This window comes from Lathamus discolor, chromosome 5, assembly GCF_037157495.1.
Source record: "Lathamus discolor isolate bLatDis1 chromosome 5, bLatDis1.hap1, whole genome shotgun sequence".
Lineage (NCBI taxonomy): Eukaryota > Metazoa > Chordata > Aves > Psittaciformes > Psittacidae > Lathamus > Lathamus discolor.
This window is the reverse complement of record NC_088888.1, coordinates 51,901,215-51,973,303: the sequence shown is the minus strand read 5'-3', so window position 1 is coordinate 51,973,303 and position 72,089 is coordinate 51,901,215. Positions and strand designations below refer to the sequence as shown.

Genomic DNA, 72,089 nt, shown 5'->3' with positions numbered 1-72,089 from the left:
CCTGAGCTTGCTCCAGTCTGTCTATGTCTCCCATGCAAAAGTCCCAGTTGAAGGCATCACCTATGCATGGTCTGACATGAGCTGAGCTGGGAGATCATGTAATCTGGTGTCTGTGCTCCTATTAATATCATGAAATACCAAGCCTGAAAAGACCTCATCAAGTTTCTTCCATGCTAACATGAGTGATAGGATGTCTCCGTCCTTCCAAAATGTAGATGAAGACAGCTGACAGCAGGGCCTTACTCATGACCAGAGGGTAGGGGAGAGGTGCCTCCTCAGCTCTGCCTCAGGGAGAAGTACTTGCATGGCAGCAGTGGTCCTTTACAGGACATTTCCTTTCAAGGTGTGAAGAGAGGCTCAGCTAGAACAGAAACTTTCACTCTGAGCATGTAACTTTTACTGAAAACGTGGAAAATATGAACATAGCTCAGCTGAGAACACAGATCACACAAGTCAAGGTCAGGTCTTGCTGTGGTTTCACTGTTTCCCAGTAGCAGCTGCGAGAATTTCCATGCTTTTCTGATCTGAATTTCATTTGGAAAGTATGTAAATGGCTATTTTCATTGCTTGTACCGACTTAGTCAGAAACTCATGCTGAGGAAGACGGGCATTTGCCAGAATTTTCATAAAGTATTCAAGCCATCATAGTTCACTCAAGAGATGCGAAAAGAGAGAAGAGGTTTGACAGTGTAGCTGAGCGGCAGAGCTACTGGTTGTGATGATTCAGCATGTGGCACTGGGAGGCCTTCATGAGGTAGCAAAAGCCGTGCTATTGGACTCCAAATCATCCTTATTACCAGTGGTAAATTTTGCTCTCCCTACTGATACCCTATTCTCCTCATGCCTTGCTGCAATTTCGTCAGTAATATGGTAACCTAGTAAATATTAAACCACCAAGAATAGCACAATTCAAATGTTGAAATACTTGCTAAAAAAAAACAAAAAAGAAAATTCAATGTTTAAATGTATAAAGATTTAAAAAATGGATTCAGGCTGTGCTCACATAAATTTTGCAGCTTATTTCAGGGATTTAAATGGTGTGTTTGGTACATGTGTATACATGCATAATATAAGACATGGAATAAAAATTGAGGTATAACTCCTTCACAAAATCTAATTTGATAAAATAACTTTTCAGAATCACCTCTGAGAATTACTTGTTCATAGACAATGTCAATGATACTGAAGCGTCACTTCAGTTGTCTCTAGTGAAGAGCCATCATCTATGAGATACCTGAACATCATCAAATCTCAAGATTTAAATTTGCAGAAACAAAGAGAGAAAAAAAAAAACACTGCAAGCAGATGCCTATGGTGGAATATAAATGAGGATTTCCTCCTCCCCCAGCCCTCAGCAGGCAGCAAGCAGCACACTCAGGGCTTCATTAATACAACTGAAGGATCAGGTCATTTTGCAGGAGACTTCTGCACATCTTAAACACATGGGGAATCAAACTTTGAAACTTTGTTTGTTTGTTTGTTTGTTCTTTTTGGCAAGAGAAGGCTAAAAACTTCATTCACTGTACCTGTACTTAATTCCCTTAGTAACTGCAATTTGTGGAGGTTAGAATCCTGGTGGAAGCCCTCAGCAAACGAGCCATGCCTGGTATGAGGTCCTTGAGGCTTTCCTCAATACCCAACACAAGAGCTACTAAACTGTAATATGAAGGCATGGGAGGTGGATCCTCTTCCTTTGCCCCCTAAGATGTTTATTTCCTCGTGACAAAGGAGCAGATATGTCTTCTGATTGCTCCATACTAGGATCTTCTATGGGGTGATCCAAGACGATGCCTCTGGGAACACAACACTAAAGTGTCAATAACAGGCAAGACAGAGGCCTGTATCTACTTCTTGCAGGTACATTGCTCAGGGCTGAATACTAAGTATGTAGCATACTTACTATTTTAGATGCTGGTTCTCTTACTATCTCCTTTTAATATCTTTATTCCATTGCTATTACTGGCTGCCCTGTTTCCTTCTGCCTCTTTCTATGACAAGTCAAAGTCCTAGAAAGAGAAAAAAGACAAATCTAAAGGATGCCTTATTTAAAGTTGCTGTGGTATGAAGATCTATCTCCTAATGTTTCACTGTAGAGTGTTATTGCTCAAAAGACTCCACATATCAAAATTACATTATTTTTCAGATACAGATACATACACTGAATTCAGGAACAAGCCAGTATAGTAAAATGAAAAAATAAATAAATAAATAAATAAAATTGAAAGGATGAAATATTAATTTAGCATCAAACCCTTGTGTAATGTTAACCCTTTAATAAAAGATTATTTTTACCATTACTTTTTACCATTAAAAATGGTAAATTTTAAAGAAATAATATGGTGAATGTCCAGTATTACGTTAATAATCTAGGAAATGTGTGAGAAAGTGTTTATCCTAGGTAAAAACTTTCGGGTGGTTTGGGTTTCATACACTGCAGAAAAGAAGTATAGCTGTCCAAAGGCCAAGCAGGAATATGACATTTTCAAGTGAAAAGGTACATACGACATTCAAGCTGGGAACAATACTTCCTAATGCTATGGTTTTCTCCTTTGTACCTTGTGGCTTGAATTGCTTCTCAATAACTTCCCCTAGCAAATTTTCACACTCAGCAACCTAGATTTCATAAAAGTAAAAAATATGGTTATGGTTAAACAAGAACACAATGGATTCTTGCCAAGAACACTTAGTCTCTAACTTTAAAGTGCTACTAGTGGACACATGTTGATAATTTGATATCAGGTAATCTGTGGACATGTACTCCTTTGATAACTTTCAATGCCAAACAGTAGGGATTACATTTCTAACCAAGCAACACCATGATGCATTTTCTCAATTATGTAAAACTTGCTAAATGGGCATATGGTCAGTCAATGTGTTACATTCTTATCTGTACTACAGTGTCTTTTTTCTCAATCACTTCAGTTCCTAAATATTGCTTGAATTTTGTTGGCTGTGGCCTGAGATGCTGTCTGAGTACATTTCAGCACAATAGGATTCCAGCATTTAAAAGAAATACATTCAATGTACAATTTAAAGTTTATGTAATGCATGATACCTTAACAGAAATACTTTATAAAGTGTTTTTCCAAAGAAGCAGAGAAAATGGGAAAAATGTCTAAAGAAAATGGCATGCTAAGCAAGCAGTGAAAAGTTTGTCCAATTCCTGCCATGGGCGGCTCTGAAACACGTTATAGCACATAGTGTTCTCTATGGCAGGATCCCACAGACATACTAGAGAGCAAATATTTATTTCATAAATTTGGACCCTGTGGTGGAACATAAACATTTTGTGTGTTGCCTGTAGCTCATTATCTCAGATCCAGTGTTATATTTCTCAGAAATCAATCACCTAAGGTGCACTTTGCACTGACATTGAGGGTAGGCAAGCTAAAATAGGGCTTTTCATTTTGACGATGATCCAGATGTAAGTATAGGTGTATCCACCAGCAGCAAGCTAGAGAGCTGCGAGTACCTTGACCACAAGCCAATCCCATCAGTATTGTACTGTTTATGGGCCATTCCTCACATTCACAGCCAGCCCTGGAGTCGGCTGTGTCTGGACCGTCCAGGAGATCTGGGTGTTCTTGGACAAGGAGAAGGTGTTTTTCCACAGCTGGGACAGGAAGGACTTGAGTGGGTACTCGTGAATGGGAGGAGAGCTGGACAAGCTTCTGCTACGGGGAGGAGGTACCTCTTGGTTACTGGTAAGCTGTCAGCAGAGGAAGAGTTATGTGCACAAGTCTTTCAGGAAAGACAGAAATCTTGGCAGGGACCACACTCGTTTCTCTACTGAAACGTCTGATATTTGAGGTGCCACCTGGAAGTCTCAATTGACAGGCATAAAGGATTTGTAATGTTATATGTCTGCAGAGATATTTCCACACTGCAATCAAGTGCAATCTCTAAAAAATATGTGAGATGCACAGGAGTGAACCACATCTAATGCCATGCTAACCCTAATTAATTTACTCTTCTTTTTTTTTTTTTTTTCCTGGTAATTAGAGGCAATTCTCCGCCCACAGCACAATACTTTGAACCATCCTTTTGCGGTATTAGGTAACCAGAAAATATTCGCTCTGTGACCACAGGAAGCATCTATTTTATAAGCTGAAACAAAAGACCCCTCAGCCTTAGAAAAAAGTTATTTAACCCACTTTAAACCCAAGCGTGGTTTAGAATCTTAAAAAATGCATGGTATGAGCTACATAAACTGACTGCAATAAAAATGACAATGTTTGTTCTTAAATTATTGCACAGGAATAGCTACAAATCACTCCTTGTGTGGTGACACAGCATAACAGAAGAACTGTTTATTATTTTGTTTTCAATAGATCGAGTTCCTCTCATCTCTTCTGAACCAGATGTGTACAAATGCTGCAGTTTTTCATGGTCTGCCATAGCTCATCAGGTGACTAGCTCAGTCCTATTTGTTAGCCATTTTCATTCTTGGCTGTAGTGGCAGTACCCATAGATCACAAATTAGGGCAAATTTATGAGCTGCTTTAACTTGCAGTCTCCCAGCCATGATTCTAAACTTTTCTATTACCTAGAATAGGCATTCTGTTTCAACAGTACTGTGCTTTCCACTTCATGCCCGATGGGTTTCATCCTCTTACAGATCCTTCACTGAGGACAGGGAATTCATATGTCTAAGGCAGGAGAAACACCATCCTGAATCATGTGCTCTCCCATAAAAAAATGGATTTTCTGTGCTCAGTGGCTTAAAAATTCATCTAGAGCCTTGGTTTTCAGGGCCAGCAGCTCAATTCTGTACAGGTTCCCATTAAACCTAGACTGCATCAAACACCTGATGAACTGGAAAACATCATCTTTCTAGTAATCCCTCTGCCTCCTTTTTTGCACCTCTTTTTTTCCTCCAGGAGACAGTTCACAGGATGCTACTGTAGAAGTCCTTGCCTTCGACATGGGTATATAACTTCCTTCCTTTGCTTTAGAAATAATACAAAAAAGACCTCAGCTGTGGAGTTGTTCCTACAGGCCTACCCAGGCACTTTTCAAGGTTTATCAGGGAGATTTTGTTTGCAAAGTTGTTGTTTATTAAAAATCTAACTATTGAAGGATACAGCTGAATATAACATTCTAGTTAAACATATAAAAAGTGATTTTCTGATGATTGCTCAAAATTTTTTCACTCTGCAGCCTGTGTTCTAACTTTCAGAGATGTTACTACTCCCTTCATTACAAGGTCGGGACAAATAATATTAACCAAAAGGAAATTCAACTATGGACTTACTGAATTATGATGATGATGATTCCTACAGTATATCATGTATCATTTTTAAAGAGCCTCACAACCAGAAGAGTGGAAAGAAGGTTTTAAAATAGGTTTCACTGAATCTTTAAAATCAGAAGTTTTTGAAGTTTCCATCAGCAAGTGTTTCCAACAGGCCAAAGTATCTGGTTGCTATGAACTGTAAAGAACTACAGTTGAGAACTCATGTGTTAATGTGATACAGTGCCAGGCGATTACATGCTTCAAAATACATAGACTTCTCTGAAGAACTGAGCATCACCAAGCTGTTATAGGTGATTAGAGATACACAGGGGCTTTCAAATGAGAAGTGAGTGAATACACAGGCTGGATAGTTGGAGTAAGAGAATGACAGAGATTTACAAAGTCATGAATGGGGCAATAGATGTGAATAAGAAATTATATTTAGAACCTGTAGGCCGGTTTTAAAGGTTGTATGTGTCAGTAGTCCTCATGAGACTGAATCAGAATTGTTATTTCTGAATATGTACGAAGGCATAAGAAAGTTTTCAAAAATTATTACCAGTTCTTGACAGTGCTTTTGAGCACTCAGTCTGGGACAAGTAACACAATGCCTGTTAGAAGTCCAGGGCATCAAAATTTCCTTCAAGGAAATGGAGTGGGTAAGTGGCCAGTTACACATTTCATTAGACAATCAGTGAAGATCATCTGAAATTGTCATGTGAAATTTCAGGAAGCCAAATTCTTGAGATGTTTTTGTTGCTGTTTTTAGTTATTGGTTTTGTTGGTTTTAATTGTGGATGCCTCAGATTATCGATCTTGAAGAAGATCAAAATTTACCTTATAAATGTGCTCCTGAGACATAGTATAAGATAGTATAGACGTTTCTTGTATAAGATTGTCCTTTGCAAAACTTATATGTCTTACTACAGATGTGGTCATAACTTGATATTAGTGAGGTTAAATGAAGTGCATTTTCATGTGCTTTAAAATATATTGCTCTGCAACACCTGTGAATGAAAGAGAATCTCATATAGACAAAGAGAAGAGGGTGGCTAAAGCTCTCATTTAAAATTGGTTTAAACAAATTAGAAGATCACAGACCATCTGAGTAAGCCCAGACACAAACAGAACATCTTTACTTGGTTTCCATCCAGGTGCACAAGAAAAGTTTAAGATTCTTCAAGGTAGCAATGAGTGATTCAAGCTGACTTCTAGTCAGAAACTGACAGATATCCTGTTCTCTCTTTTCTCTGTTTCTCAGCAAAACTCTAGCTTCTAGCCCAGGGCCTTAGCTGGCAACATTACCTCTCTGATGCTGTCCTGCTTACAATAAGCCAGTCATTTGGTACTGCATTGTGATATGTGGTGAGAGAAACAGCATCCTGCAGATAACGAAGATTATAAGTTCCTCAACAATGTGTGTGTATACATTGAGAAAAATAGAGTGCTGGTGTTATAAAGAGAGGGGGAAAGAAAGAGAAACAGAGAGGAAAGATATCATTTGTTATTGGTTAATATTTACTATCAGGACAGCCCCATGCAACGAAAATATTTCCCCCCTCAAACTGATTTTGCAGGTTTTTTTCCAAACTACAACATGAAGAAAACAGGAAGAAAAAAATTCCTCTGTTTTTCCAGATATCATACCAGGATGCCAGCCTTTTGCTAGGTCATCATATCAACCTTGCTGATTGTTCAGTCCACTGTGATCTGCGTAAGTTGTTTTAGCAGTTGTGTACCAACAGCAAACATTCGCCTTTTGCCTTCCTGTGTCACTGAGCTTCTCTCTTTGCTCAAGAGCACTTGGCCAGCCGCCACAGACAGAAGATTCACCATCTTGACTCGGTCGTATTTGTTAACTCAGTCTAGATAAACACAGCTGATCAGCAGCAACCAGCGTACCTTACTCAGCTATTTTCCCTGACAAACTCTATAGTCATGGCGCACAACCATGGTATTGACTTGGACACACTCTTGTGCACACTCTCTGTGCACAGAGCTCTGGAGAAGGACGCGGTGTCCATGAGAACTGCAAAAACACAAGGCTTCAAAATAAGTCCTGTGAGCCTCCCCAGCTCCTAGGAAACAACCTTTTCCAGGCTGACTGAAGAAAGTAGGAATTAACACACACAAATTTAATTAATTCACTGGTTCCAATGGAAAGTGAAATTTCTTGGCCCACCCAAAGAAAGGAAAGAATGTGAGTTTAAAAAGAGGAAAATATTACAGCCAAAAGGGCATAATTATCTTCAGGGAAGCTGATTAATTGCCTGAGAATTACATGGTCTGAAAGCTGATGGATAAATGTGTAGTAAGTACCCATGACCAGTTCATAAAAAATTCCCTTGGACCTAACTGTTGCCGCACTTGGTGCAAAATTGCTTTCAGCTTCAAGATGTAGGGATGCTCTGCATTGAGGCTGTAGTTATGGAAAGGATGAGTGCCAGTGACTGATTCAGGTATCTGGGAGAGATGCTGCAAGGAAGATTGCATCCTGGCAGCCGTTTACCACCATAATGATGTTTCTCATCTGCAGCCACTCTGGCATAGGCAGAGGTACATTAAGCTCACATGTACTAAAAGAAAATCTTGAGAATCAGAGAGTAAAAATGGTGAGCAATATGATTACATGCTGTTGTTCGGTCTGTCTGCCGTTTAACCACCTGTCACTGCACTGAATTACTATGTCTTTCATTTTCTGGTTGGCATTTCTCTTTTAAACAATACAACTGGCTAGATGCTTTCTGAAATCTTCTGTGTGGGACTATTGATGCTCTGCTAAACAAGCCCTGGAAGAGGAGAGTTAGTTTGATGGGTGCAGTTACTACCAGAGGTCTGTCGTGGGAGGAAGGAGAATGGGGTCTTTTCACTACTGACAGCTGTAGCATAAATCTTTATTAGTTTTATTGTATTTCATTAAAATAGTTCTCAGTTGGGCTCTGTGTGAAAGTCAAGGCTAAACATTGCCTTGGTTTTTCACCCTGAATAGGGATTTTGTTCCTATGATCCTCTGATGTCATGAGCTCAATTTACCCTTCATGCAATGCCCACTCGCACGTCTTCCCTGACTGCCAGCAGCGCAGTAACAGGCACAGGGGGATGAGGGAGCCTATGTGTCCAGTAACCTACCCACTGGGGCATGGCACTGAGAACATAAAAGGAAGATGAATAGAAAGCAGTCCACGTTCCAGTCCAAACAAGCTGAATAAAGTTACAGAACTGGTTAAAATAGTCCCTCTTACCTTCGGACCTGCTGTCTCAGCTCTGGAGGCAGTAACAGGCTAGCTTTGTTTTTGTGATCCAGCCTCTGGTTTGTGGAAGAAGGCCAATTGCCAGCTGCCCTCACCCTGTGTTGGCAGGGGACCTGGGGATGCTCTCTCCAGGACAGGCAGTGGGGAGAGGCACACCTCTAAAAGTCTTCATTTTCCATTACTTTGATGTTATTTGGGCAAGCATGAACCATTCCAAGGGAAGGGGTTATACAGTAGAAACAATATGTAATATTTTCCAAGTAACTTTTCCCTCACCTACTATCTTAAAAAAGAAGTTGATATTCTACTATTGACATTTACCCTTTTCTACAGTAAAATTACATCAGAATAGAGTAGAAAAGAAAGGAAGGCAAACTCTACTTGCTAGTAATATGTCATTTTCCAGGCAATTTATATTTCAGAGTCTGCTTTTTCATAACACAAAAACAGCACAGGACTTACTGACCATAAAACTCACAACTGAATTAAGAATTAACATGTGTGGAACAGTCTGTGTAAGCCCATGAGAAACCCAAGAAAAATACTGAATGTCAAGTTTTTCGTAATTCTCACTGCTAATAATCATAATTCAAAAAATCTTGCAAATTTTCCCACATGTGATAAAAATGCTGAAGAAAAGGATGATCACAGTGAGGGGTAACACTTTATATTAGCTTCTGAAGGGAGATGTAAAAGTGCACTAGTGTCTCTGGTACTGCTATATATCTCCATAGGAGATGAGTTAGAAGGGAGGCAAAAATCAGCATTTAAGAAAAAATGTGAGAAAGAATAAAAAAGGCATTCAAAAGACCATTAAATTATTTAGCTTTCCAGTAGGATAATTGTAAAACTGCTTAACAGACTCAGTTACTGCTAAGGTTTTCCCATCATTTCCCATTTGCAGGTCCTGTTCTCAGTTGTGTATAATGTTTCTGAATGCTTCATTTGGACAGAATTTTCCATGTCTAGTGTCTGCTTTAGGCTGCGATATTTGTGGAAAAATTCAGCCAAAATGATTCACTGGTTTCCAAGTAACAGGTTAGTTAAAAATACATTGTTTTTCACACAGTAAAAATGTTCTGGTTGCTTTTTCCTGAAGGCACTGAAGCACTCCTCTCATCTGAAACATAGAGTACAAATTGGTCTTGGCACAAAGACTCACAGGAGAGGGGCGCTCAGGCAGTAAGAATGGGCTTAGAGCCCACTCTGATGTACAGGTTGTAAACCAGCGTGTCCAGTAATCTCTCTCCACTGGGCTGCTGTCAGCAGATGTCCATCAAATCTGTTGTTGGGTCAAGCATCTTTTCCCCCCTCTCCCTATCTGCCACCCTTGTGCAAATCCTCTGCAGCAGTCTACATGCATCAGGGATCTTCAGGTTGTCTGCCTGGACTGCTCCTTGGCTGGTACAAATTGTTGTGGTCAAAAAATTTCAGATACTTCTCTCTCCTTGCCCAGGAGGAACCGAACTGTAGTCATTTGGTTGCTGCATTGTTGACATCTGGAAAGAGCAGTCAGCTTTTCCATGGGTAGCACTAGTGGCATCTCTGATTTTCTTGCTGTTTTTGAAGATGAAATTGCAGAAGAAAACTGCTTTTGAAAACCTTCTCCCAGGTTGCAAAGGCAGGCAGTGACAGATTGGCTCTTCTTCATGTGTGCCTTTTCATCGTTTGCTGTTGCTTTGCACAAGATCTCTGCCTTATCTATTGCAGAGAATAAATGGTGGGAAATAGTGCATAGTGTTAAGAACTGGCTAGCAGGTTTTAAGTAATGCAGCAGCTACTTACAGAGCCTAGGAAAAGGGACATGTGGTTCATCTCCTTACGCAGGGGAAGCACAGAGATATGGCACCACTGGGGAAACCCCAACAATCCATCAGAGAAATGGGGCCTTGGCAAAACACTGTCAGTGTATCGCTAGAGGAGAGATCAGGCCCATTAGGAATGACTGGGTTTGACACTCACCACAAGAGTTAAGGGGACAAGCTCTCCAGAGCATGCTACAGACTGAGGGCTCTATGTCTAGGGGTATGTGACTCCTTACGGGGTGCAGAGGAAGAGCATTTTGGGGCTTATTATAGGATGCTTAGGGAAGAACCAAAGGCAGGGAGATGGAGAGATCAGTGTGGTCTGGGAAAAAAAACAAGGGTGGAAAAATAAAGAGCTAAGGGGATAAAAGGGGCCGGTCGCATATAAGCAAGCTGTTGGTCAGTACACTTGTCTGGCCATGCCCCGCACTGCACCAGCACAGCCCATTCTGGCTTCTCATTCAGCTCCATTTCTAATTATTCTCCACTGCATTTGTGTGTGTGGGGGGGGGGGGGGGGGGGGGGGCCTCAGTGTCAATAGCTGGAGTAGGACCATGGGTCACAGGGCCATAGGAGTGTCAGCACCTGGACCTGGTGAGAGTGTGTGTGCGACAGTGTACCAGAGAAGGGAACAGGATTAGGCTGTTTGTGCTGTCTGTGCATGTGTGTCACTGTTGGTGTTGCTTTGTGGGGCCAGCAATGTGCATGTGTATATTTGTGTATATGTGTACATTATGTTTGCGCATGTGTGGCTGTAGCGGATACACACTCAGCCTTGCTCCAGGCTGGAGCTGGCAGTAGCCACATCTCTGTTGGGATGCCAGATGCAGCAAAGTCCAATAGATTGAGTATTTCTAAATATAGATTAATCACCCTTTGTGCTAATGGGAAGATGAAATGGACAAAAAAAAAAAATAGGCAGATAAAACTGATAAAAGCCTGTTAATAGTTCCCATAAGGTGAGCACTGAAACACTACAGTATTTAAAACCCTGCCTCTCCTATGGCCTGTCATTATTTTAAACACCAGTGGTGTTGGTATGTTCAGACACAGCAGTCCGGACTGATGGGATCTTGCTGCAGCAGGAGCAGCATCCCAGGGAAACATGCATCTCTGCTTGGCTGCTCCAGTCAAGAGAGATGAGAGATGGGCACCCCGTGTCCCAACAATGCTCTCCTCAAGAGTCAGAGCTGAAAAATCACCCTGCAGTTTCGGGTGCTGGAGCCACTGGTGACTGCTGCACGCGGGAGTTATTCTGCATTGGTACCACAAGATGGCAGGGCCTCAATTTTAAATCTCTGTTTCATATTTCTGTTTTATTCTGTTTGGGTTTTGTTTGGTTGGTTGGTTTTGTTTGGTTGGGTTTAATTTCCTTTCATTTGCTGTCTGGCACTCTCAGTTACTGCTATTCATTTTATTGAGATTGAAAAAAGTTTAAATAATGGGTTTTAGTGATGAGGTTTTATCGGCATAGAAGTTTTGCTTTAGCTCTGGAGTGGGTTAAACTCTTCAAAAACTAACACCACTTGACACGTATAACTTGACGCATGCACCTTTTTGGTTCCTTTTGGTACCATTTATTTTCTTTCCCTTCTGGGAGTGGGCCAGCCACTGCAAATATTTCTATACTGGCATAAATGACAGCTGTAATAGCTTACACATAAAATGCCTCAGCTTTTGTCCCTGGACAAGATTTTAGCAAAATGACTTTTATTTGAAAAAGGCAGATGTTTGTGTGTGGTGTTTGTTGTATATTTTCTGAAGTGCACATACAGAGCCTGTTACTGATGTCAGCTCCACCGCTCTAACCTCTTTGCCTGTACAGGATGCTACACCAGAAGGAGGTAAGCCAGGCAGGGACAGAGGATGGGGTTTAATGCAGGTGTGTACACTGAATGCTCCTGCCTTCCTTTCCTTCATTACTACCGAGCTCTCCCCTTTGCCTGGAAGAGCAAACGACAGGCTTTAGGACTGGCATCAAAGACTGTTCAATACCATCCCCTCTAGCTCTTTGTCAGAAGAAAGCATTTTCCAGTCCTGTGAAGTGTCTTTTTTAGCCTGGAGAAGCTTAGAGCCGATAACCACATGTAAATCTCTCAGGAGGCAGCAGAGAGTGCTGTTCAATAAGCAGTTACTCTTTTCAGTCTGCTTCTCTCTCTTCCCCCCAGAGCTTTAATGCAAAAAAGAAAACATGAAAGGGTGACAAAAAGAAGTACTTGACTCCTTCTGATCATAGGAAAGAGCCCTCCATTCTCTGCAAATTAAGTGGTGTACTAAGTACAAGCTGGTATGGGACCAAATAAAAGACATTAACAGCTTGTCTTGTACAATCTTACAACTCTCTGTGTGCTTGGCAAATCCTTTTCACCTGCCTGCGCATCTCAGCAGCACATTGCTTAAAGGTTAGCAGTTGGGCAAAGGGGGCCAGATTCACAGCACATCGTGAGGCAGGTGGCAATTACCTGCTACCAAGTCCAGAATTCATTGCCCTTCTGCTGTTACCACACTGCAGACAGGAGCAGCACCCTCGTTCTGGCAGTCATCAAGGCTGAACAAGCAACATAACTATTTTTTTAGTGCCAGTCAGAGTATGGGGCTTTTCTTCTCAGGAGACAAAAGAAAAATTACAACCTTGGTAGTAAAAGCAAGACCAGCGGGGATCTTGCATTAGGTGTGATGAGGTAGTGGAGGAATAAGAAAACTCTAGCGAGGGCTGTGAAGCAAGAATAAAGGGAGGGAAGCTAGAGAAAGGAAACTATGGCAGCAAACCAACTGGGAACTAAATCCAGATAAATGAAGATAACCCCTAGTCCAGCAAGTACTGATTGAAAAGGAGCAGCCTTACTTTTCCCATTGCTACAGAATCTGAAAACTGAGAGTTTTCAGTGAAAATTAAACTTTGACGAGGATACCGTATAGATGCATCTATTTTAGTGTCTGTGCTGGGGTTGAGGCTAACAAATATATACAAATATTCTTCTGATACAAAATCTTTTCCTCAACTTGCAACTACCAATATTTATAACCTGTTCCAATGTCATACATTTTTTAAAAACCAGATATATAGAGACACACTCTACAAAGTGATGTTTAGACAAACTAATAAACTAAAGAAACAAAACAAACTTAACAAACTAAATAAACTAAATAAACTAAAGAAAAGAACAATTTCTGAGTATCAATTTAGACAAACAGATATGAGTCCTTTAACAGAATTTTGGTTGTGATCATGATGCATGCAAAAATATACTTACAGAGAAAAAGAAGTGTTTGGAAAAGGCATGTTTTATCTTTAGATTTACAAAAGAAAGTTCTTATCTTGTTATCAGACCGTCTTTGGCCAATACAGGAATGTTCTGTAAAACAGTTTTTGACAAATCTAAGATTACCTTTCCTGATAGTAAAACCCCAGAATCTCAAATGGGAGATGAACAAGTGATTGGACAGATTTCATAATCCAGAATTCTTGGCTAGCTGTCTTTTCCAGCCTTCCATAATTTCAGTTTGCCTAATTGTCCCAAAATTCCTTTTAATAATTCCTTCTCCTCTTCTGTAGCAATATACTTGCTGTGCATTTCTGGCAGCCCGCCATCTCTATCTCTGTGGTATCCAGCTCCCACATGCACATTTTCAGAGATTTATCCTCACTGGCCTGCTTGAAATGGTTTGGAGTATGTTTTAGTTGAACTGCAGATATACTTCTGGTGATGGCATGGGAATGCTACTGAACTTAAGACTTCTAAGTCTGGTTCAATGCATTAGATATGAAGCTAGTTGTTCTTTCCATCATGCCTTTCAAAAATACCTACTGATTTCATATAAAAGGAGCGTCTCTCTTTAGCTCAGTTCTTCCCTATGTTAGCTAAAAAGCACTAACCTTTGGAGATACGCTCGCCTGGACACATTTACCTTTAACTTTTTTCCCTGCTGTCTGGTTCCTATGATAACTTTCTGACCTGCTTTTCTATATCTTGCTAGTCTTCAAAGACTAACTCCTTTGCTGCTGAAGCATGATGTAGACTCATATTGCTCTATAATGGATTTGTGTCACCTTCCATCAACAGTGAATCCAAACTTGTTAAGTCTGAAAATGGGTCCAGGTTCAGTATTTCAATTACAGTCTCCCCAGAGAGGCACAATCTAGTAATAGCTTCTCCTGGATTTATTACATGATGCCACAAATAATGGCCAACACTTGAGCAGCTTTTATGGCTTTCACAGCACACTGCAGACTTGTAACTTGATGTCTAGAAGACATAGATATTTATAGAAGTTTACTGTATTCCCCAGAAATGCCTTGCAAGGTTTTGCACAGGTTTTGAAGTTTTCAAACCCTTTCCTCTTAAATATCTTTGAACATCCTCTGATGACAAGCTAGTCATGCCTAAGACTATGAATGAAAAAGAAAATTATACTGCACAGCATCCTTTTTTAGACCTGAGAGCAGAAATTCTCTATAAAACCAACAGAAGACCCACAGAAATTGTATTTTTCTCATTGAAATAGGTGTTTTTAATGTATTTTCTCTTGTACTGATAATCTGTGCTTAAATAAACCTGAAAGGCATTTGAGATTGTCACTATTTTTATTCCTTCATAAAGCAAGATTCTTCACAGTATTGTGTCAAGCTGTAAGAACTTTGTATTCTCTAGTCCCCACGGTAGAGCAAGGGAAAGAGTCAGCAGCTTGGATTTCGACAGGTTTCCTTTCAAGAGATTAGAAATTGCTAGTAAAAAAATTTACATTTCTTAAAAATCCCTGCAAACAGGGAACTCGAAGCACAATTAAATAACAGCGGGCTGAGGAAATAGTTGCTCAGGCCTATAACACTGAAAGAGTAATTTTCTTTTTTGTTGTTTTTGTTTTGCCACTATTTTGTAGGGGAATTGTAAACCACCTGTAATGAGACTTCCTGGTGGCTAATTAGTGAAAGAAACGCATTCAACTCCCAGCTGGTTTCTTGCTTACTAGGATGGAAGAAGGTGGAAGCATTTACAAGGTGGAATGTACGTAACCCATGGGAGGCAAACATAGGAAAAGAGAGAACAGCCTTACAAAAGGCAATTTACTTTGCCAGTGACTCTTTGAGTCTCCAGGAGTACTTGTATAATGTTTGTGTTTTACAATAAGAGTTTTCTCTCTCTCTCAGAGCTCACGTTAACACCACAGTGTTAGTTGCCATTGGTAGTGAAATTGCAATATGTTGTCCTAGATCAGATGCGATGCCCCAGATCCACTGTTACATGAGTCTGTGGCATACGGAATAGCAAGTGTAACAAGATATTCCCTTAAAGTAAATATTTTGTCATTATGATCTTCTGTAAATCATTCCTTCACATGAATGGGAATTTTTCCCAGGGAGTTTTCCAGGGAGGAGTTTTTCACCAAGGAGGAGCTATGTTCTGCACTGTCCTCCTCCTGAAAAGCAACTAGAGGCCTCAGCTGGCTTGAAGCTGGGTGGACAGAATAATGCTTGGTGTCATTTAAGAAGCTCTGGCATACCTATCCCAGATAAAAATCAACAGGGATGGATGGCAACTGCGGAAAAAAGACTGCCTTTTGGACAAATACAAACAAACGAAGAAACAAAAAACAACCAACCAAACAAACAAAAAAACCCAACAAACCACATGCTTTTAGCAACTGAGGCTTACAATACAAAGAAAAGGTATAAGTTAAATGAAAAATATGTCCCACTGTGTATTCTGTATCTTTTAAATTATTAAAAGGTTGTGATAGTTCAAGATAAACGGTCAACCCTCTCAAAAAACATGCTCTGCTAGCTAAGAACTGCTCTGCTGCAATATACATCTGTTAGTTATCTATCTATATGCTGACTGTGACATAACAGAAGTTGATTCCTGCAATATGATCTGGACATGACCTTAATTAAAAACATAACAGAACTCAAAATTAAATAAATATAGTTTAATAGTTTAATTCTAACAAGTCTAGGACATAAAAGATTTTGCCTGACCTAGCTAACAGAAGCTGTGCTCTGTCCTGGACTCTTCCAGTCAAGGGAGCAAGCAAAGAATCACACAATGATTTTAGTCTGAGTAAGAAGTGATAAGGCAATTGCTACCATCTAAGCCTGTAACATTATCACTTACACATTCTCAGCATACCACCTTTTCTCTTTCTGAAGTCATTCATTTGCACTTTAGGATTTGTTCACATTTAACTAAAAAGGTGGATATTGAATTTGAAAGACCTTCTTAAGAATCCTAACAATACTTCTGTAATGTTAAAAAAACACTCCAGCAAGTGTTTAATGAGCCACCTCTACACCATTCATCAACCGTTAGGAATAACAGTGCATGATGGTTATATGTTGTAATGAAGATTTTGCTTCTAAGGCAGGTATTCACAGGGTACTGAACATGTTGTCTGTCTATCGAAGCAAACATCCTCCTTTGCACTGTTAAAATGTCCCACTTTCTTTACACCTTTACATTCAACAGCTGTGCATATTTAAAATCTATATAGTATATACAATCCATCTATGAGCTTTCTTCAGTTAGAGTTCCCATCACATATTAAAACACAGTTTTACTCAATTGTTTAGTGTATTTTAAAACCAGCTAAATGTATTTCACCTACTCCTTCTTAGCTTCATTGAGATCCAAGGCAATTTGCAGGGCAGCCATGAAAACGCTGGTGGCCACAGTGAGTTCCAGCCCTCCTAACCACAGCCAAGGGGCAAAGAGCAGCAGAGCCTTTGAACTTCCTCATGCACAGCCAGGGCAGAAGTCACTGCTGAAGTCCTAAACGGCAGGTCACCATCAGTGCTACAAAGGCTGGGAAGGCAGGACATGGAGCAAAGAAGTGTTGGTGGGGTCAATGCCTTACTCACACAGTTGTCGAGGAAAAGCTTCCAGTTCACTGCATATTTTTACAGCTCTGGTACATGTAGTCTTGACAGTTTCTACAGGTTGTCTTGAAGGTAGATTTAGAGCAGGTACTGGAAGCTGGATTCGCTATTATCCTGCCTTCTGCAGCTACATGAACCAGGGCAAAGTAGATTTTAGAACAATTATGTTAATGACAGCATTTAAAAATCATTTTGTACCATTTAATGTTGGCACTTACACACTGTGCAGAACAAAATAGTGCTCCAGGAGCATTGCCTCATATAGGTAATACTCATCTCACATTGAAAAAGAGCAGGATGAGTAAAAGAAACAATCGCAAATTTAGCAGACAAGCACATTTGTACCTGAAAAAAATTTGCAGTGTAACTGTACCTGTTGAAAATGCTTTTTAGCACTGAAGTGGATGCAAAGCAAACCAAGAGGGTAATAGGAAAATCCATATCTGATTATGTGGGATTGTTCAAGTGGTGATAGGTGTGATTCTTGTTCAGCAGTTTGAAAGAGCTTGCACTGAATTTTTGCATGTCTTCTTCCGAGTGGGAAGCAATAACTCATGCTAAAATGGCCAGCTCTCAGAAGCAGATTGTAAGTCACGTTTTTAGACATCTTAAACCATCTTATGTTCCCCTGGTGTCTTACAGTTTTCCTGAAAACTAATGTTGCCATAAAACTAAAAATTCAGTCTGGAAAAATATTCTACTTTTCTAGTCTTGATGTACAAAAATTATCTTCATACCTTTATACTGGGTGAGCGCTTAAACACCAGGCTTTAAGTTTTGGTAGGTGGAGGTGGGCACCTGCCTCGCAAGTACTTTGAAGGGGCTTAAGAAGGGAAACTTCATGGCTGCTGGCTGCTCCCACCCCTTTCTTCATCTTGTGCCAGGCTTAATGTGCCCACAGGACACTGGTGTCATGAGGGAAAGATGCTCTTAGGGGTACCTATGGCTTAGGGAAACCTCTGTGGGGATGGAGGAGGCGGCCCAGAAGAGCTCTGTTGCGCCTGTTATTTTCTTGTCCCAGCTTTCCCCTCTTCTAAAAGGTTTGGGATAACTTTGCTCTCTCCCTCTCATGCAAGGCAGTGATGTAGCGAAAATTAGAAATAAGTGTCAGAGAGCAGAAGGAGTGGAAATTCTTAAACATTCCATAAGTAATAATTGGTCTAAAAATAGTCACTTTCTGCATGAAGGGAGAAAAGAGGAGAATGATGCCAGTGTTTCTGCTGGGTTTTATTTATTAAATTAATGCCTCTTCAGCATCTGGGATAATACAGCCATACAGTCCCTCTTTTTAACCAGACAGTCTGGTTACCAAGCCAGAAATCCCCAGGGAAAGGTCTTAAGCCCACCACAGTCACACTCCCACTGGCTGGGGCTGCTCATCACCCTTGCATCGGTCCACACTTACACCCAGTCTGGATGTCACTATGAAGGAGGCATGAATGGGCTGGCACGGTGTAATACAATGGGCCTCATGGATGTGAAATGTGAACAGAGAATGACACCCTCCTCTACAGGGCCAAGTGAAAGAACTACATAAAATCCAGTGCTCCCTTCTCAGTCTTCCTGCATTCTGGTTTTATGACACACAGGCAAAATTCCAAACCGTTGTTGATTCAGATAAAATGAATATTTAAGGAGAGAAATATGCTCATTAAGTGGAAATTTCATAATGAATAAAAAACAAAACCAAAAGGGATCAAATAGCATTAATAGTATATCTATAGACAGTCTACAGGTGACAGACAGCTGAACCATTGTGTGGGGCATCTGATTTAAGCAGAATGGAATTTTCAATTGCTATTCCAGAAAAGAGCTCCTTATCCCACTAAAATAATTATATATTTAGCTTCTCGCTAGAAACTCTTAACATATTTCCTCACACATAAAAGCTTTGAATGGCAAAATTGTTAAAAGAAGGTATTACCTTTAGTCTTTCTGTGCTCATCATTCCTAACTCATTGATTTTCCAGTGTATACTTAATATCTTCTCCTCTATCATGGTTTGCTTGAAAACAGTATTTACTGTGTATACTTTTACCTATGAATATTAGGAAAGATTTGTAAAGCAACACAGTGCAAGAGTATATGCTTTAGCATAGCACAATATTAAAAGAAAGCTACAGAAACCTGTGTTTGAGAGCTTTTTCAAGTGCAGTCTGACTAGGTATCTGTCCCACCTGTTTTTTCTTCAGCAGCAGAGTTAGCTTGTGGCATTTCTCACCTTCATCCTCGCTTCGAGATTTTGACAATTTCAGACTTTAATCTTTTATTTCTTATTTAGAGTTTCTTTAATAATGTAATGTACTCACATTTGGTTTGAATCCTTTTAGCTGGAAGCATCCCAGAACTCCATCACCAGTCTTTTTATTTACCTGTGAAGCAAAATTTTCCTTTCCATTATTGCAGAAGTCATAAACAAGTTGCAGGTTAAACAAAAATGAGCTTTTAGTGTATACAGCAGGTCTTGCTGATATATTGCCAGTTATCTCTCACAGACATCCTTTCTGAACTGGCTTTGCTTTATATCATCTCGTGGCACACTGGATGGCAACAACAAACACCCATCTGTTCACATACTCTTAGAATGAGTACCCATGGAAAGGAAATCCCCTTAGATAAGAAACTGCATCAAATCAAAGAACAGCCAAGTGAATGTAAAAATACCCTAGATCTGCTTTATCTTTGTGGCAGACCAAGCCAACATAGGACTGATGCCAGTAGCCCATGCCTGTTGGCAAATGAGGTAGTATTGCATGTGGAAGGGCTCCCCTGTCCAACACAAATGCTCTTTTCTCATTTCATTCCAAATTATTTTTTCCCCTTGCTCCCTGACAAAAAGCTGTCAGAACATGCCCACTTTAAGGATAGGTTTAAAAGAAAAGCTAAGGCTCCTGCGGACTGCTTTTACAATAAGATATACCCTGGACTCTGTGATATCTTAGCTTGTGGATGCCCTAGCTTTTTATGCTCAGAACAGATCTGTACAAATAACGACTCAGAAGATTTTTCTGTCTATAATTCACCGTTACTGTTATTTGATTTCCATTTTTCAACGACTTCTATTCAGGAACATGAAATAGAAAAGCATAGCTCTTCTGTTGGCAGGAAGGAGACACATAAATGGTTACATTTCTTTATGTAAAATTCAGCGGGTTGACCCAAAACAATCCATATGCTATTTGACATACACCTTTTACTTACCTTATCTAGCACCAGTATGAAGGACAGCAGAACACGCTCTGTCCAGGTATATTCAGAGCAAGCAAATGGCCAACAACAGCAAATAAATTTCCCAGGATTTGGTGGGAGTTGATCTTGCCATAAGTGCACACTACAGCATCAGGAGGGTTTAGTAGGCCCTGTGATCCTCTGTCTTCACAGCATAAAATTTGTAATGAGATCGTCATAGCTCCTAGAAAATTAATCTATACTTGATTATCTCATCTCTACTTGAAGCATTAGCTGCCTCAGTGCCTCTCTTCTGTGTTGATTATCACACACATTGTCATGTTGGCTGGCTGCCCACAAAGGTGTCTTACCAGCTTTGTGATGCTTTCCTTCTCACTTTTCAAATGCAGAGTAGACAGTTCCTAAATCATTTCCTCATTTGCTTTCTTATGTCGTATGTCTTTGCATCAGAAGAGCTTGCCCTCATTAAGAGGTGTAACTGCACAGGCAGGTGTCACTGTCAATGAATAAAAGTGTTTAGAAAACCTGTTTATCTCAGCTCAGTCAGGTTTTTGACCTGCTCTGGACCCAGCACACTGCACAAGCATGTGCTCTGTGACATAAAATGTACATAACAAAGTCTGTATGTAACCAAGTCTACAGAGGTTAGTTGTAGTGCAGGTGTTGCAGGGGTCAGGGAAGCATTCCCTACATCCAAAACAACCTATTTTTATAGCCACACACCAGTAAAGTTCACATAGCACTGTGAAAAAATTGTAAATTACTGTAGCTGCAGCATGGCTATGAAAAGAAGGGGTTTTTCTGATGTTCAAAGTCCTTTTCTACTGCATTCATAATTTTGTGGGGGAGCAATAAATTAGGTATCTTTGGGAATCCTACCTGCACAGCACCATCTGAGTAAAAATATTGCAGCTCTCTAAAGAAAGAAAGAAAAAAGTGTACACATGAGTGTCGTGGTTTAAACACAGCCACACAGTCTCTCTCTCAACACCCCCTCTTCTTGCCCTCCCCCTGCTCCCAGAGGGACGGAGAGGAGAATCGAAAAGAATGCAACTCCCATGGGTTGAGATAAGAACAGCCCAGTAACTAAGGTATAACACAAATCACTGCTGCTACCACCAATAATAATAATGATAAGGGAAATAACAAGGGAAGAAAATACAACACTTCACCACCCACTGACCGATAACTCACCCCACTCCGCAGTCCCCTAGCCCTTCCAGGTAACTCTCAGTTACATCCTGGCCATGACATGCTGTGGTATGGAATACCTCTTTGGCTAGTCTGGGTCAGGTGTCCTGTCTCTGCTTCCTCCCGGCTTCCCCTCCTCCCTGGCAGAGCATGAGACCCACAAAGTCCTTGGTCAGACTAAACATTTAAGCAGCAACTAAAACCATTGGTGTTATCAGCGCTGTTCCCAGGCCAAAAGTCAAAACCACAGCACTGCACCAGCTACTGAGAAGGAGAAAAAATGACTGCTACTGCTGAACCCAGGACAATGAGACACAAAGATAATCTCTTAATCAACAGTGTGACCTATCTTGATGCTTGGCATGTGCTAACAATAGCTCCTGGCAGGCTCTGTTTTCCCATGCATGCCAGAGTCTGGCTGCAAGATAGATTTTTACTGCTACTGCTATCCAGATCAAATCTAGCAAAGGTGTGCCTATCTCTGGCCAAAACTTTACTCATTCTACAAATACCTTAAGATGAAAGAAACACACTGAATTGTCAGGGATTGGGGAAAAGAAAACTGCCAAACTGAAGGACTTACACAGGAATCACTATGGGGAGATTTGGGGTTCTGACAGCATTTTCACCCCTTTCACACCCACAGCGCCTGCTTCTTTCAGGAATTGAGATGGTTCACAGTGTCTTGCTTCCAGAAATGTTCTCCCTGAATGAAATCTTCCTGTAGCTTTATGGCACATGTCAGTCAGATATGCCCAAATATCTGTTCACAAGACCTGCCCATACAACAACAATTTCATATGATGCAGACGTTAAGAACAAAGACAAAATAATACAGCACACACCAAACTGAATGTGGTTAACTAAGCTGCTTTTAGTTTATTAATTTTACCCATATACATAGTTCATTTTGAAAACACCACGTGAAAGAGCCAGGACAAAGTGTAACAAAATGATACAGGAAAACATTTCAATATGCAATGTGCCAGTGTACCTACTGTGTTTTACACATACTTTACATTGAAAACCAACACCTCCCCCCCCTGTTTTCAGAGGAATACACATTTTATTTTGTACTGGCAAATTTAGTTTATTAATATGTAAAAAAATAAATCTACTATAGCAACAGTGCAAACACATCAGAACTTGCATGGCATACAGAACACGAATAAAAATATTATACAAAGGGCCCAATTTTTCCTATGGCACTGGCTGTGACATGTACAACAAACAGAGTTAGGAATAAACTGCAGTGTAAACAGGAAGATGAGCTGCATATTACTGGTTCTGTCTTGTATGGTCTTTCTATTTCAGGTGGTAAAGCTGTCATGCCTTGGATCTGCAATTAAAATAATAAAAGATGTCACAGATTTGTCTCATAAAATTAGAAATCTGTACTTTGCTCTCTAACAAGTTGGCCACTTGCATGAGAACTTATTGGTAGTTTTGTACTCAGGCTGTGACTTTTGCTGTGGAGATATTAAATTCAGTAAAAATATTAATATATTGCATGCTGAATCAGCCAGTGTGCGCATCCACTGTTCTCAGCTCAGGAACACCTGCACACACTGGTGTCCCCTCCTGCAGAGCAAGGTTAGGCTTGTGTTGTTTGATTGATATGACCTTATTTTGCTTAGTGGGATTGTTCAGTTCACTTGGGTTTTGCTTTCATCTTTCTCACAGGTAAAAAAACTGGAAGTTTACAGTGTTACAGTACTATAGAGGTGTTAGATGATATTTGAACATGTTCATTTGTATATAGAAAGCTTACACTTGCATGTGCAAGGTAGCTAATTGTTACACATGATTTCACAGAATCACAGAATGGTTGAGGTTGGAAGGAATCTCTGGAGGTCATCTGGTCCAGTGTAAAGCAAGGTGACCTATAGCAGTGTCATGTGTCGTATTTCAATATCTTGAGAATTTTTTACTATTCCCTTAGAACTCAGTGCAATTTTTACGCAGCTGGACATAACTGCCTGCTTGTCATGTTTTTTGACAGGAAATTAGAGAGATTTGGATATGCCTTTCCTAAATGTATTTGCCTATGCTTTTCCTAAATGTACTCCTTACATACTAGAGAAAAGAAGCTCTGCAAAAAGTGAACTCCTGGGACAAACATTTTTGGAAGTCTGAATGCCCACTTGCACAACATGTGCTTGCTTTGTTTTTGGTTTATTTTGATATGTTGCAACTGTCCTGCATTGCAGAAAAAACTTCTAAATATTGTCCTCATCTTAGCAAACATAACACAAAGCTAAAACTGATTGAGGGGCCATCCCTAAATAAGGGTTAAGGTATTTTCAACTCACTTCCTCTGCTTTAGGTTTTCCCTCCTGATAACAACTCACTGGATGACGCTATGAATCTGTTCTTGATTTTGATGAGGATGGCCAATTTTATGTAATGTCACTAATAAGGGAAGGGAAAGGAAAAAGTCCTAATCTTAGCTTTGATGAATATGCCTTAGTCATTTGAAATAGGAAATTATGATCAAAAGGGAGAACTAAGCACTCCCAGTTCCAGTGAGCTCATTCTTTGATTACATTTTTTAAGTTGTAAGTATTGTTCCTTCATCCTGCAAGATAAAGGGAACAACATTTTCCAGAAAGTGTGCCATCAAAAAACCCCAAAGCCTATTCCCTCTTGATAAAATTTCTGTGTGCTTTTCATCATCTTAACTTGTCCTCTGAAAATAATTTGTGAAAGAGTGGCTAAGCAGCTGTACTGGCCAGTAGTTGCAAAGGTTAAGAAGTTTAACCAAAACTGGTGAATAGTCACACAGGCTGTCAGTAACCACTTTTACTTACTGATACATGGTGAAGCACAGTAAATCACATTATTTCATTGTATTGTTGCCTCCTTTTTAACAGTTAGACTTACCGACCATTCCGCGTTATCCGTTTTTGAACATCTCACATTCACTGGTAGTTTAAGCACAAGCTCATTATAGGAGACACCCTCTGATCTGGACCATTTGAATTTGTTCATTGCATCCATAAAAGACAAGTTTTTATATTGCTTAGGACTCTTGATAATGAAAGGCCAAGTCCTAACGAAAAATAAATAAATAGATTATTTTTTTTAAACAGATAAATACCATCAAGTTGTAACTGATGAAGGAAAGAATCTACTCAGAAAAACAAATGTACTATTAATATGTATATTATGCCTCACTCATTCTCAGCCAAGTTCTCTGCTACTGATAACTGATGCAGTTTCGCATATTTTAACAGACCTACAAAAGGTTGTCAGCAGTTTAGGACTTGCTACCAGGTGCTTTTAGAAATTAAGGACTTTAAGTTAAGAAAAATAATTACATTGCTCTTCTCTGATCTACAGACTGAACACACAGGCAACACGAAACAGATCTTCTGTTGTAATTTCTCAAAAAGACCAAACCAAAACAAAAAAGCCACACCTTCTAACAGGCTTGGCAAGCAGTGTTGCAAAGAAACATTTGCCATTAGAAAGCTGCTTCCACCTGGCTCTGCCAAGCTCTGGTCATAACTCAGATAATAGGTCAAAACTCAGCCCAGCACAGGAGTTGCTCTAACACGCACCAGCTGACAGTAGTGCCAAAAGATCAAACAAATTGCTGGTGTTATGGACAGAGACCTGCTGCTCTGCTGTGAGAGATCTGACTATCTGCCCACATGTGGGAATCCTCCCCAAGAACAAGGGGGGCCAATCCCATTGCCCACCAGCCAAAGATGTTGGAAAGGGAAGGAATGAGATTTCTTGTCTTTCATTTAGTAAAGAAAGCTCAAAAATAAAATACAAAGGAAAATAAAAATAAAATAAATAAATAAAACAGCTAAAGAAAACCTTGTCCATTGTTCTACCTTTCTCCTTATTTGACTCTGCTGGGATGAATAGAAACAACATGGTAGACAGGTCAACTTTTTAAAAACAGAAAATCCAGCACAGCTAGTGGAAGGATGAAAGCAGCTAAAACTTTATCTAAACAACCTAATTAATAGTTTGGTTGGAGCATGAGTTATCTTTTCAAAGCACTTTAGACAGATCTGTATTATCATGCAGTAGGCTGTCTCCCACTTGCTTCAGGTAAAGCACTGCCTATGCCAACATTCTGCTCTACTCAACATCTAGGCACAAAGGACATAATTTTAATCAAGCACCTATTTTACACTACTGTGGCCCAATCGCTTTCATCTCAGCCTCTTACAATTTATACCACTATCTGTGCCACCAGGCTGAGAAAAAGAAAATACTTTTAAAGTAACCCACTGTGCCTTGATCCTGCTTTCAGTTTGCCTTCATGTGTAAGTCAAGAGAGACATTAGAGGAGTCAGTGAAGCAATTCCAGTGTAAGACTGACACAAGAGAGATGAGTATCAGGTCACATATCCTTAGGCTGACAGAGCTTAATGAAACAAGAATTGTGGATTAGGTCATAAATACTAGAGGCATTAATAATCTCTTCTTCTAATTACTATTCCATTTGCGGCAGACAGTCTGCATACTTACTCTATTCAAAACATCTTTATTTCCCCAGGCCAAATGTGCATTTTTTTCTTAAGTACAGTTATCATGAATGAACACTCAAGAGAGCATACATTTGTTAGAATATTTTCTTCCTAAGCTCAGAAAGACTCTTTTAGCTAGGACTAATTTAGAAACTATGTTCTCTCTGTATTAAAAGCGATTGTAAATAGCAATAATGTGGAAAGTGAAGTAGACATTGATTGCATGATGACTTTCTTCAAACTCTGTCTTGAATATAAATTTCAGAACTAATACCAGTAAGCCTGCCATGTCAAATTACTTCACAGTAATACTTTTATATGGTTTTGTTAAGATAAACTGTATAAGAAAAGGCAAGTTTAAAAATGGAAATATGACGACACACTATTAGTCTATCCATTTAATTTTAAAATCTACTCTCACCTTAGTTTAGTGCAAAAAGAACTATAATTCACCTTTCACCACTAATAATTCATCCTACTTTCTACTGTTTGATTTTTTTTTTCTCCATTTCATTCATTTGGGAACTTTCTTTTTTAGACTATTCTCACTTTTTTTTTTTACAGTCACTTCCACTGCTGATCTGCTATTGAGGTGCTTTGATTTTAAGCATTGTAAGGAACATTAAAAAAAATGAATACACTACGTATTGTTTTTTATATAGCTACACACATTTATCCTGTCTATAGAGGGCTTCCTCCCATCTCCTACCAAAATTTAGACTTTATGTTGTATTCTGCAAACCACTCTTGCTCTCAGTGAGCAATATCATTGTGCAGATCATACGACTGATATTAAAGGGCAGAAAAGCAAGATCCAACAACACGCTCAAGGCATTTTTCTCCTGCCAAGGACAGCAAGACTTCTAATAACTTACTGAAGAAACTGTAAAACCTTGTTTAACATTCAGTAACCTGTAGTTTACCCCAGCAGCCAGATGTCAGATGAATTGCATGGACCTTCATGGTGGTTATTACAAGATCCTGAGTTGCCTAAATGGTAACAGCACCCAGTCCCCTCCACAGAGGGGATATTTAATATTTGTGGAGCACTATAGTAAACAGATGTTACTACAAAATTATATTACTCCTTTTGAGCTGAGTCATGAGCCAATATTCAAATTTTTGTGGGTTATTTTATGAGAAAGAAAAATTAATGAATGAGCTCCATCTTTTTCTTTCTGACATGGATTTACATCTCAAAAATGTGTAATGTCCTGTTTTCCTGAACAGTAGGAGTCCAAGACTCAGAAGACAGTGTCTTTGCACAGAACTGAAAACCCCTGCAGCCAACAGCTCACCTAAAAAGTGCTTCTTCCTCTTGGCTTCCATGTTTTACTCTCTACTTACTTTACATATCATACTCTGATTTGTTATTCTTCCAAAGCCTCCATTCTTTCATTTCTCCCCATCATAGTGCTTATTTACCATTCATCTTTTACTATGAACAATTTAATATTTTCTCAATGCCTCCATTTCCTTTCTAACTTACAGCTTCTTCCCCTTTTGTGCATTTTTGTCAGTGTCACCAAGACAGTGGTTGCTTTTTATGTGAGCAAGAGTTCTATGATCTGGTTGCACCGACTGACTTCAGCAGAATTACTGACAACAAATCTACCCAGGGTTATTCAATACCCACGCTCCCAAACTCCTCTCTCAAAATTACCTCTCTATATGTGTGAAACACTGATATGTTTTAATAAATTGATAGTTTTGAATCATTGATAAGACATTGATAGTCTTTTTACAGATGGCTGTGGTGAAAAAAAGATGCTGTGAGAAATATTATTTCTTTGACATAAGAAACTGCTTTTTAGTAAATAAAATTAAAAAATAAAATAAAAGATGCAAAATAATTTTGCAGGAGAAATAAAGACCAAAAAGAAGTGGCATGAGTGACCCTACAACACACTGAACTAACAGAAAGAAATAAAGGTTGTCTAAAAATGAACCTGTAATCTCACAGACAGAAACAGAGGAGCTACATATATTCATAAACACTTTACTTGCCTGACTGGTCTATAGATTTCCTTAACACCAATGAACTGGAGCTGTTCCATTATATCTGGAATACTTGCACATCGGGTGAGGTTGATTCTCGGGTAATAGAGCAGATACGATAGGCACATTTCATTCCTGGTGCTCAGACCACCCTGAAAATGGATTTTTCTTTTAATCAAGATAGCACTGGAATCCCACAGATAAAAGCACTGATTAGCATTTATATGTTAATGAAATGTGTATCAGGAGGCCCAAGTCAACATGTTTATCTTGCACATTAGGTTATCAAGCAGCAAGAAGTTATTACATAATTAATTACAAAATACACTGCAAGCTCAAGCAGTATCTTCCCAGCTTAAAAGATACCAGAAAGTACAACTAGCAATAAAATAATCCTTCTATTATATTGAAGAGTACTATCTGAGAAGTTCAGTTTTAATTTCAGCTATCTTCAATGTACTTATATTACCAGGCTTTAGCAAAATGCCTTCAAAATGGAGCAGATTTAGGAAAAATCTGGTAAGATACTTAGTCTGTTCAAAGAAGAAATTAAATGTGCTTTGTCTGGTAAAATAGAGGCTGGGATGGAAATATATCTATATGGACTATCCTTCTACGTACATATGCAGACAGAGTAAGAAAGCAGTTATTTAACATATAATGTTGACTCAAGAACAAACGAGCATTAACCATAAAATAATTAATTAGGGTAAGATTTTTAGCTAGCAGAAGAAACAGACTGTTAAACAGTATTCTATTGAGAGCCACAGGGCAAACAACTAATTTGAAATCAATCTTGGCAAATACGGGCAAGATTATGAGCTGCACATTCCTAAATCCTGTGTGGGAACAGTTCCACAAATCTGACAGAACCATGGGAACAGGAAAGGAGAAGACAAAACACTTGAACCAAGGGCCTGTGTGGTCAACACACAGGAAAACAGGACAAAAACGCAAAAGCCTTTGTTCTCACTCCTTTGGTTGTCTTTATATACCTAGAGCATGCACCTACATGCAAGCTATGATTCAGGGAGAGGTATCCCTGTACTCTCTGCATGCCAGAAGCAGCTTTTCCTTTCCAAACAGAAACCTCTTAGGTCTCACCTCCTGGAGGTTTGGATCCAGCCCCTCCAGAGGAAGCAGGATCAGCCCCTGCCAAAGGCTGGGTGCCAGCAGCTACATCCCTCCCATAAATAGAGTGGGTCTGGCATCACTCTCTGCTTTTGTAGCCAGCTGGCACAGTCCAGCTCATGTCCCAACAACTGAATGTGCTTCACCTCCAAAACCAAGTGGCCACATCGCAATGGCCGGTGCCTGGCCTTTGCTACCCTAAAAACTTGCATCTGGGAGACCAGGTCCTGTCATGTGGCAAACCTGAGCTGGAGCCTATTGACCCCAAAAGGGATGCTCACCCCCTGGGCGTGGCCCTGCCTTGTCCACTGCCAGGGACACGCACCCAGGGCAGCATAGCTGCTCCTCGTGCTTCTGCTGCAAGGCTGCACAGGTATAGCACAGGCTTCTCCTGTGCTGCCTGCAGCCTGCAGCTAGAAAACATATTGCATGAGAAATATAACTGTGCCAGCCTCCTCCTCCCAGCCTGAAGGACCTGCATTCTGCCTGCATTCTGTTAGGCGCAAAAGCAACTGGTCCTGTCTTGATTGTGGTATGACTAAAAATCAGTATGTAAGAACTGGCAATTACAACTTTGGGGAAAAATGCATAACAATATCATAAAAATAATTATTGAATATGCAGAATTTGCATGTTAATACATGTCATGAAGAAAGCACTCCCTATACTAGAGAAGTCTGATTTTTAAAGATCTTCCAAGAGCTGGTTTTCTTATTTTTATAATACAGTCATATGAATGCCTTGTGCAAGAAAGATCGGACTATGATCATAGCAGTTCTGATGACTTTAAAACCTAAGAATCTATGAAATGAAAGTTAATACACAATTACTTGCGCACAGGCATTAGCAAGAAAATTCATACTTTTTAATAACATTTTATGAAAATATTTTAGTTCCCAATATTATCTGCGTGCGTATTTTGATCTATTAAAACTTTTCTTACCCATGTCATGCGAATTCTGTCCACAGTATTGTAGTGACATTCTGTGATTAAGTTATCCCCCTGAAACACAAGATTTAGTTAGTTCACAGTTCTGAAGTTTATCAAGACCAGCTTCAGGTAGCCACAGATGACAGCAGAAATAAAGATCAGAGAAGCGGATATGGCTTCTTGAAAAAGCAAAGGATTAGGTAACTGGCACATGGTAAGGACCTCACACTTTGCATTCGTATTATCCCAGATCCTCAGAAATTCCCCCATGGATTTAAACAGAGATTTATTAAAAGTCTTGTCAGTTTTGCTGTGTTTTTTTTTTTTTAATAGCAGTGGAAGTGCCCAGTTATAATCCTATTTTCAGGAAAATTATATATGTAGACAATGTATACACATGATTCTTGCTCCAAAACTCATCCAGTGCTACTTTGTATAGCTTTCCCCAGGCCAATTTATCCTGCCAACTACAACAGAAATACTTGCCAAATGAGGAAAAAGTTTTCCACATCACTATAACAACTGTTTATCTGGCAAGCCTGGGAGTAGAGGAGTGGCAGGCATAGACTTCACAACATTGACAGGTATGTATGGGAAAGGCTGAATACTCACCTTCTCAAGTACACGCAATTAACATTTTGCTGTCTTGACAAACTGATCTACGGTTTGGTAGTACCTCTATTCCCTGTACTTAATCAAATATAAGTCTCAAAATCATTATGATAATCAAGTGGAAAATAAAATACTGAAGAACACAGCCAGATGTCAAAGATCTGATTTTTCTGAGCAACTTGATATCACAAGGATGCCAGAGGTTTATTTACTTTGGTTCATTTTTTTGTCTCATCATCTTCCTTTGTTGCCCATTGTATTATTTGTCCATGAAAAAAATCATATCACCCTTCGAAGGCTAAGAATTTCTCATTTCCTGATGGCTGTCTCATTGCCAGATCAATGCTAGCGCTAACTGCTGCTGCTGGAAGAAGGCGCATCAGCCTCATGTTGGCCAAATGGAGACAGAGATTTCTGGGGCAGCATGAATTTGCGCAGCTTCACTGCTCCCAGTGGGAATATACTGGTTCCCAGCAGAGAGGTCTCTGGCTTTCATGGCTTACAGACTGGATAACATCCATTAAAAGTTTTCCTTTGTGAGATTAGATCTTTCGCTGCCAAATGCAGAAAAGAGTGCTAGTACGTGACAAAACAAATAACCTGGACTCCACAAGCTTGAAGATGGATACGCCCTTGGAAAAGCTTGCAGAAGGAGAGAACAACAAGAACTTATATGCAATTTGTTAATATTATTAGTTAATTGATTAGACTGTGGTCTGAATTACACCACAAAATGTGTGTAAAGCTATACCGTAAGTTTTGCATAAGACGAAAACAATAAAAAGCATGAAAAAGGCTTACTTCAGAGAAAAATTCCAGCTTCTACTTGAGCTGTCTTTTTTAAGTTGCTGATATTATCAAATGCTTCTTTTACTTTTTCTGCTGTCTACTCCCTTTTGTTCTTCAATTTTAAGAGGCATTTCTCTATAATCTGCATGGATTTTCCTAAAAATATTACAGGCTTTTTCTGCAAACCTGTCATCTTCTGCCAGCCATGTTCCTAAACCCTTCAAGACTTCTTTCCTGGAGGAGGTAACACTAGTTTGCCTTTGAAGTCCCTGTGGAGTACAAGCAGTTTGACTTCAAAGAGTAAATGCTGCACCTGAACATCAGGTTTTGCTGTACAAATTAAATGAGAAAGTTGGCATTTTAGCTTCTTCCTTTTAAAGGACAGATATCAAAGTTTCCCAGTGTGAGAGAAGAGATGTAAGAGAGAAAGGGTCTTGAAAAGAAGCCTGAAGTTTAGACCATGGGGCTCCTGACCGTACCTGAATTTCAGTTGTTGCAAGGGTCTTTCTGGCTCCCTTTCCCTTACTGGCTCCAATTGTAAAAAAATTCGGTTCTAATCCAATTGTTTGATATTTTGCATCTAACCAATTCCATCAAGTAATGGGCTTGTTTGCATGAACCAGGACAAGCATACCTCCAGCTGCTCTACTGGCCAGATCTGGAGCACCCAGTCTTTGCAGCCCTTAACTTTGTGTCTTTAGGCCAAAGTTTCAAGACCAGATGCTGACAGGAACTAACAAAAGATGAGTGAATAACTTTTAAATGAGTGACTCATCCAAAAATATACAGACTCTTTTCATGCAATACCTGTGGCTAGCTACTGCTTTATGATGTAGTTGTAGTTGGGATTTTTCTGAAAGTTATATTAGTCTCACAAAACCAGCAGATGGAATTGCATGATTTCTTCAACCAAATGGTTTTGTTTACAAGTGAAACTTCACATGGAACATGAGCATGGAGTTTTACTCCCAACAACAAATAAAAAGGGGAAACAAAGAGAAGACTTGGCTCATTTGTAGACATGTCTGCAAGGCTGGATACCTGCTTTGTGCAAATACTCAGGATGTGCTGCTTGGTTCCAACAGCTCTGTAAAGCCACGGAGTGGCATTTCCATTCTTCAGCTGCCTGCATGCTCAAAGATGGCACAATCATCAGGTACATGTGTGATTTTATAACCTGATTTCATAAAATCACAGAATACTAGAATCATAGACTGGTTTGGGTTAGAAGGGACCTTAAAGCACATCTAGTTCCAAGCCCCCTGCCATGGGCAGCGATACCTTCCACTAGACCAGGCTGCTCAAAGCCCCATCCAGCCTGGCCTTGAACATTTCTAGGGATGGGGCAGATACAATTTCTCTGGGCAACCTGTGCCAGTGTCACACCACCAGTTCTAGTAAAGAACCTCTTCCTAATATCTAATCTAAATCTACCCTATTTCAGTTTTAAGACCCCTTGTCCTATCCCTATGATTCTATGATAAGAATTTCTGTAGCAAAATTAATCCTTAATCTGAATCAGCGTTAGGCACACGATCTCTTAAATAATTTCAGGGAAAGAATTAAGAGCTTCGTACTGGCATGATGGTTCTTTCTTCTTTCAGATACTGAAATTCCTGGAAGTTGAAGTCAAACTCATCATCATAAGCAAGCAGCTTCTGCTCCTCGCCGTTGTGGAAGTGACGCATCCTGATAGCTCTGCCAGCAAGATGAGCATGAAGAAGTACCGCAAACACATGAATCCCAGCAGGTCTTTCAGCACCTAGAGCCTAGCCAGGGGAAATGAACACCATCAGTGTGCCCAGATGAAATGTAACGTAATGCAATATACAAACAGTAAAAATATATTAATAAACGCATTTTACATTCCTTCAGTTTACAATAAAATTCAGTCTAAAACAAAACCAAAACTCTATGTGAAATTAAGGGTTTATATATATAAAAAAGGCTAGCGTTTTGTGGGGTTTTTTTTGATGGATTTTTATAATAAAAATATCATCAATATCATGCCAAGAGAAGCCCTTCAAGAGGCTATAATTACAGCATGTTCTATTACCCTCCTTCAAGTCAACTGGTAGTAAAATACTATACATTTACATCTGAAATATTTTTCCAGATCAGAAACATTTTAAAATTAAATTTTCCAAATTGACACAAATCTGACATCAGCCTCATTCTAGCAGAGATCTACAGATTCAAACTTACCATGCGCTAACCTTTGATTCTTGTTCAGAGCCCAAACTGGAAATAATCTGTTACCACAATACCTTTCCAGTATAGCCTTAAGATCAGAAACCTCATGATAATAGATTACTCAAGTATTTGTAGGCTGAAAAATGCAATGACAGTATGAACATTTAATGCCACAAAGAAGAAATCTAAAGTATGTATCTAATTTGCCGTTCATCCTAAACCACATCATAACAAGCATCAATTCTTTATAAATGACAAAATGTATGAGAATCTCAAGTGACACATCAATGACAAATTTTAGACAATGCTTTCACTATCTGTAGAGATGTTTAAATTATTTTAATGAAACCAAGCGTTTAATGAATGTGTAATTTTGTCCTTTGGGACATACAAAAAAATCTGTTCAGGTCTTTAGTTTCTGTGGTTGGTCTAATACCTTTCAGGCTTTCACTTCACTGTTAGGAGCCTTTGGCATATGCACAGATCCCAGTTAGTCTTTCTCAACACTTTTTCTGGGCTAGCTATTCCAGGCTATTAATAGCTTTGCCATGGAAAGCAATGTATGCTTCTACATTGACACATAATCAAAACATTGCAAGCGCTGTGTCATCCAGTATTACTCATACCAGTAAAGCAGCCTGAATACTGAGCATCTCAAATACCCAGATCAAAAATATTCAACATTCTGGAGGACAACATGTAGCAGATGTTTTTGCTCACATGTCTTTAACAGGTAACTATCAATCTTCGCAAGAAGTTAAAGTGCCTGTCCAAAACTATTTCTAAGGATGAAAACCAATGGATTCAGTCAGGAGACATACCTCTTCTAGACATTCCAGCGTGCAGTGACCCTCTGACACAAATTCAGGCATGCCCGGTGGGATATTGTGGAAGAGGCTGACCCAGAGACCAGCTTCAATAACCCCGGCATCATATTTCCTTAAAACCGGAGTATAAATTAGCCTCAGACCAGAGCTATCTATCAAGCCTGAAACAAAAGAACAGAATCAGCTGTGGCTATAAATTGGTATTTTTAAAAAAGTAACAATACAAAATCCTATTTTTTCACATTTTTCTAAGCATGTCCTAAGTTTTTTACACAAAAATCAAGGACTCAACCTCGATAACCTGGAAATGAGTCAAACCGTATGCGGGAAGTAATAAATAGGGGCAGCCCACAGAAGGGTTATTAAACATGGTATCTTGATATCTGTGGTGTTGAAAGTGAACGAAAAATATCTGCTGTCCATAGCCCTCATGTCTCTTCCACTACATTATCCAACATCGACCTCAGAGAAAAGTAGTTAGAACACAGGAAAAGCAAACACCACCAAGAAATAATAAGACCTCAGAAGGTTCCATGTATGATTTTCAAATGACATATTTAAAGCATAGCTTAAAGTTGTTACGAGTTTGTTTGGTTTTGTTTGTGGGGTTTGGTGTTTGTTTTTCATTTTCCATTTGTTTTCTTCTACTTCTGAATTTATCTATTCACTCACCTTGAGCCCTAGCATTAATTATATTTTTCCTCTGTTTTGGATTGCCTGTCATGTTACAGCATACACCAAATGACAAAATACATCCCTTTTACAATCTGCCAAATTAAGAAAACATCAACTATCCATGAAAAATGGCTTCCTTAATCACGAACTTGAAGATAATAATAGCACAGTGAATAAAGTAGACAAGAGAATGGCAGAGGATTTTAGTTCTGCACTCATTCAAGGACTTCTCTTGATTTCAGAAAGTGGATGAAAGAACCAAAGCCTGCTGTGAAAAGGTTGAGTTTTAAAGAGTCTAAATTATATGAATTTATTTTGTTCACCTATATATCTAGCTGCATTTGTGTGTTTGTGTATCTATTCATAGTTTATACATGACCTGGACTACCATCACCCTGCTCTGTCTGAATTTTCCCAGGTCTTTGGCAAGACCCTGTGTTCATGTGGGACTGTCTCAGTGAGGCAAAATTGTCCCCATTGCTTAAGAAAGAACAAAACTTACCGGCGCCCAGCTTTTTATGTGCCACTTGAACTAAAAAACAGTATCACACAGCACAGTCAATTAAAACAAAATAGTGAATTTAGGGACACCACCAATCTGGAAACAGATTTTCTGTGTGTGACTTCTCAGGCTTTCAGATAACATTTCATGGGAAAGCGTGCAACATCAAAGATGCAAATGATGTGTACTATATCCCATGCAAATGTGCGTGCTGAAGGGAGAGAGTCTGTCATGAAATAAAACAATTTTGAGCTATCTCATCTGGTACAATACAAAGTGGGGAAACAGTAGTAAGACAGAACACCATACCCACACAGATGATTTTATTTTAACATATGGAGGTGTAAAGAAAGGTCAGTACACTGTACTGCACTGGATTTTACTCAGTTCCTATATAGCAATCACCAGAATATTCTCAGGTATTCAATAAACTTTTGTTTCAGAACAAAAGAAGTTCAGAACAAAAGTCAGCTTCGAGCTTCCCTAGATTTTCTGGGGCTCCCTGGTTTCTTCCTTTTGCTTCTTCTAAAAATAAATTAAATTTAGAAAGGAGATTAAAGAAACACCACTACAAATTAAAAGCTTATCTTTAAAGATAAATTGGTTTTACCCAGATAATGTTTTAGCAACCTGAGTCTATACTTTACCTGCAGAAGCTACCTGCAGTTCAGGTAGATAGCTTAAAATAAAAAAGTACTATGAAAAAAATACTAAAAGGGTTTTTCGCTGTGTTGCTGTCTCATAGTTTGTGTGTGTGCTGCTTCCTCTTGGTCTGACTGGATTTCCCAGCAAAAGGGAGAGAGGTAATATGAAGAACGTAGTGATACAAGGAGAGGTACTCACATGGTCCACAATTCTTTGTACATCTGAATCCTACCCTGACTTCAGAGTAAGATTTTGAGTGCAGTGAGAAAAACACTGGGACCAGAACTACTGAGCAGAGAAAATTAAGCCTTAGCTTTGTATTTGTTCTGTTTGCTGTGCAAATGAGAAACACTTGTGTCTATTACATTTTCCAATCTTGCATGTTATAGAATCATAGAATCACAGAATAGTTAGGGTTGGAAAGGACGTCAAGATCATCTAGTTCCAACCCCCCTGCCATGGCCAGGGACACCTCATACTAAACCATCCCACCCAAGGCTTCGTCCAACCTGGCCTTGAACACCGCCAGTGATGGAGCATTCACAGCTTCTCCGGGCAACCCATTCCAGTGCCTCACCACCCTAACAGGAAAGAACTTCCTCCTTATATCCAATCTAAACTTCCCCTGTTTAAGTTTTAACCCGTTACCCCTTGTCCTATCACTACAGTCCCTATGTTGTAAAGAGTGTGAGGGTACAAACCTTCTGTATATGATGGATTGTCATAATGTACCTCCATAAGAACAAACAGAGGGTCAGCTGCTGTGCCAATCGATAAGCCAACATGAGGAGGGTAGGTGAAGCCCTGGAAAGCATCACATACATACACATTTAAGTTATTTTTGGCATGATTAAGAGTTAATTTCTTTTTATGATACATTGACTATTTTTGCAATCATATTAATGATAAAATTTACAAGTGTAAGTTTATTTCAAACTTTCTGAACATGGCATTGTGGCATAATACATTTACTCTATAGTCAATGCGCTAAATAACAATGTCAATATAAAACTGTAGATCCCATGCTTGCTAGAGGATAAAGCCCTGGGCAAACTGGTCTGACCTTACCACTGACCCTGCTTTGAGTAGGAGGCTAGACTAGAGACTTCCTGAGGTCGCTTTCAACCTGCCTTATCCTTTGATCTTATGACTATTTATCCTGTATTTATTGCTTGAGCGGAAGAGGAAGATTCCATTTTAAATGTATAAACATTGCATCATCAATCAGTTAGTCTGACAATAAAACCCTTATGAAAAAGTGAATCTACATTTTTTAATGTTCCCAGTTTCTAAAAGGAGTACTTTCCAGGGAATACTGAGGTTGTATGTGATTAGAGCATTTTTCCTGCAAGAATCACTGCATTCCAAGTAAATTATTTGAATGATAAAGATGATCTTCATGGCTATATTTACATTAGCAAGCCATGTAGTGCAAAAGTAGCTCTGTACAGTGCAACAGCTTGTACTGGACCCACTGTCCCCAGATGATGCTCCTTAGGACAAGCTGTGGTCAGACCCTGTGCACTGAGCCTCATTTATTGCTGGAAGGTGCTAGGTTCACCTCTGCACGTTCAGTTTAACTTCATCCCAAAGGGGGCTTTGCAAGTTCTTAAGCCACTCATGATGATAAACAGAGCGTGGGAAGTGGGGATAACTGGCAGATATACTTCAAAAGCTCACTCCTGATTCAATCCAAAATCGCCAGTATCTTCTAAGTCAAGTCATTTACCAAATTCACTTTTATAGGAATTAATCTGCATACTTTTATCATTTATAGCTAATATTTTAACATGTAATTTGAGATTCTAACTTTCTGAAATGTGCAATTTGACATACCAACTTTCTAAAGCTTGGCGGACATTAATGAATTAATTGTAGAATATAGTAATAAAGATTATTACCTCCATTTCATTATCATCACCACCTATGTACGAGTGAACTGAATTAAGTGAAGTGAATACTCTGAATAAACCTGAATGTAATCCAAATCTGTCAGATTCCTCTCTAAAGATCTTTAACAACGGGATCCTCCTTGCAAAAGCCTCCATAGTGCTTGTCAAATGATAACTTATTTATATAAGTTTTTATTTCACTTAGATTAAGACAGTTAAAAGTACAAATACTGGGTCAGAGCATAGCTGATGGCGAAAACGCACAAAGCACACATCAGGGATAATGCTCACAGTGGATTAAACTTCTTTTGATGGGTCCGTATAGCAGCTCTGGCTTCCTCACACTGCAGCACATGAAGACAGCTTTGGACTACAGACAAAGGCTCCAGAAACTATCATCAGCCTTGGTCCCCCTCTATGCCCACACCATCATTTGTGTGGGCACACAGTGATCAAGGAAGTAAAGAAGGGGTGGGATTCTTTTGGCAGTAATGCTGCCTTATGTCAGCTGAAAGCATTAACTACAGCCTACATTAACATATCAAATAAGCTAAAGACAAAGCCTGGGGTCATCAGAGACTCTGTTTTCTGTAGATATGCCCCATATATGCCCCATATTTTTCTTCACTCTCCAGAGGTATCAGATACTGGTCATTGCTGGAGGCAGTGTACTGCCCGTATTAGATGGGGCAAGCTGATACAGCAACAGCCTTTCATGCTCCCAAGCCATCTTTCTTTCCCTAAGGCATCAACTCTCTATACTCTTTCCATTACTTTCAGCTTGTCATTCAGGATGATCATTGTATTTCATACTTAAAAGTCAACATAGTCAATAAGAAATTGAGGACCTACTGGTGAGGCATTTAGGGATAGTGATTGAGTATACTTTAAACCAGACAGATTCAGTAATCACTAATACATTAGAAATAAGTTTAGTATGATACACACCCTCCTAAAGCCCCACTGATGAACCGTGTTAGACAGCCATTCATCCTACCTCTCCTCCAATGGCCCAAGCAAAAATGACTGTTTCACATGTGAGAAAAGAGTCCGGCATGTTGGGATGGTAACACTCATGCCCATAGTCCAGCACACTGTCATTCAAATTGCTGCTGCACTGATAGAGCAGGATATGGTGCACCAAATTTTCGTGGCCTTTCTGGATCAATGGCTCAACCTGTCAATGTTAAAATGAACAAGAAAAAGAAAGAAAACACATCTCAAATTTAACTATTTCAATACAGGAATGCAGACAGAACTAAAAATTATATGGTGCATCTATTTTAAAGAGGGGACTTGATGCTAGATTGCAGTTAGGTTCAGACTTTACTCAACATTGCAACCTCAAACACTGAAACTTTCATTGCCCAAGTGCATCCCTCTGTTGCCATCTATCTTGTTCTCTTTTCTCACCCCAGTCTTGCTCTGTCACTTGTCTTTTTCTCCATCCAGTCTTGCTTAGCCACATTCCAGCATGAAAAGGATACAAACCAGCTGAAAGTCTGCTCAGCTCAACCAGCTTGGTATCTGAACCACTCAGAACTTTTCACCCCTGTTTCTGCCTCTTTTGTGCTACTTCAAATTAGAGCTACTCATAGATTCTGTACATCTAGGGTGAGCCCGGAGGTATACCCCACATTCCTCAACAGCTCAAGATGGACTTTCACATTTTTTTGACATTTACAAGAAACTAGAATTATTTTACAATCTGCTCAGTTGTAAAGACTTTATTAACATGAAGTCATTCCTGTGAGGTTGGGTGCTGCAGCCTGTCTACGGCAGTGATGAGCTGGGGGGCTCTCAGGGGTGCCTGCATGCCCTCAGTATAATTTGACCACCAAACTTCAGGGTAGACTGAAATTATTTTATTCCCATGTAACAGTGTTCACTCTCTACTTGAACGGATGACATTAAATCATCTCTGTCAGAGATGACATCCCTGGGGCAAACATGAATACTTCTGGGAAAAAGAAAAAATTCTTTTTCAGGAAGATAATATTCTACAAAATATCAGCATACAGAAAACAGTATTAAAATGAAAGGAGTTCTTCCCTTGCTTTTACTTTCAAAGATTACATCCTGTTCTATCATATTCAAGTTGAGTTAGATAAACATTAATGTTTTCACAAAAGTAAGGTTTTGGCAATGCGCCTCTGAAGATGGTGCCATGCAGTATTGCCTTTCAATATTAGGAAAGAGAAGATACTTTAAACAGGCAAAAAAAAAATTATATACATCCTAACTTTGCATCCATGTGTTTTGCAAACACACCAGAGGACCAGAATGGGATAAACAAGAACAGTTTATTCCTTTATTAAAATACTGTTAGCACAATATTGTTACCAGAAATACATCTCTCTGCACTTTGTTCAAACCACTAAACCAATTAAAAAAGAGCAAGGGCAGGAAGAAGCAACCAGAGCCTGTGCATATCAAGACCACCCTCATTGATACGAATCTGCAAAATACTATTGAAGTTGGGCTCTCAGGGAGTCCAGCTGCTGCTGAGTACCTGCATGTCTGTCCAAGAAGTGCACAACCCAAAACCACCCACTTCACTGGACTTAGAAGTCAGTGGAAGGATGCCAATTTACACAGATGCACCAAAGTTTTGGTCTGATGGAGACTGAAACACTTCACAAGAGAACTTCTATACTGTTCTCAGTAATCCTTATTTCACTTAGCATTACCATCATCATGAATTACCATACTATGGAAATAAAAGGTATTTTTGAAGGCTGTAAGACTCACTTTTCCCATCTGATAAGAATTTATTCCCAAATATATCAGACTGACAAAGACTGAGAAATCAAATTCAGCTTCTTCTTTCTGCTCTGTCATATAACACGTAATTATCCAAACACGGCAGAACCAATATACACTCATATCATGGCAGCTTCTATATTAAATAGCTGCATATATGTCAAGAATTCTGAAGTTCCGCATAATATATAGATTAGTCGGGGAAATGGTTATGATAATATTATCCCATATCTACCAAAAAAAGAGAGTATTTTTGTTCCAACATGTGATAGTTCTGCCTGCTGCTACAAGCTCCCAGCACCTGCTGTGCTTACACTCACTACTTCAAAACCAACTTCCCCTAAAAACAATGGGACACCACCAAAATTAGAAACTCACATCCTGTCATTCGTTTTTAGTGTCAGTTACCTAAACAATAACAGCATTTCAGAAAGTAGTTTTGTTCAGCTTACTTTAGTGAAGAAAAATAAAAACCCAACAAACCCCTAACCCCCAAAACAAACAGAACAAAGCCTTAAGCATCTTTTGATGCATCTTGTAGGACAACTTACATTCTTCAGAAGCACAATTAAATACTAAAAAGCAGCAGCAAAGTTACACCTTTTACACGCGTTATTACAACTTGGTTAAAGAGGTGCCACCTTGCCCTCTCCCTTGTTAAACAACTAAAGAAGAAAGAAACTATTAGGAGTGGGTAAAAATCTATTAACAGAAATCTTAAGAAAATCTCATTAATCACAAACTGTTCATTTCCCAGAAATGTAGGAGGATTTTTAACGGTCAGCTTCCTAAGGCTCACAGCATTATTTCTGATTGAAACAAGAGAAGAAAGAGGAGCATATGCCCTAGACACTTTGGGTTCCCTTTCTCTGATCTGATGAATAGCTAACCGTACTTACTTACTAGAATAACTTCAGCTGAAAAGAAAATTTAAAAATACAAACTCATTTTCTATTGTAGTGATTAAGTGCAACAGGGATTTAAACATGCCATCCTACATCCCAGGTGAGTGCTGCCCTATTTACTCAGCCATTTGTTATTTTAGCTTATAGAATAAGCTGGTTATTTCGGCTGCCGCTCTCTTCCTCTCTCACTTTCCATAAAGAGCTTAGTTTGCTCCAAGCTGAAAAGAAATTCCAAAACCTTTTCTTTTTTTTTCTTTCCAAATAAACAAAATTCTTGTTTTCCAGTCAGCCTCACCAACAACGATGAATAATGACTGAGCTTCTCAAATATGGGGCCAAATTCAGCATATTGCCCATGCATTGTAAGTGCACGTAAGTAGTCTCAGGTGTAAAATTAGTTTCTAGAGCAGGTATCTACAAATAAATATCTAGATTAGGGTGGCCTGGTTTCCAGAGTACTTGTAGCTTCTGTGAATGACAACACAATTTGTAGGGCTCATCTCCTACAAGGTTATCCCCATTTTAAGAGAGTTTTATCAGTCTTCATCTCTAACTATGGGCATTCATTTTTAAAACATGGACTGTTTAATGTACACATTCAAAGTTTTCAGATTTTTGACTTTTTAAACATAAAGGGTTTTGTTCTTTGATAGACTTTATTCCCCAAATCATGAAACTGAAAGGTAAACTATACTGAGGTCTGCTTTTGCACGTCTCTAGTTACAACAATAGTGGACCAACCCCCAAAAGTAACTGTGACTGTCTTGTTAATTTTCTTGGGAAATAGTGCAACTTTTAGCGTACTTATGAAAAGATAATCATTTACTGTGGTAAATTAGAGCAAAGGGGTAAAATAGAGAAAAAAACAAGATAAAAACAGGCATAGTACATAACAGCTGATAAATCCTGCATATTTCAGCAAACAACTGATTTTTATTTGCATTTGCATTTAAACACAGCCTTATTTACTCTGTTCTTGTAGTGTAAGGAGACTGTCAAATGACACTTTCATCCACCAATTACTGAGTAATTTAGATGGGCTGCAATGAGAATGGGAATCTGCCTTTCGATGTCACCAGTTATGAGGAAACCTGTGACTTTGAAACACAGTTCTTTCCCCTTTCCCTGCTAATTCCTACCCGCATCTAGATAACCAAGGGAGTCAAGAAAGAGGATGAAAGAAAACTGAAAGGGAATATGCATATAACTCCCTATTTTCTCCATTTTACCTCATTTTTGAGGTTCATCTGTGGCACTTCCATCCATCCACTGTTGCTGACATGCAAGGAAAACACAGCTGTCAGGGTTCATCTCTCTGCCATATTGTGAATAAGCCTGCAGAGATACAGCACCATGAGGGCACCTCGGTGACTTCTTCCCCTGCAGGCAAAGTGCATTTTCTGCTTGACATTTCCTCACTGCCAGAGGCTTGAAGAACAAAAGCCCTATATCCACCCTGCATCAAAATGCCAAAAGCATTTGGGCCTGCAAAAAATAAGTGCATGCAACAAGACAAAATATCTCCTGCTTTTCACGAAACCTGCAGAAAGAAGCTCCTGTTTTATTATTCATGATGATTTGCTTATTGCATCCTCTCTTGAAAGCCTGGGTGAAAGATCTTTCTAACTGAGCACACTGAAATATATGAACCTATCTGACTCCCACTAGCGAGAAGTAAAAAATAGTAGATGCACAATAGTCCCCCAGCACATCAAATCAAGGTTTCCAGAGAAGGAGGCATTTAAAATACACTGCATTCAAATGTAAAATGAAGACACTGCCTTCTGCGACCAAAAGTATGAGTTATGGTTATCATGTTTGGTTGGCATGCCCTGTACTTGTCGGACAGGTTAAGAGGTTTTATAGAGCTCCTTTCATCATACCGTTAGATATGGTGACTCTTTGTACGTCAGAATCTCAGTACTTCTGAAAATTCTGACTTTCAAAGAATAAAAAATAACAAATTTTCCATTTATTACCAAGTTAAAACAGATAAGACATACGCTTTTGACCTGTTAATTTAACAGAAACCCTATTCTAGTCAACAGGCTGACATCACATGCACAAAGAAAACGCTTACATCTGCCAGTGCCGGGTTATTCAGCTGCAATTTCCCTTCCTCTCTTCTCTATTTCCTGTTATCTTTTTGCCTACTGCACAAACTGAACATACCACATGCAGTCATTTCTTAAAAAATACCAAGCCAAAACTGTAACATAATAGAGCCTTGCATCTCAAGCTGCTGATAAGCAGGGTCAAGATATTGTGCGTATGATGTATTAAACAGGATTAAAATGCAAACAGCTCCAATGGTCCAAAAAGGTGGATTCCCTACAAGTGAAAAACATCTCCAGAAAACTGGAAGCCTTTCTTGCTTATTGCTGTTTTCTTCCCTTTTTATTTGCTTTGCTTTCTTTTATATTAACTGCTGTGGTTTGTTCCTCATGCCTGCTTGTATGAATGATGAAAGTGAGTAAACTATATCCATAGTCTCTCCACAGTGTCCCTGCTAGAACATATAGGCCACTGAACGTCACGAAACAAAAAGCTGACCTTATTTTTACGTATGAAAATGGAAACAGGCTGTTGATCTTATTGCAATGATTCATCTACACTGAAATGTCAATAAAAAAACATTATTTTTTCTGGCTCAAGAGGTAGCTTCAACTTAATCTTACATTTTAAAGACACTTTGGGAGGGCATATTGCTGTATAGATTAATAAAGCCACAGTCTTACACAGCACAGTATGTAGCTGGTGGTGACACAAGGAAAAAACATTATTCTATATTCTCAAAGCTTAGAGTGAAAATTTGACATGAGATTTTTGTCTGGTACTGCTACATCTAAGAGAGTTTCTAGTCTGTGGCTGGTTATTTTACTTATATGAGATTGCTATGTCTGATTGACTCAGACCAAAAAGTGATGGTTGTGAAACTGAGTGTTGGCTGAACTTACTTGAGAGAGTTCCTACAGCAAAAGACAAAGTTATAGGGTCTCTCCTTTCTATACTCAACCTCAGGAAGAGCTATTACCTTCATAATGATTACTCTCATCTTTGCTCTTCTCTCACAAATGTCTATCATGTGCATACATTGAAATATTTGTCTGACTTAGAAAAGCTCTTCAAAGGTATACACATTGTCTTCTTATTAGGAATTGTCAAGACTTTTTATAATTTTCCTTTTCAAAACTGTAGCTGTGGAATGAACAAATATTTATCTATCTTTTTTAAGGTTTTAGATTTTTCTTCAAAAAAGCAAATACTTAGAATACTTGGCTTATAATTTGGGTCTTTTTCAGCAAAAAACCTCCATGCATTCCAAAAAAAACCCCTCAATGATAATTTAGTGATTTTATTTTCATATTAATTTTCTGAAAGAAAAACACCAGTTGCTTGCTGCCTAACATTGCTTCTTGCACACAACCCAGAGGTGTGCTGAGCAAAAACTCAAGAGCTGGAAATATGCCCCTGAGCTGGGGTAGATGTTTAAGTCCATGACTCCTGGATATACCAAGATTTTAACCCTAACAACCTAACAGCTATCTCATGTCAGTCGAAAAACCTGCCTAGGTCAGCATCACATCTGGGCCGCTAATCTGCTGCAGACTTTCAGCCTGGAGTTCAGGCATCCCGGGGTCAGGCAAGGACCACCCTCCCAGTGCCCCCACCCCACCCTGTCTGTCAGAAAGCATTACATTAATTCCACAGATAGTTGGAGCTGAAAGAGATGCCTCCAACACTCACCCAGCTGCAGTCTAGCATGGGCTAGCTGCCTTAATCTTTCCTGAGACCAGAGGTATCGTTTGCACATACACAGCTAAGTTCCCATTTCTGTTTTCCTCACTGCGCAAACCAGGTACTAAATTCAGTCATCATTATTAACAAAGCCCTCAAAATTACTCTCTATCCCAAGTGCTCCTGAGTCTGTACTGTTAGAAAGTCTGTATTTTGGTGAGTGAACTACAGGAGGCAGAGCAAAGCCACTTGTTTTCTAGTTCATTGATGGTCATCTGCGTACAACAGGAAGCATTACTGCCTAACTTGAGTTATCCCTTAAATGTAAAAATATTCCCCCAGATTATTTTCACACATATGTTCCACATTTCCAGCTGGAGAAAAATATAAACTCTGTAGTTAGTGACATCTTGATTCTCATATTTTAATAGAGAGATGGAGATGAGAAAAAAGCCCAGGTAACAGCAACCACCCTCAATCTTCATAATGTGATTAGTTAAGGTTTCCTTGGAGGATGGAAATTTTCCAGACCAAAAATACAGGTTCCATACAACTTAAGGCATTGAAATTTGCATGATTTTGTCCTTAATATGTGTGGAGGTAGGTTTTTTACATAGTGAGATTCAAATAGAGGACACAAGCCATATTGTTGGCATTTGGATTTAACCTGGTTTGGGTATACTTTAAAACACGTAACAAAAATTCTAACATCACCATGGAGAAAAAGTCCTTGCCACATGAATGAAAATCCTTAGTTAAAGCACAGGTATTTCCTGTTCTTGGTGTAAAGAAAAAAGGATTTGTTTATTCAGTGACTCCTTTGTTCAATGAAGGTTCTTATTTAAGTTTTATTAGTATCCTGCATTAAGAAGCAATTACCATACCTCCATTTAAAGCTGCAGAATTTTTATTGGAAAAGAATAGGTACTTTGAGGTAAAAGTTAACTGTTGCTGTGCTGTTAACTTGAAGTGGAGACTATATATCTAATGTCACACAAATCTTTCTATTCCATGTACTACTGCTAATGATTACACTGTACATCCAAAATTTCTATATGTCAGTGTGCAGAACAACATATATATTTTAATTAGTAAAGAGGAATTAAACAACCCAATAACCAATAAAACCAAGCATTTAAAAATGAGAACTAGATATATGGTTAGGGCTTCCTGATCTCTCTGCCATCAAGTCTATTGCTACGTTCTAATTAATTGCCTGGAACTCTGCCATTCATAAAGAGTGGCATGCAGTAATTCAGGCAAAATTCAAAAGAAGTATACCTCAAAGAACTATTCATAAAACATTGTTTCTGCCTGATGCATGTCTGAAGATTTAAGATAACGCATTTAGTCACAGTTAAAAAGTATAACCCTGAGGAGCAATCTGATAAAAAACTCAGGTCAAGAAAAAACATGTTTCCTTTGGTTACGCTTCCTGGCAATACACCTATTGCACTCCTAAGCAGCAGAAACACTGGCAAGAGTGGTTGTGGTCTTCAGTGCGGCCATAGTTTCTCAGTGCAGTTGACACACTCCAAACATAAATAATTGGCAATTAAACAGCAACATCATTACTTTCTTGTGAAAACAATATCATAATAATATGTAAACAAATATGTTTCAGATCTGAACCCAAAATTGGTAGCCTATCAATAGTTTATTCAAGAGGAACATACAATTAGAATAGTATAAATAACAAAGTCAGCAAAGGTATTCCATTTCATATGTGAAATCACCATTCGTGCACAGCAATAAAAAGAAACTATTTCTTTTGAGATGACAATGGAAGAGGTTTTAATTCTATTGTACAACTGCAAAACATTCCCTTTAGTCATGTAGCTTAATAACATTATACTTTTTCTCCTTCTGCTTGGCATTGAACACACAGCTTTGCCTGAAGACAGAGCACATCGGAATTTACAGCGTGTCCATTTATTGTTTTACACAGACAGGGACAAACTGTTGGGAAACATGTTTTCTGACAAGGAAAGGCTGACTTCTGCAAAGGACTACCAAAAGAGCGCACATTAAGAAAGACCTGAGGTATTCAGATACTGAACTTCTACAGAAGTCACCAACCTGGATGCTCTGGCACCTAAAGCTTGCATGAGATAAAATAAGCACAGCACAAGGCTTTTGAAATGACACAGCCTCCTGAGTCAGTACAACAGAACAGCATCCATGAAGTCACACAACAAGGGCCATTTTCAGATGACATGGCTCTTCTGAAGTCATTTGAGACTACTGTATTAAAATTATACAAAAGACAGTAATGGAAACGCCATTGAAATGAGCGGATGGAGAAAGGAGACTGAACAGCATTAGTCTACAATTTGTAATAGTTCACTTAGATTATGATGTTTTCACAGGTTAAGGTGTTTGGGGCTTGGTTTTGTTTGGTTTTTTTGTTTTTTATTTTAGATGCAAGATGTAAATTATTTTCATACTAGGTGAAACTCCACTCTTGGTGCAAACAGAAAGTATTCACCATCTATCTGCAGTTTAGTTGTCTGTCATCTGTGTGGATTTTGATGTCGTGCGCTATGTATGGACATGGTGGAGTTGTATTTTCTGACTATTGTCTATTTTTTCACTGTTATTAATGTTATTTCTTTCAATTTTACCCCTGGGAGTCAATGAATCTATGCTCCGGACACAGTTGTGACTACTGTGCATTGCAAGTTGAAGCAGAGATGAAGAGGGTATCATAATATCATGCTCTGAAAACTAACCCCAGTAGCTAATACTGGGGTTTCAGAGCGAGGTCAGTAGAAACATATTAAACAGATCAGAAGTGCAATTTCCTCTCCACTTAAATGACACTGGAGCAATCAAATGTGGCCCTGCAGAAAATTTGCTAAAGATGATGCTACTGAGTGGTTTGTCTGAACTAGAAAGTTGATCTTAAGACACAATGCCAAAATGCTAGTAGGACCAAGTTAGATCTGTTCTGTGATCCATCCAGAGACTCACCTCTCACTGTGCAAGTCCCATCAAGTCAGATTTTACTACCTAGGAACCTGCTGTTTGGGTATTTGCAAAGAAGATGCTTTATAATTGTTCGTCTAAGGCCTAACTCTACTCTGAAATAATTTATTGCCTGCTATAGTAACAAGTGTTGATCAGTTGGCTGCAATTCCAAGACATATATTTTCAATGTACTACCTCAGCACTGGCTTACTCTAAAACCATAAAGCTAAGGATGAGGAAGAAGAAACAAAGACATGATAGAAAATGGGGTTAATCAGTAGCAATCCTCTCCTGAAGATCATCCCACAAATCACATCAGAATTGAGAGGCTGAATTGAGAGAGCTGTACAAAATTTGTACCCTCCCCTTCCCCATTGTCCTGGGTTCAGCAGTAGCAGTCATTTTTCTCCTTCTCAGTAGCTGGTGCAGTGCTGTGGTTTTGACTTTCAGCCTGGGAACAGCGCTGATAACACCGATGGTTTTAGTTACTGCTCAAATGTTTGGTCTGACCAAGGACTTTGTGAGTCTCATGCTCTGCCAAGGAGGAGGAGAAGCCGGGAGGAAGCAGAGTCAGGACACCTGACCCAAACTGACCAAAGAGGTATTCCATAGCACAGCACGTCATGGCCAGGATGTAACTGAGAGTCACCCAGAAGGGCTGGTTCACTGCTGGGGGCTGGGTATTATTGGCTGGCAGGTGGTGAGCGGTTGTATTCTCTTCCCTTGTTATTTCCTTTATCATTATTATTATTGGTGGCAGCAGCAGTGGTTTGTGTTATACCTTAGTTTCTTATCTCAACCCGTGGGAGTTACATTCTTTCAATTCTCCTCCCCATCCCTCCGGGAGCAGGGGGAGGGAAAAAAGTTGGGGGGGGGGGGGGGCACGGGGAGTAGACTGCGTGGTTCTGATTTATGGCCTGGGCTTAAACCACGACACCCATGCCCACCACTGGTCATATTTTAAGCTAAGCCTCCTGTCAGCTAACACTTGAACTTAACTAGAAATTACACAACTTTCCACTTTCATTTAACCAGAAATTAACACAGAATCATAGAACAGTTAGGGTTGGAAAGGACCTTAAGATCATCTAGCTCCAACCCCCCTGCCATGGCCAGGGACACCTCACACTAAACCGTGTCACACAAGGCTCTTTCCAGCCCGGCCTCGAACACCGCCAGGGATGGAGCATTCACAACCTCCCTGGGCAACCCATTCCAGTGCCTCACCACCCTAACAGGAAAGAACTTCCTCCTTATATCCAATCTAAACTTTCCCTGTTTCAGTTTTAACCCATTACCCCTTGTCCTATCACTACAGTCCCTAATGAAGAGTCCCTCCCCAGCATCCCTATAGCCCCCCTTCAGATACTGGAAGGCTGCTATTAGGTCTCCACGCAGCCTTCTCTTCTCCACGCTGAACAGCCCCAACTTTCTCAGCCTATCTTCATACGGGAGGTGCTCCAGTCCCCTGATCATCCTTGTGGCCCTCCTCTGGACTTGTTCCAACAGTTCCATGTCCTTTTTATGTTGAGGACACCAGAACTGCACACAATACTCCAGGTGAGGTCTCACGAGAGCAGAGGGGCAGGCTCACTTCCTTCGACCTGCTGGTCACGCTCCTTTTGATGCAGCCCAGGATACGGTTGGCTTTCTGGGCTGCGAGTGCACACTGCTGGCTCATGTTCATAAAATATTTTCATAAAACATAAAATATGTATTTTCCAACCAGATGCTGGCATACATTGCCATATTGGATGGATGCTGTTTTAATTTTAAAAAGAAAAATCAAAGAAACTGTATTAAATTAACTAGATGTTAAAATCTGCTGATGATAGAAATTAAGTAGATTGTTTTTGCATACTGAATATTGAATAAATAATGCAGCAAAAATAATGCTGTAAAATTATACAAGTGAAGTGAAAGAAGACTAATGCAAAATAAGAATATGTCCCACCAAGAAATATAAAGTCTGTGGTCATATGTAGTTTCACCTTTGATCATAGAATGAAATAATACATTAAATAAATTTACATATGAAATAATTCAGCAGAATACAAGAGAAGACAGTATTTCTGTTATTTCCTGAGAGTTGCTTGGGAAACTTCTAATTTCCAGCCAGTTTAGTTATATGATTCTTTAACACTGCAAAATCTAATGGCCAATTCAGGCTTGCACTGAAGAGACAGCCCTCCAGATCAAAGGGCAGATAGCTTACAAGCTCTTCAGCGTAAGATGATCGTTTGGTTGCCAATCTAATTTACCGAGGCTGAAATGGCTTTGCAGGGGAACACACAGGAAAATACAGACCATTTGTTTATGTCAGGCTGCATGATGCAATTTGCTAGAGTTATCACATTTAGCAAAACGTAAAGGTTGAAGCCAGAGAACAACAAGCAGTTACTGTCTGGTATCACTCAAGTTAAAAATCAGTGCCCTCATTTAAGTTCTGACGGCTACAAGCTGCCCTTCTGGCTTTCAATCAATCAGTCTCTTAAACTGGAGTCCCTTTGTATTTTCACACTGGGGTCTTTGGTATTACTAAAGCATTCCACTGTCAAAAAGCAGAGTTACCCTTGGCAACAAGTTTTTTTTGGAGTTTTTACTTCCTTATCAGAGATTGCCCTGAAACTGAAGATGAAGATTAACTAGCAGCTGCTGGTGTACTCTAATACAGGCCTTTCTGTAATTGAAAAGAGGCTCCCTTTTCCAAGGAGATCAACAGCGGAAAACTTTGGTGCTTCTATGAAAATATGGCCAATGTAGTGCTTCTCAGCTAATGCTAAATAATTAAGTTTTTTCTGGTGATATGCTTGACCTATTTTCACTAGTCACATCCTAAATTCAGTGCCAAAAAATTACTTAGGGCTGTGGTTGAAGAAAATCAATTTTTCCTAAAGGCAAATTTTTAATGTATTATTTTTGGAAATTTTGCTCCTATCACAATCTTTTCTCTCCCCTGACCATTTTTGGTGGGACATGCCTCCCCTGGTTCATCCACTGGAGAGCTACATATCTAATTCAGGTTGGTTATCCAGGTTCCCTCATTCATTTGTGGAGAGAGAGACTGAACCATTCAAGGGATGCTTGAGCTCATGTATTTCAGACACCTCCTCTGGGATGATAAAAACAGTTATCTTCTGCCACTGTAAGGTCATTTAAGCAGATGGCTCAGACCTGTAGATTAAGTCAAGTTAGATGAAAGGAAGCCCATCTTTGTGGTTGGAAACTTACTGCTTTTAATATGTTGCCTGAGGTTAATACGGTATTCATGAGGCGTACTTAAGAGATGCTGCATTTTGACCGTGGAGCCTAATCCCCAGCATGGGGTTTCTTCCCCATTTCACAGCAGCACTAAACCTCCTCACTCCACTCTCATAAGCAGGTTCAAATAATGCATGTGAGAGGAGTGTTTTACACAGGAATCCAAACATTTAACAGCTGGCAAAATGCAACCTACTGTCCCCCTTTTCAATGCCAAATGCCCTCTAAAATTCGGCATCCCATTAAAAATGTTCTCTTACACAACCTGAAGTATTTTATGTTCTTGAGCACAGCCGCATCACAGCCTTTCTGCCAGCATTTCTTTGACTACACTAGTTTCAAAAAATCCCCAAAGGTTTGGAACTATAGGAAAATGACTAATTCTTAAAGAAAAGACACGTAGACACAGCTAAATGGGACACTACTACCCAACTGTACTTGTTATTTTACTTAAATGTGTTTTCCTAGTCTTAATGGTGGAATTCAATATCCAGCATGTTTTTGTCTATGGGATTATTACTACTGAAGGCCAGGAAACCACTTTTCCTGAGGAAAACACAGTATATTGCAAAGAAATTAAGAAAACACAGTGGGGAGATTTACAGAGTGATGAAACTAGCATGGACATGCTATACACTGAACCTGAAAAGCTTCATACAAATCGATTATGGCATGTCTGGCACGTAGAATATAAACACCATTCTTTCACCAGTATATACTGTAAGTTTTCAGAAGTTTACACAGCATTAAACAATTTGGCAGGTGTAGTGGATAGAATTCACAGAAAATCTAGAGACAGTAGAGGAAATACTGTATCTTAAGGGTTTTTTAATTGTGGCAGGAAAAAAAACGACAGTGGAACAGATGGGAAAGCTGCGATTAACATGAAGCCAAAGTAATGAAACTTTAGCAGATGCAGTTATATTAGTAAGCAATACAATTAAACTAACAGAGGACATGGAGTATTGAAACCTAAGAGAAGGACAGTAATAGTAAAAAAGCTGTATCTACAGAACCACAAGTAGAACGAGCAGTAAAAAAAAGCTTTGAACATAAAACAAGAGCTGTATTTACTGAAATATTGCAAAGTATTTCTCATGAATGTGAAACAAATTTTCACTTTCATGTCACTGGTAAACAGCTGCATGATGCCAGCTCACTGTAAGCAGAAAATAAATTCAGTAAATAGGCAGAAAAATACCCAAACATCAACAAATAGTGTTATGAATTGTCACAGTGGTGTCAGCACACACATATCTACACACATTGAATATCATGAAAATCAGACACCTCGACAAGAGTTAAAGGACTTCAGAAGTTCCAGTGTGCTGCCACTCTTTTTAAATGGAAAGAGCAATAAAAGACTTTTAAAACGTGTGATTTACAACAGGGAGGGTGCTGCAGAAACTCTTTTTAGTATGTGCTCCTCTGGGTCAGCACCTCTCGCTCTGCAAGCCCCTGCTCCCAGCCCTGGTGCTGCACTGATTCTGCCTGCAAGGGATCTCCCCACCCAGGTTGCTGCCCTCAGAGTGGCTTCAGCAGTGAGACAGAAACCTTGCTATGCAAAGGTCGGCGCATGGACATGTCTGTGTGTCTGCTCTAATAGTGGGTCCCCCCTCCCACCCCAAAAGGTCCTGCTGGAGCTATAGTCCTTCCCCAGTGCAGTCACTGAAACCAGAGAACTTTTTGTAGGGATGAGATTAACAGGTACACTGAGGACCAGTCAGAATAATAATACTTGCAGAGAACCGTAAAAATCCTAGCAAGAAATAACCTTAAACGTATCTCCGGAAAGTCTGGGCTAGTAAGTGGAATGCTTTTTTCCTAAGAAAGCTACTTCTGAGAAAGCTCCTGGCTAACTGCTCTATGTGAGAAAAGTAAAAATCCCCAGGGTAGTAAGCCTGAGGCACATACTACAACCTGAAGCTCAAAGCACCTAAACAGGCCAATGCACACATAGCTAGCTGTAGGAGAAGTTTACTGACACGCTACAATGCACGCTCTCCCATGCAAAGAACAGTCAGGGTCCACCACTCCGGGACCACTGTGGAGTCATCCTGCAAACAGCTGATGTAAAGAAAGTTAGTTGCCTGCTATTTATGGTACAGTGTGAGGTGTCCCTGCCCATGACAAGGGGTTGGAACTAGATGTTCTTTAAGGTCCCTTACAACCCAAACCATTCTGTGATTCTATAATTACTTCCAAGCAAGCCCTTTCATCTGTTCTGCATCTTGCTATTTTCAAAAATGACCTATTAGCCTGATAATGGTTCTATTATCAAAAAATACACAGGAGAGAAAACTTGTAGAAGTTTAAACTATTTTCAAGCAGCCACTGCTTAGCCAGATAGTAGGCAGCTTGAAGCTGAGGAATGAGGTACTCCATTAGAGTCAAAAAACGAGCTCTGTGCCTCATATTGGTTGTAATCTGGGTAATCTTCATACTATTAGGCCCAGCTGCTGAGAAATCATCTTATTTTGTTTCATTTCTTAGCAAGCATAATGTTATTATGAGTTATTTCTCATTTCTCCAGGATTTCCTGGAGGCATCAGAGAAAATCTCATAACAGAAGACATCTTAGGGACATGTAGGAAGACACAGTCTCTTCCCTAGAGAAGAAGCTGCAAGAGATATAAAACAAAGGAAGATTAAACAGAAAGTCCTAACCCTGGCTGGGTGCCCTGTTATCACAGTGAAGCTCTGCTCTCCATTGGTAAATGCAGCATAAAGAGAAATTACTTACCCATGCCCTTATTCTACCTATGAGATGAACACAAGATTACACTCTTATCTTCTTATCTCTCACACAATTTACATGTCATGAAGTGCAGCTTGATCAAGAACAGTCAATGAAAATATGCTGTTTCTCATTACCCAAGGTTCTCGGAAAGTAGCATGAATATTATGTAAAGAGAAAGAAAAGACATAAAGTCTTAAATAATTTACCTATGACTGATTTTGACCTCTCTTATGCTACTTATCTTGTGCTAACAAAGAACCCAGGCCTTGCAATCACTACCCAAACAAGCCCTTTAATTCACTTCAAATCAAAAGCTTCCTCATGCAAGCAATCAGGTGGAGAACTGTGACTGAGCTACCTGGAAGGCAAAGGCAGCACATAGCAACAACTGCAAAAAAAGTTTCTCATTGCTCAGAGGGTCATTCGGTTTGGGGGACTTATTTTGTTCCATGAAAAAGTGAAAAAGGAAAAGTGTGTGTCCCTGGCATCCTCACTATTCAGCATCAGAAGTGTTTCGTTTGTACAGGCACTGTTCTGGTTTCAGGGACCAATGGCTCATATCCACCTGGGGAACTGTTGTGGTCCTGGTGCACACCCTCCTGTTAAGCTTCACCTAAAGAGGTACAGTTCATGAGCTCCATGACTACTCCATGGCAGTAACCATGCCAAAGCAAGGAGGAATAAAGCAAGAATAACTTAAAGATTCACTTCAGAAGCATGCTTCTCATTCAAACTAAAACACTACTGTAGATGCACCCAAGGACCAAGTGTTTTCACTTACCCACTAGATTGTATTTATGAAATCTATTTGTAAATGCTTTGAATACATTCTGTTTGACAACATATAGTTACTATTTTTTCAAAATAATGCATGGCCAATGGAAGTTTAAAAGTGTTTTTATTTTGGAATCTGGATTCAGAATTTGACATTTGTTAACCAGAGATAACTAAAAGTCTTGGCCTCCACCTTTAATGATATGTATAACTTTTTCACAGATGGTTTTCCTTCATTAAAATAATGTGATTTCCTGATGAAACTGGTATTTTAAAAACTATGTAATTATTAAAATGTATTATAAAATGCTCAGAGCAGTTTTCAAGAATAAAGGAATAACAGAGAAAAGCTGAACAGTATGAAAAGAAATCTTATTGTTGCACCTACTTGGGACTCAAGATCACCAGCAGATCTATACATGCACACAGCTAAGCACACACTTCCATGATGCTGATGGCATGCATGCACTTCAGTGCTCAACAGAATCATACAGGAGAAGAGAAATGGCCAAAGTCAGCTCATATGTACTCATATGTAGAGTGAGTTATACCAGAGATGAATTTGTATCATTTTCAAAACTTTTTTTTTCTGTAAAAATTATATTTTTATGAAAATGGTGTACAGAAGGAATCCAGAATCAACATCTATCTAAGTATTTAACTAACACAGTTCGATCAGGCCAAATATTCGTTGTCCTCCTCTTAGTGAAATTCAGTCTGTTTGCATAGCTAATATCCTCTGGAGTAGCCATAAGCCCCATCCTTTGTCTATCAGTAGGCTTTAGGAAATGTTTAATCAGTATGCATGAGTGAATAGATACAATTCCACAACAGCCCTCTATGTGCCATCTACAAAAGTCACATATACATATATATAAGTAGTGCCCCTGAAAAGAAATGCTAAGAAGGTGTTGTTCGTACATAATTCTTTCTTTCTGTAATCATTTTTCTCTCTCTAAACATTTTTTAAGAGGCAAGATGAAATTTGCTTGCTTTTCTGAAGGCAGTAAACTGCTGAGGATTCTACTTTGATTTCTGCCTTTGTAAACAAACAATTCCTGATTTCAAAATATGATTTCTAAAATTATAATATTCTTCATAAATTGTCATAAAGATTACTAAAGTATTCTCAAAAATTAATCAGTGTATTTTTGAGCCAAAATCATTACTTAGCTTCCACCAACCTTTTTTTTTTTTTAATGAGTAACTGTATGTGCAGCCAGGCAAAACATTTTAAAAATATAGAAAATACAAATAATAAATATTTCCAGAAAACTTGTAAGCAGAACAGCTTCCACCAAACTTAACATGGAAAGTATGATTCTGATTGATACACTATTTTGAAGCTCTCTTACTTGAAAGCAGAAAGTTAGGAATCCCAATATATATACTGTGTTGCAAGCAAATTCTGCTTTTCATACAGATCTGTGAAAAGAGCTGTCATAAATTTTAAGTATGATTAAAGATCAAATACCAGAAGGCACAAATTTGGGTATTACAATTCTTCATTCTGATAAAGTGCAGAACCCCACAATATTTCAGAATAGGTATATAGGTATTACTATAGTATGCATACTAATAGGTATACAGGTTATACTACAGGCATTTCTCAGACATACACTAGAGACCACATGTTAAGTTCCCTGAGTTAATTTATAATGTCAGTCTTACTGAATGCACTGGAGAAATAGAACTGACAATAATAAAAAAAATGGAATATATTTGTATACATAAAATCATTAATAGGTTCAAAGACAGATGAAAATGAGGGCTGGAGCCATCTCATCTAGCATTTTAGAACAATAGTAAGTTGTTGTTCTTTTAAGAGGTCTGCAGTATATTGCTCCTGGGAAGAAATGCGAGAACAGTCTTTCCCCCCAGCACTTTCAGTGCGTTCAGTTTTCAAAGTTTTCAGCTTTCAGTTCCAAACCAAAAATAAAAGACAGAAAACGTGCTATAAGAGAACACGTTTGTGCACCTGGGTTTTGAAATCTTCTTGGATTGCACTGAGCCTTGTGTGGATGCTGACACATTTTCAACAATTTTTAAATGAACTACAACATCCATCTTTTTTTTTGATAATATTTAGCTTTTACACAGCTGAAGATAGTTACGTCTGTGCTCATTTGATGTCAGGTGGCATAACTCCACTGCGGTAATCACAAGAGGGGTGACTGGAATCAAATAAGAGCCCGGCCCTTTAAACAAACTTCACCTTTCTTCTTTTTTTTTTTTTTTAATCTAAAACTGTTCTCGGTTAAAAGAAATTCATTAAATTTTTCCACAAAAGTAGAAACTCGATGAAACATGCTTTTAGGTAATTTGACTTTGTCTTTGCCAGAAATGTTTACAGACAAAAAACCAATTTTCAACCTCATTTTCTTAAGGGAGAGAAGATATAGGGGAAGAGAAAGGAAGGGGCTCTGTCACTGTATGTGGCGGTTGTCAGGTCCTGGGCACACATGTAAGCATACGCATACACTGACACTTGACCCATGTTTGCCAAGACAGACAAGAGGTATTGTTTTCCCTCCAGTAAGTAAATTTTGAAAGTGCAAGAACTGATTTGAAGCATAACTGTTATCTAAACTCCTCTGAATTTGCTTAGTCTGAATCACTTACCTTTGTCACATGATGCTTTTCATGCTGTACAGGAATCTTAAACATTTGGCACCAGTATGTTGTATCCTTGTCTGGTACAGGCACCTGTCTTAATAAAAAGGGCAAGGACACAATATTATAAAAGTCACATTACCCTGCTGCATAAGCCCAAAACTTTGGCTACAAATTTATCCCCATTTCTGCATAAACCCAAAACCCAGAGTAACTTACGTCTTTGTTTGTCAAGTCAAAGTATGGCAAAGAGGCAAATAAGACTTCTTCTTTCTCAGGATTCAGTAAACGGAGACTCTTTGTACCACGATTAGACCCATGGTAGTTTTGGCCTGCTTCTCCCATGTCTTTGTGGTGGTATGCCCATATTACCCGCACTGTGCTCTCCTGGAAAAGAAAAACCCACAAAAACAACAAAACCAAAAAGCTCCGTAAGGAATATGAACAAAATCTTCTTTACATAGTTCACATAATACCTGTGATAGCTATGATGTCAGTGTTGCTGTATTTGAACAATGACAACACATACTAGAGGGTCAGTCAATCAGTCATCTACTGACATAATCTTCCCTTTAAAATTATAATGTTTTATACTCATGTGGTTCATTGCAGATATGCAGAAGATGAATCTCTCTCTGGTAGATTCCTTCATTAATGTTGTGAATTTGAATCATATCTGCAGACAGCAGACTCACAAAGAGGTAACCAGCTAAATGCATGAAAAAATAGTTTTTTAGACATGCCATTTATTTGGCCAGCAATAAGAAGGTTTCCCAAAAAAACATTTTCCAGGCACAGCTCTGTAAAGATGTGAATACCTTCTGTGGACTGTTGTCCTTACATGCTAGGGAAGATAAACATTCAATTACAGAGCAGATCTGCATCTTAAAAGTCAATCTACAGCCAAAGCACAGAGCAATTCTCTGTAAACCGCTCTCAGGTTGCAATAATCACCCTTGAGAAAAAGTACTCTAATAAATCCTGAAGTGTCCCAGAATGTTAAATTATACTGAGAATCTGGAGCAGGTGTGGAAACCATAGATCCATTGCCTGCTTGGAAATCTGGCTGTTTATACAGCTGTGGTTTGCTTCCTGCATCTTTTAGCTCATCATGTTGTTATTATTGCGTATATTGTAAAAACACGGATAATGATAATATTGCTGAACAACTATAGCAAGGCTTTCAAAATGAGCAGTAAACAAGCCAAAGCATGGAAGGCCTTGAAAATCTCTCTAACCTGTCATTTCCAATACAGAAGCCATCACCTTCATATAATTTAAAATTATGATTAAGAAATAGTACAGCAGTTCCTAGGGCAAGAGAAGAACTTGCCATGAAAAGTATTTTACCATGGAAAGAATTTTATGATAAAACTCTTCAAAGTCTTAATTTTGAATAAATAAATAAAACATATCTGCTCCAAACTTTATTAAAAGCCTATCTTTAAGATCAATTACAAGCTAGCATAGGACCTAAAAAGTGTTTATCAAGCTGGCATCTCTTGAATGATTGTAACTGTAGGATATGGGACTTTATTGCCCAGAGGTACCTGTTTCAATCCTGTGTTCACTTGGTGTGTTAGTAATTAGAGAACATAATGCATTAGAGTGGAAGGACAAAGCAAGCTGAAATTAAAATGTAAGAGTTTAATAAAACTAGTACAAGTATTTCACCCGGTTAATTTAAGTTGCCCAACCAGATGCTTTGGAAAGTGAATTTCTCTAATTCTGTCTTTTTACTAAAATGAGATTTTAATAATCAACTTCATAACCCCACACATGTATATTTAGTCTATATTAATTACTTCATCTCACTACGTAAAGGCAGATCCTCTTACCGTTATGCTCTTGTCATTTGTGTCACAAGTGTGCAGTTCTCTGCTAAAAGCCAATATTGTATGCGTACTGTTTTCCATGGCATACTCCAGATGATAATCCTGGTGAGGGTCCTTTTTCAGCACTCTGTTTTCATCTGTAAAATAATCCTGTTGAAAAGATGGCCCAATATTAAATTAAAAATTAAACTGTATGCCCAGTATTGAACCCTCTCAAAACACGCTTTTATGTAAAATGATGAACTATCAATTTTGTATCAAATGATAAACTTGAGGTGGTATTAAACTTGTTTTTATTAAAAATCTCCAAGAAAGCAAGCCTGCTTGCTAAGCAGCTTGAAGAATACCTTGAGTAACTTTAACACGTTGCGTGTACATAACCACAGAAATAAAAGCTATACCCAACAACCATTGTAACTGGGATGTCATGGACCTTGGGAGAGTTTACAGAGAGAATGAATTTCAATTAATATTCACATCAACAATATTGCCATTCCCTCTTCTCCCAACTTCTTCTTTGGTTTGTTCTTCCCCCACAAAAAGCAAACCTCTTGAATGCACATTGTCTGGAACCAGAAACCCTACAGCTTAACTAGCCCAAGAAGCGCTCAGTTCATACAAAAGATGCTGGGTTGGGGCTAGGTTGGGGTTTGGGGGTTGGGAGCTGTTTGTAAGAAAGGCACTCCATGTCTGGGGTTCAGCAGAGGCATGGTACAATGGAAGAGCGGCTGCGGCGACGCTGGGTCATTAACCTCTTCACCCCAAATTCCTGCAGCCCCTGCAGCTGGGACCCGACCTTCCCTCTCCTCCTACTCTAGCCACCTGGAAAAGGCTGGCCACCACCTCAGATGTGCCTCCTCTGGTTGCCCTCCTTTGAGTTTTACGCTGTTTCTGCCCGGTTTGGTATAGGGAGGGGGCTTTTAACTAATAGATGTATTTTTCACAACGAACAGGCAGGCACCATTAATTGTGTGGTGTCCTTCACAAAATAATGCAGTGCAGGCTGCTCCTGGAAGGCCTTTACTTCTGCAGCTGTTTAGATCTCCATTCACTTTTAGAGAGATTTATAGCTTTCCCCTCGTTAAAGTGAAGGTAACCCAGCTGAAAAACTGTAAAATGTTATGCCCAAGTATTCTGATACCAGTAAAAGTAGCTGATACCTGATTAATTCAGTAAAGGGTCATTTAGGAGCTGTAATCTTAAGCTTATACCTCCCCGCCCCAGATATCTGTGCGGGCACAAGACCACATGCATGCCAGTCAGAGTTCACAAACTGGTTTGCCTTCTGTAAACATACAAATAACTGCATGATTAAACATTTCATTAAGATATACTAATTTGGGTAAAAATTTTAATAAACTTATCTTAGTAATAATGCAGTTTCAAGGGAAAAAAAGAGTAAAATGTTGATAATTTTTTATCAAATTCAAATTAAATTTTAAATATTAATATAATATATAATATATAACATGACATAAATTATCATATGAAAATTCAATTCTGTCTTGCCAAAACCACTGAAACAGTTTGGATTTTTTCACTCTGGAACAAATCTAAACTTCAGAAATGTTGAAAGCACCAAAAGGGTGTTTCTTTCCCTGTCAGCACTTCTCATGATTATAAATTAAAGAGTATATATGTGAAAGAATACACACATGGAAAAATAATTACCGAGAAGGGCAAAAGAGGGGTCTGGGACCTGAAGTTGTATGCTGAAAGGAAGGGAACTGATGAGTTATGTTGTTTAGAGAAATAATTTTGGATTTGCTTTTCCAGAGGGAAATACGGGTCTGTTCTGGGATGGTTCTTGAAGATAGGTACTTTTTGGGATCAAAATGGTCCACTTTATCCCTGCACCAGAGCTTGGGCAGAGGCAATGTATGTCTATATACATCACCATCCCTGCTCTGAAAACACTCCTCGATGGAACCTCCATTTCCTTCTTAAAAATAATTAGGGTTTGTCTGGATAAGAAATGCAAACTTGTCAACATCAGCTTTTACGAAAGTGTGATATCTTTGCTGAAATGTTACACTGCATCAGAGGAAGGCACCCTTGTATTAGAATAAGCACCGACACATTGAATTACTGAGGAATATGAATTCAAGAACAGCTTTTCCTCATGTGAACAGGTTGAAAGTCTTTGCCTGAAACTGGCGTGAAGGAAAGCTGGAAAATGTGATGCAGAGTTAGGTGTGCACACTGAATTATTTTGCTGGTGAACTTCACTATCCCTCAACAAGTCTAGAGAACACAGCTGTAACCAAAAAAACCTCGTGTGATATAGACCTGACTTCCATGAGCCTGCAAGGAGCATGCAAAAATAACTCAAAGAAGGTCTGTAATTAAGGTATTAGCTCAGAAGTGCCTTGATAACGTGATTGTCAGTGTCATTATTTCACTCGCCTGGATGATAACCAAAGGCAGTTCAAAGCTCTGACTCCCTGTGAGGGGCTGGTTTTGTGTCTGCTGGCAGATGCATTGGGGAAGGTAGTCCCAAAGCCCACACCCCAGGAGAGGACCACGCTGCTCCCTGTGGGAAGAGCTGCATAGGGAAAGCTGTGTTTGGTTACAGTGCAGCCTGCCCAGCAGCTCACTACCTACCCCTGCTGTTGACACTGTGCAGCACCTGGTGCAACGACTCACCTTCTGTGGGTAGCTGCTGATCTGACCAACTAACACTAATCTTTTCCATGCGAATATTTCCATGAATTAATTCCTTTTCTCCACTTAGTTTCTCTGCCTGACACACGCCGCCTGGAAACAACCCTGGTATAGCAAGGTGATGAGAATACCTCAGAAGCAAACTTATGTAGTGCCCAGGAAGTCAGAGATGTCCATTTATTTCCCAAGTGCTACAACGCCACTGAGTGATGTTGGGCTGCCCAAGAGGAACCAAGTGTGAGTATGCTTCCCAGGAACTAGTTAGGAGTTAGCAAGCTGCCTCTATTACTTTATTCTTATTTCCTTTGTTGAAAATATCCAGATGTTCATAAAAAATAAATAAATTCTTGAACAGCTCAAAATTTAATTGCTCAACCTCTCACATGAAATCTGTTTATCCATTTTAAAGCAAAATAAGGCCACATTGCCAAATCAGACCAACTTTGATCAATGCACTGATCAGAACTTAAAAGCCTTTAAGAAGTGTATTTATGTACAAAAAATAATGAACAAAAGGAGGTTATAAAAAATGAAGGCACACTGACAAACTGTGATGCAGCAACTTCTTGGAAAAGGAAGAACAAGTTAGTTGTAGATATAGCTGTACAGATATGTGTCTGTATCTTTATGCATCTCCTATGCTTTCAGAGGACTTTCTACTCTTTCAGAGTAGAAAAATAAGACTAAATTGAAGTCCTGCTCCTATGGTACAAATGCAATCATAACTTCCACATTTGGACAGACTACACTCCATTAAGTCCTTGTGCCTACTGAAGGGAGAAAGCTGGGTAGCTCTGAAGGCCTTTGAAAAGTGACAGCATAGAGGATGGATCCACCAGGACCAGAGAGGGGATGTCAGGCATCTGGGCTTTGGCTGAACTGAGGATACCTATATATGGTTTGAAACTCCCCCAGGGCTGGACTACTGTAATACAGAACTCATCTAAAGTCACAAGTTTCATTCATATAATTCTGTAGACAAAGGACTGAGACATTTTCGTCAACAGAATTACAGCGCTTTGTTACCTGTCACACATGGTCTGAGATGTGCCTCATATTGGAAGAGTTTGTTCTTAAGAGGTAAGAAAAGGCTCTAATGTGGCAACCCCTTTTACACAGATTTGGTTTTGCTACCCCATCCAGTTAAGTACAAAACTTGTGTCTTTGGTAGGATAGATTATACTGATACAAATCCCCCTTAATTTCAGGGAGTCCCAGAAAAGAGCTACAATCATTATCAAGTGCTTAAAACTTAATTTCTGAAACACTCACAGCACAAACCTAACAACATGGATTGACACACTGAATCGGAGCTTGCATCCAGATTCTTCATATACACAAAAGTATATATCACATACATTAAACCAAGATAAAGCTTTCAAGTTTCACATCAATTTTACCAGTTTAAGCATTACAAAAACAAAAGCGTGAAATGACTCTATTTTTCTAGTATGAATACTTTATTTTAGTTATTTAATCAGTGTTTAAAACACTTCAGAAGTGTTATTAGTCATGCTACATAATAACAGCTATGTTATTTTTACTTCAGAATTTGCTTATGTAAACTATTTACGTGTGAAACATTTAAAGTTACCGTACTCTCTTTGATAATATTGCGCAAAATGGCATATTAAACTCTGGATGTGTTTGTACAATCAGTCAAATAATTAGTCATCTCGTTCCTCACGTTACATAAAAGTTGAAACAACAGATGGACAAAGAAAAACCTTCCAGACTGTGCAAGTTTTTTTTATATTCCTTTCCACATGTGAAGCAGATCATGTTATACTGTTTCACAGATCCCATTAACCTCTCTCTTCCTCAAAAAACATGTTTTGTGGCATATATGGTTTCTGATTGCTGCTGTACAAAGAGTCAGGGAGAGTAATTTTTTAAGGATGGGAAAAGACGCAGGTTTCTCCCTGGAGAATGTAAGCACAGCTGCAGAAGGAAGCCTGACCCCAAAAGCATTATCAGCTGTCATCGCAGGCTTGAACAGGTGTTCATGGGACTCCCTCCCCAGATCTTTACAATGTACAAGATTGTTTTGTTTATGATACCCACTTCCCATCCTAAATTATATACAGCACCCTTCAGCCTCAAGGAGCATAAAATAACCCTCACATTGTGGCCTCATCCAGCAATCACCCTGCAGGCTCGGCTTACAAACCAGGATTTATACACTGCCTTTCTCTAACTGAGAGATGGGAGCTGTGTTGCAGCTAGTCCTCACTGATGGTCTGTATCCAACCTATACAGTTTCAACTATCCCCAAACTACCAAAGTGATGCCTTTGACCAGGACTGAAGACAAGTTTGGCAAAAGGAATTGGGAAGCAGTAACCAAGATGAAAGTTGGCGCAGGGCAGGATCTATCTTAGTATGAACAGGATGAATAAATAGCTACAGTATGCAAAGGAATTGACCAAAATGTGTGTTTGAAATAAGCACCAAGCTATGCCTCTCTGGGTTTCCAAAAAAATAACTGTGGTTAACATTTCTCTGTTTTATTGTCGCATTCAATTTAAATGGAATCCTGCTGTTCATGGTTCCAGCATACACTGGATATTACCACCAAAAAGAAGCTGGTTTTACACTGCATTTGGCAAGAAGCAAACAGAGCATGAGTTTACAAATAAGCAAACCAAACTTTTTTGCAACCTCAAATAAATTTCAGCTAGAGTTTCAGGCAAAGATCTTACTATGCTTTTATGTTATGGAAAAGCAGAGCCCAACCACAAAAATTAACACGAAGCATCACTCCTCTGTATAAGAACACCTTGAGAGCATTCCAGTTGACTGATCAAATCTTGGGCTTGGCCACAGATGAAAAAATAGCCACAGAAAGGGTACAGCAAGAGCAATCAAGCAGATGCAAGAAGTTCCTAAAGTAACTGGGATGGGCAAGTTCAGCAGCTGCCCTATGAGCAGTCTGTTTAATTAATTAACTGATTTTGGTTTTTATCACTATTATTTTTTAACCTACACAGCAGATTATCATGCACTGATTCAGTCCTTGCCAGGAATCTCATTCATACAGGCAGTTCTGAGAAGCTGCGCACAATTCCACAATTCCTGGTGCAATTCCAATTAAACTGGCTGGATTATACTGGAGTAAATATGGATTATTTCCTTCAAGCTGTAATACTAACTTTGACAAGGACAGAAATATTTTATCTGTAACAAACAATTGTGTGTGTGCCTGCATTATAGATGCAGACATGCACATATACACCTATACACACACAGACACACACATTTTCCACTTGTATTTACAGACACAGTAATGCATGTTATGTGTGTGTACATGTACATATATTTTCTTTGCAAAAAGAGGTTGTGTATTTTTTAGACACAAAACATAATTATTTACTTAGAGACACATCTTTCCTCATTCAGACTGTGTCATTTGCATACACTTCAGTGTGTTTGTTGTATCTTGTTAAATGCTGCCCAGGGCAGCTTCCTGGTAGCCTTCAGCTGGCAGTGACACCGCTTGGTTTCTGTGGCATTCCTGGGAGATACAAAATTATCATTTTCTCCACACACATGTGAAAAACAATGAAATGTGGAGAGCTCCCTAACTTAGAGCACAAAGGCGTAAGAAGCACGAGTGGTTAGAAGCTGAAATACTACATCGCTTATTGCTGTGGATAATTTGACTCTGCAGAAGGACCTATCCAAGTCTACATCAAGAATAAATCTGGATTTAAGAGGTTATATTCCAGTTATATCAGAAGCTATAAAGCTAGATTAAAGGCTGCCTTAACACAAATAGACTAGACAAAACATGAAGCAAAGGGAAAGAAAACCTGTAAGTAGGAGATACTGCGTGATCCAATCTTACAACTGCACCTTATCACAAGGAACACTCCTTACACAGGAGCCACATTTAAGCAGTACAAGTTTTCTTGTTTAAATTACTTTAATTCAATTATGAGAAAGCTTTAAAAACACTTAAGGGATTTTCAAGCACAACTATTAGTGATACTTGTTCACCAAATTTCTCTATGTGCTTTAGAAAATCTCTCCTCTTGTTTATATTGAGAATGAAATCATTCCCCAATTATTTTAAGTCTCTGCATCACTCACAGTGGCAACATTTCCATCGTGCCCCAGGTTCTTATTTTTGGGAGCTGTAAAAAAAATTTAATTTTCTTTGTTTTTCCAAAATCCAAAGGACAAGAAAAAATATCATGAAGAACAAAAAACCCTTGCAAAACAGCCCTATTCCCCAAGCCTGCAAAATACAAGATCCATAGAATTCTTCTCATCTTTTGTTCACCAACTGTTGTTTCCATGTCCTAACTATTGTACCTCTGAAAGGGAGCTACAAAGCACCCAGCCAGTAGAGATGTACACTGGAGTGTCTCTTTATGCCCCACATGGAAGCCAAGAGGGACACATTAGTCATCTGGAGATTCTGCCCCAATGGCCAAAGGCATAAAATACCTCCAACAAAGCCCCATCTGAGATATGTCAGTGTGGCACCCGCTTTGCATCTTTCTTGGTGCCTTTCAAGTTGTTTTCTAAACAATTCTTTGGTTGCTGTTGGCATGAGTGCACTTAAAAGCAGCATATGGTTAAGTAGAGAGAATGCTCACTGTTTTCTGTCCTTTAAAATCTCTTCCAAGTACTTCCCTATGAGCAATTAAGCTAACTCTATGGGATACATTTGATAACAGATATTCTTTAGTTTGGGTGACAGTTAACAAGCAAGGCTGTAATGAATAATAAAGTACTTTTTAGTGACACACAGTCGCTATTCACCCTAAGTAGGGACTATTTTTGTGCAAGTTCAACAGAAGATTCTAACAATGCAACCCTCTTGTATAACGTGCACAAAATAGGCATTCATCAAGGAGGATTACCCTCCCCAAAATGGGGCTCTCAGCAGCTACGTGCTGTGGGTGGGGATGCACAGTTCCAGACAGGGGTGGAGACCAAGGAAAAGGCATGGGTCTAGCATGAAAATGCATGCTGTGTCAATTCATAAGCACAAAAGAGACGCACTCAAAAAAAAAAAAGAAAAAAAAAAAGGAAGAATGAAAGGAAAAGAGAAGGAAAACAAGAGGAAAGAACACTAGATGCGAAAGCTAAGTCTGCCCCAAGAACTTTCATGACAAGTAACACATGCTGCAAGTGACCATGGCAATAATTTAAGGTAACAGTTTGCTAAGTATCAACTCTTCTTCCAAGTCCACTCCCTCCCTGTAGAGACAAAGGCAGCTCCCAGCTTTCCAGCACCAGCCCCCACTGGCATCTTCTACTTGTTCTCAAACACACTCACCCAAAACTCGCATACTCTGCTGCTCTGTCACCACAGGACTCTTCACTAACATGCAAGTATAATCTGTTCACTCATCTCTTTTTCTCCTTCTGCTGGGTAGATGTACCTCCCTCATGACAATGCAGTAATGTTGTATGTGTATTCATATGTATTCACACTATGGCCTCTACATCCTCCCAAAATATGTCTAGGTTTCCACTCCAAATACTGACCTTCTGAAGCATTAGGATAGTAAATTATAATTCTCTGATCATTCAAATGCTCTACAAAAAACTATTCTGTTGCACCATGGAGGTTTGTTCTTTGTAACACTTCATAACACTTTTCACCTTAGTATATTTAGAAAGAACTAAACTTCCGACTTTCAGATAATTTTATCCTTTACTTATGCCAGACACCCTCTTATCTTAAATACAGCTCAAACACAGAAAAGCAATCCAACACCAGTAACTCACTACACCCAAGTTCAGGATACACCTGAAAACTGACAAAGTAAATCCCAGTCTCAGATACCCAGAACTTTGAACCACCAGACTTCTTTTCAAAGCAAGCACTGCCTGCTGACAGTGGGAATATCATCTACTTGCTCTGAGAGAATGAAGGGGAAATGTTTTCTCTGAAAACTCTCTGGAAGTTTGCCTCTACCTTGATACACAGATCTTCCATAGGCTAAGGAGCATCTGCTTTTACCTTTACTGATGGCCGAAGCCTACATTTACATGTTTGTTCTGAGAAGAGGACTTTTCCCTCCAAGAAGATGTTCTATTTTTAAAGGAGGAGAGAGAATTTATAGGGAAAAAGAGTCTAAATTCTCCCAGGAGACTAGCAATTTCATTGCCCACTTGAAAGGCTGTAAAGGTGTTTCAGAACATCATCTGAAAATCAGGCCACTAACAAGCATCTCGAAACTTTCAAAAAAACCAAAAAATGACCCTTCTAAGAGTTTAGACCACGATGCACATTTTCCGACTGATGATCATGGAATAAAAACATATTTCTAAAACCAAAAAGAAAAGTAAGTTCTTTCATTATAGGGTGTACTTATTTTATGGAGTGCAGCTAGGCATAAAGCCACATACTTTCAAGGGTACTATCTATGAAAAATTCTTTCTCAGTAGTAAATAATGTAAATGATGATGATGCACACTTAACACAGAACATGGTGTTAAAATATTAACTGTATTTGCGTGTCCAGTAAAGGGAAGAATTAAATATTATTGAAATAGCATTCTAGGACAAGTTCTTCATTTTACAGCAATCCCTGCTGACTGGCCAGAAAAAGCCTTTGGACAAATTTTGTTTCTTCATGATCTTTGTTTCTGTTCTTTCCTTATTGATGCAAGCTCAGAAATATTTTAACTGAGCAGCTTTTCGAAAGACCTCAGTCCAGTTTAAAAAGAAACCTTGCTGCCTAGAATTGAATAAGGAACAGGGATGGAGAAACCCTCATGCTGCAAGCAAGCTTAACAGTTTTTCTTCTGTGCCTCACCTACTCAAAAGTGCAACAAAACAACTCATACGTAGCTCTTAGTATAGATGTTCGTGTGCTAAATTAGGGTTTCAGAAAAATATCTGGTGTTCTGTAACAGGAGGCACTTGCTACAGTCCTTCCCTCTTCTAACTCAGTTGTATCTGTCATAGGATTCCAGTGAATAAAATCTGTGAAAGAACGGAGTTAGTGTGGGGTCATTTTTAGAGGATGCTAAACACTTATGAGGGATGCGGAAAAGAGCCACAAAAGTGCTTTGAGTGCTGGGGAAAATGTCCTGCAGCAGGATGCTTAAAGAGGTCAATGTACTTACTGTGTGTAAAAGAAAATTGAGAAGTGATTTGATTACAGCATATAAATAACTTTATGGAGGTGGGATGTGGGGGGAATAGAATTTTTAATACAGTAGAGAAAATACATAGCTAGAACCTGAATCCAGACAAGCTAATACTGAAAATCAGGAACAGCACACTCTCCATTGCCACAGACTATCAAGGGAAGTGATGGATATTCCATCACTGGATGTCTTTACACTAGGTTTGGATGCCTTTCTAAAAGGCTTGCTTTACCCTAACAGGATCTATCAACTAACCAAGCATAAAGTTTGGGTTTCTTTCAGTGGTTAATAAGTGTATCTTCCAAAGTGTAAAGCTCCAGAAAGCTTTACATCCTGTGAGCCAAGAGCTCATCGCTTGACGACCAGAATAGGGATTTTTTCTATTATTGTTTCATTTAGACTGAGGTTTTCAGGGAAAAAAAAATAATATTTTAATTTTGAAATATGGAGAAAAAATACTCTGAAAATCAACAGTCTTAACTTAGTTAAGACAAACATTTGCCTAACTTCATATAGCAAATTTACAGGTGAAAACAAAATATGCTAGCAGCTCCCTTTTCCTGGAAAAGTTTGGATTTTATAAAATCTTGATAAACATTAGGGAGAACATATTAAGCATTTAGTTTTCTTGGAGTTAATAAACATCCATATCCTTAAATAAAAAGCTCTCAAAATTTGAGCAGCAGCTTCAAAGATCAACTAGCTCCCATACAATGAAGAAAAGACAGACTTCTCCTAGACCAAACTCTTTAACAGCTGGGTGTTACTCTCCTCTTAAATCACCTCTCTAAAAGTTATTAGTTAGGCAACTGGGGAGAACAAGATGCCATGCCTGGCCTGATTTCCCCTTCGCTCACCCTTAGGACAAGCTCCTCCAAGCTGGAGCTCAGGTGGCTGAGAGGGGACAGATGCTGCTAGTCCCTTCCTTTCTCACGGCTCATACCCCACCAGTGCCCCTCAGAGGGGATGGTTCGCTGGAAGCCCCAGCAGAAACTATGTCCCATGCTCCTGCTCCCAGCCATAGCCCTGGCAATATCTAGACACCTACAGAACCATACTTAGAGAATTATGCCAATACAGTTGGGCTTCTCTGAGATTGCTTGAGCAGACCAAGCACAAAGACCAGGATCCACAGTGGTTACTCTGTAAATCCTTTCAATACCATGGTCAAATCACCTCCAGGTGAGGAAAGGAGGAATACCAGAGAGAGGAACAGCATCGGTTGTGCCCCAGCAGGCTGGGAAGCCGGTAGGATCGTGCCCTCATGCCGGTGGGATTACAGAGACAGGTGAGGCTGCACCGGGACGGCCAAGTGCCCTCCCTTGCTGGCAGGGTGAGGGGAAAGGAGCCACACCTCGCTGGGAGAGACTCTGCCACCCTTCCCCAGTCCTCCTTGTGTCTGGGCTAGGGGGACGGCAGGGAGAGAGAGCCCAAGGGGAGAAAACAGGGCTGCTGCATTTTCTGGGTAAGGAGGAAGGAAACTTGACACCTTCGACAAATCCTGTGTAAAAGTTTAGAGGGAAGGTTGGCAGGGAGCGGATCGAAAAGGAGCAACTCCTCCGGGGGGAGAGGTCACAGAACAATAGGGGTACCCAAAAAATGGAAGAAAGAAGCAAAGAGGTTCGGAGATGAGAGGCGAAGAGGCTGCAAAAGAAAGAGGGGCAGGGAGAGAGGGGCGTCCCGAGAGAGAAACAGCCGGGAAAGGCGGGCGGACAAAGAGGATCCGAGACGGGACCGGAGAGCCGGGAGCGCTCCCAAGCAAGGAAGCCTTGCACAGCAGCGAAGGAGCCGGGCCTTACCTGCAGGTAGGGCTGGCCCCGCTCCACGCCCCCCACCACGATGTCGGCCGAGGCCATGCCGCCGCTGGCCGAGAGCCCGAAGCCCACGTATCCGCGGGTGCGCACCTCCACGCGGAAGGCGAGGGCGCTGCCGCGGCGGCCCCAGCGCAGGAGGTACGCGGCCGCGCCGTCCAGCACCGCGCTGTGCGGGTAGCTCCGCGGCGGCTCGGCGGCGGTGGCGGCGGCACACAGCAGCCCGCCCAGCACCAGCGCCCAGGGCCGAAGCCGCCGCATCCTCCCGCCGCTCAGTAGCGGCTGCCGGTGCCTCCGTGTGTGCCCGAGAACTCGTGGGTCCGGGCGTGTGCGTGCGTGTGTGTGTGTGTGCGCGGAGAAGGGGGGCCGGGTGCCCCGGTCACCCCGCCCCGATGCAGGCGGCTCCGTGCCGGCCGGCCCCGTCGGGGCAGCGCGCACTCTGCAGCAGCTTTGTTCGCTCCCCGCCCCGGTCAGGCGCTGCGGCCGCCCCCCGTTCCCCCGCACTCCCCGTCGGGGCAGGGCCGCCCCGGCAGCACCTGCCGTGCCGTCGCTTCGGCTGCGGGGCTCCCCCGGGCGCTTCCCGGGGAGGCGCTCGGGGTTCGCGTTACCGGGCGCAGAGCCTCCTCCTGACCGGGAAGCGTGGAGGAGGCTGAGGATGAGGCTCCCCGC

The 72,089-nt window shown here is 39.7% G+C and overlaps 1 protein-coding gene across 1 annotated transcript; it reads right to left on the bottom strand.

Moving 5' to 3' along the window:
* Window positions 1–22,400: 22,400 nt before the first annotated feature.
* On the bottom strand, window positions 22,401–71,877 carry MOXD1 (monooxygenase DBH like 1). Its single transcript, XM_065679109.1, has 12 exons — window positions 71,409–71,877; window positions 59,834–59,980; window positions 58,215–58,382; window positions 58,005–58,088; window positions 39,229–39,408; window positions 37,041–37,143; window positions 34,512–34,678; window positions 33,075–33,266; window positions 30,109–30,168; window positions 28,044–28,186; window positions 24,430–24,598; window positions 22,401–22,885 (listed from the first exon to the last, which is right to left on the bottom strand). The coding sequence occupies exons 1-12, from the start codon at window positions 71,679–71,681 to the stop codon at window positions 22,724–22,726; spliced, it is 1,848 nt and encodes a 615-aa protein (XP_065535181.1). The 5' UTR covers window positions 71,682–71,877; the 3' UTR covers window positions 22,401–22,723.
* Between the last annotated feature and the right edge of the window lie 212 nt (window positions 71,878–72,089).

What these genes read in the sequence shown, in the direction of transcription:
- MOXD1 (XM_065679109.1), bottom strand. Translation starts at nt 71,681, where the DNA reads ATGCGGCGGCTTCGGCCCTGGGCGCTGGTGCTGGGCGGGCTGCTGTGT. An exon ending in GGGGCCAGCCCTACCTGCAG is followed by an intron (nt 59,981 to 71,408) that starts GTAAGGCCCGGC and finishes TCTTTTCAACAG; the next exon opens with GATTATTTTACAGATGAAAA. An exon ending in GAAATCTATAGACCAGTCAG is followed by an intron (nt 24,599 to 28,043) that starts GCAAGTAAAGTG and finishes ATTTTTCGTTAG; the next exon opens with GACTTGGCCTTTCATTATCA.